This window comes from Centroberyx affinis, unplaced genomic scaffold (genome assembly GCF_046629955.1).
Source record: "Centroberyx affinis isolate AG114_WGS23_722 - 3 ecotype Tasmania unplaced genomic scaffold, CSIRO-AGI_Caff_v1 ptg003431l_1, whole genome shotgun sequence".
Taxonomy (NCBI): domain Eukaryota; kingdom Metazoa; phylum Chordata; class Actinopteri; order Beryciformes; family Berycidae; genus Centroberyx; species Centroberyx affinis.
Genome location: NW_027281404.1, coordinates 109,328 through 171,312, shown reverse-complemented (window position 1 = coordinate 171,312; position 61,985 = coordinate 109,328). Strand labels below are relative to the sequence as shown.

Here is a 61,985-nt window from a genome sequence, read left to right as displayed (position 1 = left end):
TAGACTTCCTTTAATACACAATAAGTTGAAGTTGGTTTAATTCCACATCTCTATTCATCAATTTTTAGAAAAAAACAAAGGTTGATTGAAAATATTCACACAATAGTTCGAAAATATTGCTGATTCCATCTGCAAAAAGTTTTTAAAGGAGGGTGACACTGAGAGGGTTAACAGACATAAACAGCCTGGATTGTGCGTATACAACATGGGGCGAAATCGAGAGACACAAAGTAGGCACCTTCCTGAAATTTTTAAGATACTGTTTATGCTTTTCCTTGCTTGGTTCCAGGTTGTGCGACCAGATCACAACCCAATGGTAACTCAATAACTTTACATACTTACCTAATGCCGAGCACAAACTGTGCTACAGTCGATCAGTTAGTTACGCATTGTTACTCTAGTTCTGTGATCACAGACTTAGCCCTCTAGTGGGGATCTATTGGCTTGACCACTCATCTAGTCGCCTCTGTAGGAAAGCCCTTGTTAAGAGAGTTTAGTTTCTCTGGCTCCTTGTGTTAGTTGTTTGTGCCTTGTTTCACTACTGCAACTTACCCTGGAGCCTATGTTTATGTCAATCCGTTTCTGTTGTTGTTTCTCTCCGCTAGTCAGATTCTGTCAGCTATGTTTGCTAGTTAGCCTAGCTGAGTGCTAGCTAGGCTAGATATGTAAACCTATCGTTCTGTTTACTATTAGAGCATTGAACTGAACTCTTACATTGGTATACTGTTTATGCCCTTGTGTCTGTATTGCCTAGCTTAGTCCCCCCGCATAGCCAGTCAGTCTATATAGCTAGGATAGCTATGTTTAACATTGTCTCTAGCTCCTAACTACGGGGACTATTGTAACTCTAGACAACAGCGTTATGTTTAATGTGTGTGCATGTAGATCATGTGATTGCTCATGTGTGTTATTACTGTTAATTAATATTGTATCGTGTTTCCCTGTACAACCACATTCTTCCCTTGAATAAAGACCCCAACCGAAGCTCCTCTTCGATGATTCTCTGATCGGAGTCACACCCCATAGTGTTCACCAGCTCTATTCCACACATCTGTAGAGGCCCCCAAAGACCTCTATTTCATTGGTCCTTCAAGCCGGATAGAGCTCCTCCAAGAAGCTATGGATTAGTGATGCGCGGATTGCAGTTATATCCGCGGGCACCGCAGTTAATCCACGGATCGGGTGGGTCGGGTCATAAAAATTAACACTCTGATTAATAGCGGATGGGTTACGGGTGGGTGAAATAATACAACATTAATGAGGAAAATATTAATTACATTCTCTAAAATTGTGGAAATACCTGTTGCCATTTTCATTTTACCAAAAAAGAAGAACTTAAATAAATGTTTATTTATTTAAAACCAGCCTACTTCAGTGTAATATGTTACCATATCATCATGCTTACATCCCACTTAGAAATAATGGTAAAGTGTGATCGGGTGCGCATAAAAAAAATATTTTTTGAGTTAATTAAATACCTGAAGCGATCCCACCGCAGCAGAAAAGATAAGTGCGTCTCCCCATTAAGAGAGACGCTGTGTAGACACTAATAATTATTTCTATTACACAAGAGAGAGACGGGACCGCAGCATAAACCTGAAACTGTATTGCAAAGGCACAGTTCACCAGGAAACGTTTAATTACTGAAAGCAGCCTCTCTAATCTTTAAAGTAAATCATTAAGAAAACACTAATACATCAATACAACAAACACACAATAAAGAAATCACATAGAAAGCTCACACTGCTCAACATAATTTAGAAGGCAATATAGAGGTGGAGTGAAATGCGGGTCTACAAATCGTAGAAAATAATTTGTTCGGGTGGGTGGCGGGTGGATGATTTATGCGTACATGCAGATTCAGATGGCGTCAGAGCCGATCCGTGTATCACTACTATGGATCGAACAGACCAGGACGTCACAGAAACATCCGTTTGGTCCCGCAGAGAGCGACATCTTGCACGCCACCTAAGCGACTTTGAGGTATGAACCTCAAGCACAAGATGAACCTTCAAAGGCTCAATCCCACGCACCAGGACGACAGGCTAGCGAGACGAGGGCCACATCTGTGAGGAGCGAGCACCCACATCAGTCACCCTCATCTGGATGCCAGGTTAGCGAGGTAAGGGCTCCATCTGAGGGAAGTGGGTCCTCATACCAGTCGATTCCCAGGTCCGCCTCCAGGTCCGGTGTTGGCTCCTTTCGTTCATCTGTGGGTGTACACCCCCGACATGCTCTGTCACTGGTCAAGGAAGCTATCCTTAAGGAGAGCATCCACCGCCTGGAGCTTGAGGAGTTATAGTGCCATGTCCTAGAAGACTGCAACGCTGATATGGATTGTGAGCGCCTCGACACCCAGGCCCGGGAAGCACAACGCCTGCAGCAGGAGGCACAAGAAGCACGGAAAGCTATCACCAAATGTCTTGACAGGCAGAGGCGACTGGAGAACTTCAGGTAGCCAAGCTGGTCACCTCACTCCTTCAAGAGCCGGAGAGGGAGGGACCACGTAGCAGTGCATTGTCTCCAAGAAGCTTGCACCTGTCAGCACAGGCAATGTCTCTCTTCGCTGCAGCCCCTGCATCGTGGCTACACCTGGTATCCAGACCCAGCAGTATCACGCCGCAGGACCCACTGCGGTACAGACTCCTACCTACAGAGTCACCATCTCTACCACAGCTCAAACATACCACCACATGAGTTCCGCTGCACACTACATGGCTGCTATCCCGTTGACGATTACACTAGGGCATCCTCAGCATCCAGGCTCAGAGACGCTGATTGCCTCGTCTTACGGCATCCCCCAGCCGATGCTGCCAGTCTTCAAGTGTGACCGTGAAAGGGACTTTGCTCTCTTCAAGATGGCCTTGGATAACCTGATGGACGGGCACCTGAGCGAACAGTACCAAGTGCTCCTCGGCCACTTGAAGCTTCCCAGTGCTCTCCACCTGGCTAAAGCCTACATGTATGACCTTCGGCCGTACACCGCTGCATTACAAGCCCTGCAGGACAAGTAGGGTCAACCCTGGCAGCTTGTCCAGTCAGAGCTAGGTGCCATCCTCAACTCGCCTGCCATCAAGTTTGGTGACTCTGACGCCTTTGACTCCTTCGCCCTGTCCAGCCAGTCTCTGGTGGGAATGCTTGGGATGCTTGAAGGATCAAATGGGTACGAGTTGAGATGTGGATCCCACGTCGACCGGCTCCTAAGCAAGATGCCTCCGTCATTCAGGGATGGATTCATCAAATACTGTCTGAGCCGCAGCATTCTCCGGACAGGGTCAGACATGACCTACACCCTGCCTGACCTGGCAGCCTGGCTTCAGATGAAGTCACAAGCTAAGTGCTTCTCAAGCCGAGCTGCAGTACTCTATCAGTGTGATGCACCCAAGCCAGCCAAGAAGGACCAACGTGTCACTCATTATAAGGAGAAGACCATGAACATCCTTCTCAACGCTGCGGATGTCGCTACCACTTCAGAGCTTGCTCGCTCCAAGACCGCCCTCAAGTCCAAGCCGTATTGTCCCCATTGTGACAACAAAGAGCACTTCCTGAATACCTGTGAGGACTTCAAGAAGTTGTCCACCAGCCAAGCTGTGAAGTGGATCCGAGATGGGAAGTGTGGCTGCAACCACGCCGCTGAAGCCTGTACTCTGAAGGGCCCCTGCAAGACATGCAAAGAGAAGCACCTCACCATCCTGCACAACTCCGTCCATCAGACCCAAACCAGTGTCAACATGGTGACCACACTACCCATCAGGGTCTACCTCGACCGGCCCAATCGACCGCAACAGGTGATGTTAAAGGTCATCAAGGTAATCTTGAGAAACGGGGACCAAGCCTTGGAGACCTATGCCATGCTAGACAACGGCTCCGAACGAAGTATCGTTCTCCCTCAAGCTGTGCAGCGCCTGAACCTCCTCAGACAGCCAGAGTCTCTCCATCTACAGTCCAGCAAAACGTCGAAGAGCTCCAGGGCAGCTCCATCTCCTTTGACGTTTCTCCACTTTGTAGCCCCTCCCAGAAGTACTGGATCCACCAGGCCTTCACCGCCGAAGGCCTGAGTCTTGCTGAACACTCCTACCCAGTGGCTACACTACAGAAATGCTACGAGCACCTCCGCGGCCTGCCCTTACTGCCAGTCGACCACGCCCAGCCGCTGCTTCTGATTGGTTCAGATATGCCACACCTCCTGATCCCTGTACAGTCAGTACGTGCAGGCCCGTCAGGTGGTCCTATCGGCGTCTGCACCCGACTAGGTTGGTCACTCCAGGGTCCTACCAGCCTTGCTGGATTACGTCTTCTTCACAGTGCCTCCGCATCTCCACTGTCTTGTTCTTCAGGAACGTTGAGCGCCTCTGGCAAGTCGACACTCTTCCCTACGCAAGCAAGCAAGCCACCCGCTCCAAGCAAGCCATGGCTGTGCTCCAAGCATCCACCACCAGGGTCGAGTTCGATGGAGTCCAGCGCTATGCTACCCCCCTGCTTTGGTGAGCAAACGCTACCCCACTTCACGCCCTGAAGGAAGCCGTGCTGCTGTGCCTCCGCAGCACAGAGAAAAGACATGCCAAGGATCCTGAGCTACGTGGCAAAGATACCTCCTGAAGAAGCTGACCAGTCTGCAGAATCCTGATACATTCCACATCATATGGTGAGCCACAACGGTAAGGACAGTATTGTATTTAACTGTTAGTTTCAGCACCAAGGCCTATCCTTAAACGACCTTCTGCTCCCTTTATACAGTCGAGCAGTCCTTCTATGTCGACAACTGTCTGTACAGCACATACTCCGCTGAAGAGGCCAAGCGTCTTGTCGACGGCCTCCGTCGGCACCTACAGACGGGAGGTTTCAAGGTCTGCCAGTGGGCAAGCAACGTGCCCACTGTCATCAAGCACCTCCCGCCTGAGGCCTGCTCTGAAAGCAGTGAACTGTGGCTCTCCCAGAGCAGTAGCGACCTTCAGGAGCCTACCCTGGGCCTCAGCGACTCCTTGGGGTACAAGCATCACCCTGTGGAGACCTCAGCACCTACCATGAGGAACCTCTACCGAGTACTTGCCTGTCTGTATGACCCCCTTGGCTACATCAAACCATTCACCCCGAGGGCTAAGGTTCTCATCCAAGCCCTGTGGAAGGAGAAGGCTGGCTGGCACGATCCGAGCTGACCTCAAAGTCTTCTCGACAAATCGCGCACCTGGGAACAAGAGATTCCTCACCTCATCCACCTGGAGCTCCCCCGAGCCTATGCTCCGCCACACCCGGACACCTCTACGGCAACCAGGGACCTCCACATCTTTTGCGATGCATCTGAGTGAGCATATGGCTCTGTTGCCTACATGCGGACCATGGATGACCAGCAGCAAGTCCACGTTTCCTTTGTGCTCGCTAGGCCTCGGGTGGCTCCCAAGCAGCAGCTGTCAATGCCACGCCTTGAGTTGAGTGCTGCCTTTACAGGTGCTCAGCTCGCCGACGTACTCCAAGCTGAGCTCACTGTGCCCATCCAGCGGGTTGCCTTATGGTCCGACTCCACCATGGTTCTCCACTGGATCAAGTCAGAGTCCTGTAGATACAAGGTGTTCGTCGGCACACAAGTCGCGGAGGTCCAGAACCTGACTGAGCCCGATAGCTGGAGATACGTGAACTCTGCCAAAAACTCTGCAGATGACATCACTCGGGGTATGACCCTGGAGGAGTTGGCACAACCACATCGATGGCACCAAGGTCCAGAGTTCCTTTACTTATCTGAAGATCAGTGTCCTACTATGCCCTCTGCTGATCCTGAGTCCGACGACAGTGAGCTGAGGAAGTCTGCCATCATCGGTAACGTGACTATCTCTCCTGGTACCCAGCACCCTGCCGTCGAAGACTTCTTTTCATGGAAAGAGCTTGTCCAGGCAACAACCAGGTCCCTTCACGGGGAGGCTGACCCCCAGACCACAGATCAGCCTTGTGAAGCAGCTGACTACCTCAATGCTGAGGAAGCCCTCCTCGTACGAGCTCAGCTGGACTCATTCCCAGACGAGATCAAGGCTCTCAAGTCCGACCGGCCTCTTCCATCTGACAGTCGCCTGGGCTCTCTATCTCCGGAGTATGACAATGCTACAGGTCTCCTCAGAGTTGGCGGTAGGCTACGCAGAGCCGAGAACTTGGAGATGGATGCCATCCACCCAAATGTCTTGGATCCGCACCATCCCGTGACAAAGCTGCTCATCCAAGACAATGACCAGACTCTTCTACACCCCGGGCCAGAGAGAGTATTTGTCGATCTCCGACGTAGATTCTGGGTTCTGTGTGGAAGAGAAGCAATCCGCAAGCAGCAGCACTCCTGCTGAAAATGTCAGCTGAAAAAGCCTGATGTGCCCAAGATGGCCAACCTTCCGCCCTCTCGCCTGCATCTTTACAAGCCCCCGTTCTATTCCACAGGAGTGGACTGCTTCGGGCCATTCCACATCAAGATAGGGCGCCAGAATGAGAAGAGGTGGGGGATCATGTACAAGTGCATGACTACGTGCTGTATACACCTTGACCTCCTAGAAAGCTTGGACTCCGATGCCTTCCTGATGTCCCTGAGATGCTTCGTCTCACGCCGTGGCACACCTTTCGAACTCATGGATGTTCGGATGTTCGGAGTGATGGGATCTGGATCCACAGTGTCCGAGGAGAGGTAGCCCAATGGCTTCACGTTCATGATACCCTCCACTTCGATGGGGACTGCGTGGAGTCAGACAGTCTCAGGTCTGATCTTTCAGGATGACCTTGAGGGCAGTCTTCACCGACTTCACCTCCCTCTCCCAGGTTCCACCGAAGTGAGGTGCGCTTGGCAGATTGAAGCGGAACGTAATCTTCTGCTTGGCCAACTGTTCCTTCAGTCTGGGTGCCATCTCGGCAAAGTCTTCCTGCAGTCTCCTCCAACAAAGGTTGTCTGTCATACTGGTATCCCCGCACCGCGTGGCGGCGCTGTAGTAAGCAGAGCTGACACAGCTACTGGCGGCTCCGCCCAGGACAGTTACCCAGTTTTGGGGTGCTCTGTTGCAGGCAAAGGGAGCGATTGGCGTGAGGGTTTGGTTCCTGAGAGGGACGGATTTATGCATGCTGGCTTGTCTGCACAGGCACTGCAGACCATCCAGGGCGTGCAAGGGCAATCCACCATCGCTAACTACAAAGCAAAACGGCTGGGTTTTCAAAAGTGGTGTGTGTGGGAAGAGAGACCTTGATCCACTGAACTGTTCAACTGGATCTATTCTCTCTTTTCTCCAGCACCTGGAGAGGGGACAGGTGCTTTCTACTATCAAAGTGCATGTATCAGCAATCTCCTCTTGTCATGAGGGGTTGTTTGTGTGCTATGTGGATGGAGTGGCTGGCAAGCCCCTGTCGAAACCGAGACTCGCCCACTGGCTCTGTGATGGCATGTCACAAGCTTGGCGGGCAGAGATCCTCCCACTGCCATTCGTGCACTCTACATGCAGTGTAGCAGCGTCCACAGCCCTTTTTAGTGGCATAGTGGGTTGGAGGAGATCTGTACAGTGGTTGACGGCCTGTCCATTCATCAGATTTTATCTGTTGGATGTGTCTGGGTCTTTCTTGGCTTGATGCTTAGCACTGGAACACGAGACCTTGGGTGAGAGACCTGTTGTGCTGGAGTCTCAACGTGTCTCAAAGCCTGTATGAAATAGAACGCATTGTTCTATGATCATAGGTGAAGTCCTTCATAGAGTTGAACAGGCTCATCCTTATTGGCTGCGTGCGTGCATGCAAAGTTCAGTGCACTGAGGTGACTAGATGAGTGGTGAAGCCAATAGAGCCCCACTAGAGGGCTCAGCCTGTGATCACAGAACTAGAGTTACAATGCGTAACTATAATCGACTGCCGCGCAGTTTGTGCTCGGCATTAGGTAAGTATGTAAAGTTATTGAGTTACGATTGGGTTGTGATCTGGCACAACCAGGCACCAAGCCAGGAATAGCAAGCAAGAAATCCTCCTGGACCTCTCTGCAGCCTTCGACACAGTCTCCCACACTATCCTCCTCAACCGCTTATCCTACTACCTAGGCCTCACCGGTGCTGCTCTCTCCTGGTTCCAGTCATATCTCTCCAACAGAAAACAGTTACCATCAGTGACTCCAGTTCCACCCCGGCCCCAGTCAACCAAAGCATACCTCTAGGCTCTGTGCTTGGACCCCTCCTCTTTACCGTCTACATGCTCCCCCTTGGTCAGATCATCCTCCACCATGGTCTAAGCTTCCACTGCTACGCTGATGACACACAGCTGTATCTCAGCACTAAACCATCCACTCAGCTCCCTCCACAGTCTCTTGTCAACTGCCTGCATGAAATAAAAATATGGATGTCATCTAACCTACTCAAGCTTAACAGCAAAAAAACAGAGCTCATGGTTGTGGCTCCCAAGGCGCTGCTCCGGAAGGTTGGAGATCTTCTTCTCGACGTGGACGGCTGCTCCATCTGCCCATCCCCAGAAGTCCGCAACCTGGGTGTCATTCTGGACTCCACCCTCTCGTTTCAGTTACACATCAAATCCATCACCAAATCAGCTTTCTACCACCTCAAAAACATTTCCAGACTTCGGCCATCACTCTCTGACTCCATGGCAGAGACCCTCATCCATGCCTTCATTACCTCCCGTCTGGATTACTACAATGGAGTCCTGTTCGGGGTACCCAGCAAAGCCCTGGACAGGCTCCAGTATGTGCAGAACTCAGCTGCCAGGGTTCTCACCCGCACCAAGCCCCACCCTCATCCACCTTCACTGGCTCCCGGTCAAGTCCCACATCTCCTACAAAATCCTCCTCCTCACCTACAAATCCCTCCATGCCCTCGCCCTCCAGTACCTATCTGACCTCCTCCACCCCTATACCCCGTCCCGGAATCTGCGGTCCTCAGACATGGGTCTGCTCTCCACCCCCCACACCAGCCTGCGATCTTTTGGGGACAGAGTCTTCAGTGTGGCAGCCCCCAGCCTCTGGAACTCTCTCCTGGCAGAAATCCGCAACGCCCCGTCTTTGGACACTTCTAAAACAATCATGAAAACCCACCTGTTAACCAAGGCCTATGGCCTCTAGTTAACTCTCTCATCCCTGGCAATTATTGCTATTATTATTTTCTGTTCTTGTTTTATTTGTTTTGTCTGCCTCACTGTGTAAAGCGTCCTTGGGTCTCTTGAAAGGTGCTATATAAATCTAAGTTATTATTATTATTATTGGGCATGAACAGTATCTTAAAAATTTCAGGATGCTGCCCATTGTGTCACTTGGTTTCACCCCATGTTGTATACGCACAATCCAGGCTGTTTATGTCTGTTAACCCTTTCAGTGTCACCCTCCTTTAAAACCTTTTTGCAGATGGAGTCACCAATATTTTTGAACTATTGTGTGAATATTTTCAATCAACTTTTGTTTTTTCTAAAAATTGCTGCATAGAGATTTGGAATTAAACCAACTTCAACTTACTGTGTGTTAAAGGAAGTCTATGCACAACAATGGCATATGACATCTACCCTATTCACTTTAAAGTGGGTTGGTTTCTTGACACCAGACAAAAAAGACACTGTATGTTTCATTTGCTCCAACCTGGAGAGCCTGTTGACAGTTTCCATGGATTTGATGACTTGATGATGGATCACACATTGTCTGAGGTAAAGACAATTATTTCCCCAGACAAGAAAATCGTGTTTATAAAAACTGTGACAGATGTTGAGGTCTTACTTCTTGCTGAAGTTTGGCTGGTAAATATTAGATGACTGCAGAAACAACTAGAGAAAGAAAGCAGGTATTCTAACCATTTCATAACATTTTTTTATATTTCTAAATTAAGTGTTAACATAAAGTAACAGTACAACCCAACGCAAAACGAAACAAAGAGATTAATTCTACAGTCAATCATCCTATTACAGTTTTTCTCAGTCGCTTTGGTACATTTCTCAGATCAGAATTGAAATTCTCAAAACTACTTGTTCAACCTGCACATCATCTAGTCACTTGTGCAAATGCTTTGGCACATTCATGCAAATGATTATGTACAATTGTCTGCTGTTTCCTACATTATTATCCTACAATTGCTTATGTCATGTTGATCAAAATGTATTATACTGGTTCTCTGTTGAATAGTCTTACACCCCAAAACATCTAGGCATTAGTTCATTGCAGAAGTCATTACATGCAAAATGGTTGAACCAGTTGTCATAATCTGTCAAGCATATTTTCTATACATTTCTATTAGACTTTTTTGTAAATGTGTAATGAATTGATGAATCGGGTGAATCAGGTGAATCTTGATTTTCACTAATGAAAGGGAATGTGTGAAGTGTTAGATCAACCAATGATCAACCAGTTCTCAACCAGACAGGCTGGAACGTCAGGAGGTGTAGAAAGACTGCACTGTAATTCCCCATACAGCGCTGCATGTACAGTTCTGCCTAAGGGTGTTTCCTATGTTTACATTTCTAATGTTGTATTTTTTTCCTTTCTGCTATGCAGTGCTGTAAAAAGTGCTGTCTTGTCTTTTTCTTTTCTGTATCGCAATGACATGGTCTGTCAACAAATTACAGTACAAACAGTAAAAGCATAAATGTGAATCCTGTCCAATCTCTTGCAATCAATCTCCCACATACAGTAATGTGTAACTTTGTACTGTTGAAATTGATATATGCCATTCAGAAAAAGTGCAGCCTTGTGCATTTTCAATCATTGTCATCAAAACCTTAGCCATAGTTTACATCAGAAAATACTTACAGAGTACACTGTTATATTGCCAACATAAGCATTTTGACTATCTTGTTTGTAAACAATGACACAAGGACTTGTCATTCTGATGGCACTGACATGTTCATTGATATAAATATTTACTTTTGAGTGATAGACTAAGGATTTTGAGCAAGTTACAGGCTTTTGCAAGTAATCTATTGTGTGGTGCTGTTTGTACGAATTGTTTACGAGAAATGCAGTTATTGTTTTGCAAATGTTAAGGATGATTCGAGAAATGTACCAAAGCGACTGAGAAAAGCACACCCAAATCAGAGCTTTGATTTTCTTAGTAACACCAGACCTGAAACAATCAGCTTTATCAGTTTTTATTGATCTTTGCAAATTGTTTCCAAACTTCATATGTGACATAACAATATCCCCTCTTGTGTGTCCCCTGCGTCTTATTTCAGGTTGATGGAAAACTACACCTACAACAGCTTCACACTCCAGTTGGAGGGCATAAAGGTCACAGAGGTTTCCATGTACCCTGTCTTTCTATTTTTCTTTTTTTCCTATCTATTTATTATGTTTGCCAATGTAGGCATTGTAGTCCTGGTGTCCATTGACAAGAGCCTTCAGCAGCCTATGTATCTCCTTTTTTGCAATCTGCCACTCAATGACATTCTTGGAAACTCTATCATGGTGCCCCGGCTGCTTGTAGACATGTTGGTGCCTCCCTCTGAACGCCTCATCAGCTATTATGAGTGTGTGGTTCAAGCCTTCACCACACACATGTTCGGTACCACCTCTCACACAGTACTCATGATCATGGCCTTTGACAGATATGTGGCCATCTGCAATCCCCTGCGCTACACTACAATCATGAGTAACAAAATGGTGATAAAATTAACTGTTTCTGCCTGGGGGGTGGCCTTTGTTTTGGTGGCTATTCTGCTCGGCCTGACCATACGGCTGAAGAGATGCAGGACTCTGATTGCAAACCCTTTCTGTGACAATGCCTCATTGTTTAAACTCTCCTGTGAGAGTGTCTTTATCAATAACGTCTATGGGCTCACTTTCACTGTGGTCCTGTTCACTGCCTCTATAGGCAGTATGGTTCTCACTTATGCTAAAATCACAATTGTCTGCCTGACAAGTAAGAACAAGTCTTTGAACAGTAAAGCTCTAAAGACATGTAGCACCCATCTGTTTGTATACCTGATTATGTCTTCATGTGGATTGCTCATCATCATCCTGCATCGCTTCCCCCTGTACTCAGACTATAGGAAACTATCTTCCATTCTGTTTCATATCATCCCTGGCAGCCTGAACCCCATTATTTACGGGGTGCAGTCAAAAGAGATCCGCAAATTCATGTCAAATGTATTCCAGTCCAGAAAGGTTTTTCCATCATTTTAATTTGAATACAAGTGGGGTTTACTAAATCATAACAGAGATACATTTTCACTTAAACAACCTTATAATAGTTTTATGATTTCAGATATTTTTCTTAGTTTTTAGAAAAGGTGTGCAAAGGTTTGCAACTCCTTATAATTCATGTGGTGGAACTCTATTACATTAATCTGTATTGTATTTGCATGTTCATACAATCATGTGTCCATAGAGATTAAAATAAATTTGTATTCAGAGATGAAGGTACAAATGTACATAGTAGAACTGTATTCTTTTGAGATATAACAAAGTTTTATAAACTTGTTTTTAACTGATGACTTGTTATTGCTCTCATTTGGCTATAGCAGTAGACCAGTTGATACGTTTTATTAATTTTCATGACTTGGCTTTAGTCAGCTGTCTTGTTGGTTTCAAGTAGATGATGTTCCTAGTGGTTGCAGGAGTGGACTTTCAAGCCGACTCAGTTTGTTTTATTTCTTGTCTTTTTGTTTGAAGTGCCTCACAAATATAGTGAGGATGATTATTAGTGGTTCAAGCACATAGTGCTGAACCACTATTGTCTACCTACTGATTTATTATTAGTGGTTCAAGGACGTGGTGCTATTGTTTTCCTACTGATTTATTATTATCATTTATTATCATTATTAGGCGTGGCCTATGATGTAATAACAACGTACTAGCTTATAAATAAAAGTACTCTGGGGTTGGTTTTCACCCATTGGAGAGTATTGAAGGAGAGGATGGAGATGAAGAGCGACGTGGACTGGGAAGTTGGAAGTTTTCTGTTGGAAAGGTAGGTGCCGGTTAGCTTAGCGATCAGCTTTTCTACTACAACGAAACAACGCTAACGATAGCTAGCTGCCAGCTCATGATACACACTAGCTCTGACCAGTTGCTCTGTTTTAGAGTTTTGGACCGCTACCACAGCCAGCGTGGCTTTTAGATATAAAACGTATCAGCAATTGTTTTGGTTGCAGGATACACCTGCTGCCAAAAGGTCAACACACACACTGTCACAGACTACCAATGGGCCATAAGTAATGATTGAGTAGGATATAGTTTATGCTATTTCAAGGGGGGAAATCCTGCTCAGTATACCTTTAAGTCCGATTTACACCAAACTTGGCTTTATTATTCTGCCTCGGGGCCACCGAAATCCAGTATGACAAAGTTTTTTTCTGTAAGGCTTTTTCACTTTTTGACCTATCAATACCAAACGTGGTATACAGCAAAAGGGCAGTGAGATACACTTTGTAACATCGGAAAATCGGATAAACAATTTGCCAGCAGCAAATGAACTTCACAAGGGCGTGATCGAACACAAAACCAGACGTAACTCACTTAGTGTTTTTTAGATCAATACCAAACTAATTACACATGTTCAGCAGAGCATATCAAGCATATCTGCAACAAAATTCCAAATCATCTCATAGGGGGCGCCAAAAATGGCTGAATTTGTATCTCCTTTTTTTTTTATTATTATTTTTTTTATTTAACAAAACCATGACATCAATCACCAGAAGACAAACAAACAATATAAACAAATCAAACTTAACACACTGGGCCCTATTTAAATGATCCATGGCACATGGTCTAAAGCGCATGGCGCAAGTGCATTCAGGGCGTCCAAATCCAAATTGCTAGTTAAACGACGCACAATGTGGGCTCAAAGTAAGCGCAAGGCGCAAAGGGGTTGTACTAAGTCCCTTAAATAATCGTAGGTGTGTTTTGGGCGTAACATGAACTCAACCAATCAGAGTCTCATCTCCCATTCCCTTTAAGAGCCAGGTGCGCTTGCACCTTAGTGCATTGCTATTTAAATGGCGGATTCAGCAAGTTGGAGAAACAAACGGTTTTCTGCAGAGGAAACGGATCTGCTCATGCGCGATGGTGATGTGTGTGTGTGTCGGGTGAAGGTAAGATGCCTTTGCAGTTTATTTTCATGACTTTTTGTTGGGCTGTGCTTTTTACATATTTACTGTGTTGTTTTTCTTGGTTGTAGGTTGCGTATTTAGCAGTTGGCAATGTGTGATGATGGTTAATGGGACATGTACGTTGCACATTTGGCACTGCATAATGGTGAGAGGGACACATAGTTTTTGGCATTTGGCATTGCGTAATGGTGAAAGCATATGGCAATTTGGCAACAAAACGCATGTCAGGAATGAAGTTAAGTGCACATTTTCATAGTACATGATCCTATTTTTCTATTGTCGTAGAGAGAGAGAGAGAGAGACGCATCTTACTATCTGAATAATGCACCCTTTAAATAGCAGAAAAATATTGCGCCAGACTTTAGACCAGGTTTTTGTTGGTCAATGGCGCAATCGCTTTCCGCTGCCTCAAGATAGCAATGCACCAACGATGCACCTGACCACACCTCATTTTAAGACCAACACACCCATGGTCGCAAAGATTGGCGCAACTACATTTGCTATTTAAACAACGTGGGTGCTGGGCGTGAAAATGACAACTGCGTCAGTCGGAAACTAGCAATGACACTTGCGCTGCGCTTTGTGCCGCTTTGCGCCGGGTGTAAGATAGGGCCCACTAAAGTCACACTAAAACAAACCAAAATAATAAACACAAATTTCTTGTACATTTCTTGTAGCGGGCTGGCATACTAACAACTTAGTCATCCCACTATTAATCTTTTGTATCCAATCTTTTCCTATAGCAGAGATCAATTGATTATATGAATGAGGGGAACAGATCGTACAATACGTTTCAGTGAACTGGTTATACCTCATAAGTTTCCCATCTTCACACACAATATCATTTATAAACCAAACACCATGATACATTTCCAATCAAATTATTCACACAGTGTATATGAGCTGGCTGAATCTTTAGGAAGGGGTATAATCTTTTTTGAAACAATAGATGGGTACTCTCCAGTAATTTACATGAATACCAGTCTTCATTCAAGTATAATTTTCTAACACAGGAGGCGTTCAAAGAGAAACATAGGGCCTCCAAATGTAATAGTTTTAACCCACGAACTGTTATAAAGAACTTTAAAGAAAGTTACTCCAGAGAAATTAAAAAATCTTTTGTTCATAAAACTTAAAGAAGGACTGTGATGGAATTGGGAGAGACATAAAAAGATAAATAAATTGCGGTACAACCAAGAAATTAACTAGGGTAATTTTCCCAAAGAGTGTTAATGTTTTTCCCTTTCATGGTTGTAGAATCTTATCCATCTTTCTCAACTTATTATTGTAATTCATTGTACAAAGGTCTTCTAAATTCTCTGGAATCACAATACCTAAAACATTAACTGGCCCATCAGTCTAGCTAATCGGTAATTTACATGGCATTTTATAATTTGTACCTTTCAGTCCCCCAATCCTAAGAATTTTACATTTTTCGTAGTTTAGTTTCAAACCAGAAAATTGTGAAAAAAGTTCAAGAAGAGTTTGCAGACAAGAAGGTTTTGGACTTAGTAGGAAACTAGTGTCATCTGCATACATTGAAATTTTTGTTTGCATATTCCCAACTTCAAGCCCTTCTATGTCCATGTTAGACCTCACTTTAATGGCTAGTATTTCCATAGCAATTACAAATAAATATGGTGACAAAGGGCATCCTTGTTTTACTCCTCTTGATAAGGGCACTGACTTAATATAACCATTATTAATAATCCTACAACTGGTGTCATTTTATAATACTCTAACCCAATTAATTAAGGATTTACCAAAATGAAAAAAGCCTAAGCTGTTAAAAATAAAATCTAAGTGAACCTTATCAAAGGCTTTCTCCAAATCAGCAATAAAAAATTAACCAACTCGTAATTTTCAATAATCCTCAACAACTGTCTGATATTATTACCAATATAACGACCCTGCAGAAATCCAGATTGATCTTGATGAATAATGCTTGTCAGCACACTCTTCAGTCTATGAGCTATACATTTAGCGAGTATCTTAGCATCATAGCATTGACGTGCTATTGGTCTCCAATTATTGAGATTCACAGGGTCCTTGAATTGGCCACTGGGTTGCTGCTTGAGTAACAAGGAGATAAAGCCTTCTTTCTGAGAGTCAGACAAATACCCAGCACTATACGAGAAATTAAAACAAGTAAGAAAAGGTTATTTAACCAAATCAAAGAATTTTTGATAGACCTCAATGGGTATTCCATCTATTCCATGTGTTTTCCCTGGTTTAAAGGCCATTACAACAGAAAAAAGTTCCTCCTCTGTAATCAAACCGTCACATGACTGTTTCTGCATAGAAGTGAACTTTCTTTAATAATTTTGTGGAAAAAGTTTTGAGAGCTAAGCAGAGGTGACTGAGATGAAAATATCTTAGCAAAATAATTTTCTATCTCATTTAAAAATTTGATAAGGGGAGGGCAATCCACAAAGTGAGTGCAATAACTTGAAATGCATGGTCACCTTGGTTTTTTAAACGGGTTCGAGGGACGTCCAGTGATTTTTGTTCGGAACACCTAAGAGGCCGACTGGCCGTGTAAGGGAGAAGAAGCTACTGAATGGGCCACGAGGAGCTTTGAGTCGGTTCGAGTTTTGACAACAAGCTTTAGAAAAGAGGTGAAAACAGCAACACAGCTGGCCCGCGTGTGTGGCTATTTGTTTAGATCATTACGTATAAAGGAAATCTCCACATAGCACATGTTAGTTTTGGGATTGGTTATAGGGTCTGAAATCGCTTATTGCAGTTTTAACTGGTAAATGGATGCATGCTCTAGATGCAAGCGTTAGTCAAAATGTCAAGTTTGACTGTGGTCGTTGCATGTGGATGTACAAAATATACAAAATATAGCTGAAATTGGTGTAAAATGCCATGAGTGCTTGAGCCAGGCAATTGGTGCCTGCGGCTGTTCAAGCACGTAGTGCTGAACCACTATTGTTTTGCTGCTGATTTATTTTTATTATTATTTTCCTTCTTCCGTGTTGCAATTTACCATGAGATGCTATATGGTACAAACTTTAAATTTGGTACAGTGATTGGAATTGGTGTTCAAGTGCTGCTCTAACAAAAAAATTCAACTTCACCCTGAAGGGGCGCAATAATTCAAGGTCTAAAATTTAAGCATTTGAAAGGCACAATGTGAGTCTGATTGATGTGAAACTTAGCACACATATTATCCTGAGAGTGCTCTAAAAATTTGCCAATTGGACCACCAAAGTCCACCTATGTACTTTAGATTTTTTGTTAATTTGCAGAATTTGAAAAACCTTGGCCTTGGCCTTGAGATACACTTTGTAACCATTTTCCAGAAAAATCTGACAACCAAAAGACGGCCATGAGTGAATGAACTTCACAATGGCCATGGCCTAACACAAAACTGGCCATAACTCAAAGACCATTGATGCAATCAACACAAAACTTGGTGAACTTGTTCACAAGAAACAACAAACATATCTAAAATGGAATTTTGAAATCAATCAATAGGGAGTGCCACAAAGGCTGTATCTGCTAATGCCATTGTTGAAATTGAATGAAATTTGCTATAGGACCATGTACTAGTCAAAACCTGAAGGTTGGTCGTGATTGGTGAAGGTGGGCGTGTCTTTTGTAATAACCATGTAATAGCTTGTAAATGTAAGTGCATTTGTGCAATCAGTACCAAACTAGGCAGTTTTGGCCTCCTTGACAAAACCATCACATCAACCTCCTGGAGTTGACGGCGGTGTTGCAGGTTCTGCAATGCTTTGCACCCCTTTACAGGGCAAAAATATGCTGGTGAGGACCGACAATCGGACCACGGTGGCTTATATCAAAAGACAGGGCGGCATTCAATCTGTGCGTCTGTTTAGAGCTGCAGAGAGCTTGTAGTTGTGGGCCACACAACGGATAATGCAGGGGCCAACATCATGTCGAGGTGCGGGCCCCTGGCGAAGGAATGGAGGTTACACTCCGACGTAGTGGACCAGATTTTGTCCCTCTTCGGGAGGGCGGAAGTGGATCTTTTTGCCTCAAGGAAAAACTCCCACTGTCCACTATGGTTCTCTCTGCTTCACAGAGACAATCCACCCCTGGGCGTGGATGCATTTGCAGACCCACCATCGCCAAGAAGGCTGCTTTATGCCTTCCCTCTTCTCTGTCTCATTCCTCCCTTACTGGTGACGCTACGACAGAGAGGCTGTCTGTCATAGATCCTCCCACTGCCATTCGTGCACTCTACATGCAGTGTAGCAGCGTCCACAGCCCTTTTTAGTGGCATAGTGGGTTGGAGGAGATCTGTACAGCGGTTGACGGCCTGTCCATTCATCAGATTTTATCTGTTGGATGTGTCTGGGTCTTTCTTGGCTTGATGCTTAGCACTGGAAGACGAGGCCTTGGGTGAGAGACCTGTTGTGCTGGAGTCTCAACGTGTCTCAAACCCTGTGTGAAATAGAACGCATTGTTCTATGATCATAGGTGAAGCCCTCTAACCAGTCACCCTGCCGCTCCACAAGTCACTGAAGATTTTGTGGATGATGAGCCATTTATAGAAAAAGACTTCATAGAGTTGAACAGGCTCATCCTTATTGGCTGTGTGTGTGCATGCAAAGTTCAGTGCACTGAGGTGACTAGATGAGTGGTGAAGCCAATAGAGCCCCACTAGAGGGCTCAGCCTGTGATCACAGAACTAGAGTTACAATGCGTAACTATAATCGACTGCCGCGCAGTTTGTGCTCGGCATTAGGTAAGTATGTAAAGTTATTGAGTGTCACGGGAAGGTGTGGTGAGGACCCAAACGCAGGACAGCGAGGCAGGTTGTGATCAAACCCCAAGACTGGGTGTTTAATTGAACAGATAGTGACACAGGAAATCCAAAAACAAGAGCTCTACACAAACTGACACAAACAGAACACAAGTAACAGAACACAAGTAACAGAACACAAGTAACAGAACACAAGTAACAGAACAATGAACCGACCAAGACTGACTGGGGAAACAAGACTAATATACACATGGGGTGATTACAAATGTGAGACAGCTGGGAAGACAGAAAACAAGGTACACGTAGAACTAATAGAACTAGACAGGGAAACAGACAAAGAAATACAAAACATAGACCCAAAAAGTCACAACCATGACATTGAGTTACGATTGGGTTGTGATCTGGTCGCACAACCAGGCACCAAGCCAGGAATAGCAAGCAAGGAATCCTCCTGGACCTCTCTGCAGCCTTCGACACAGTCTCCCACACTATCCTCCTCAACCGCTTATCCTACTACCTAGGCCTCACCGGTGCTGCTCTCTCCTGGTTCCAGTCATATCTCTCCAACAGAAAACAGTTACCATCAGTGACTCCAGTTCCACCCCGGCCCCAGTCAACCAAAGCATACCTCAAGGCTCTGTGCTTGGACCCCTCCTCTTTACCATCTACATGCTCCCCCTTGGTCAGATCATCCTCCACCACGGTCTAAGCTTCCACTGCTACGCTGATGACACACAGCTGTATCTCAGCACTAAACCATCCACTCAGCTCCCCCCACAGTCTCTTGTCAACTGCCTGCATGAAATAAAAATATGGATGTCATCTAACCTACTCAAGCTTAACAGCAAAAAAACAGAGCTCATGGTTGTGGCTCCCAAGGCGCTGCTCCGGAAGGTTGGAGATCTTCTTCTCGACGTGGACGGCTGCTCCATCTGCCCATCCCCAGAAGTCCGCAACCTGGGTGTCATTCTGGACTCCACCCTCTCGTTTCAGTTACACATCAAATCCATCACCAAATCCGCTTTCTACCACCTCAAAAACATTTCCAGACTTCGGCCATCACTCTCTGACTCCATGGCAGAGACCCTCATCCATGCCTTCATTACCTCCCTTCTGGATTACTACAATGGAGTCCAGTTCGGGGTACCCAGCAAAGCCCTGGACAGGCTCCAGTATGTGCAGAACTCAGCTGCCAGGGTTCTCACCCGCACCAAGCCCCACCCTCATCCACCTTCACTGGCTCCCGGTCAAGTCCCACATCTCCTACAAAATCCTCCTCCTCACCTACAAATCCCTCCATGCCCTCGCCCTCCAGTACCTATCTGACCTCCTCCACCCCTATACCCCGTCCCGGAATCTGCGGTCCTCAGACATGGGTCTGCTCTCCACCCCCCACACCAGCCTGCGATCTTTTGGGGACAGAGTCTTCAGTGTGGCAGCCCCCAGCCTCTGGAACTCTCTCCTGGCAGAAATCCGCAACGCCCCGTCTTTGGACACTTCTAAAACAATCATGAAAACCCACCTGTTAACCAAGGCCTATGGCCTCTAGTTAACTCTCTCATCCCTGGCAATTATTGCTATTATTATTTTCTGTTCTTGTTTTATTTGTTTTGTCTGCCTCACTGTGTAAAGCGTCCTTGGGTCTCTTGAAAGGTGCTATATAAATCTAAGTTATTATTATTATTATTAGGCATGAACAGTATCTTAAAAATTTCAGGAAGCTAGCCATTGTGTCTCTTGGTTTCACCCCATGTTGTATACGCACAATCCAGGCTGTTTATGTCTGTTAACCCTCTCAGTGTCACCCTCCTTTAAAAACTTTTTGCAGATGGAGTCAGCAATATTTTTGAACTATTGTGTGAATATTTTCAATCAACTTTTGTTTTTTCTAAAAATTGCTGTATAGAGATTTGGAATTAAACCAACTTCAACTTACTGTGTATTAAAGGAAGTCTATGCACAACAATGGCATATGACATCTACCCTATTCACTTTAAAGTGGGTTGGTTTCTTGACACCAGACAAAAAAGACACTGTATGTTTCATTTGCTCCAACCTGGAGAGCCTATTGACAGTTTCCATGGTTTTGATGACTTGATGATGCATCACACATTGTCTGAGGTAAAGACAATTATTTCCCCAGACAAGAAAATCGTGTTTATAAAAACTGTGACAGACGTTGAGGTCTTACTTCTTGCTGAAGTTTGGCTGGTAAATATTAGATGACTGCAGGAACAACTAGAGAAAGAAAGCAGGTATTCTAACCATTTCATAACATTTTTTTTTATATTTCTAGAGATTCATTCTACAGTCAATCATCCTATTACAGTTTTTCTCAGTCGCTTTGGTACATTTCTCAGATCAGAATTGAAATTCTCAAAACTACTTGTTCAACCTGCACATCATCTAGTCACTTGTGCACATCATAAAAGCAGTTTCTCATTCTTTTGAACAAATTGCAAATGCTTTGGCACATTCATGCAAATGATTATGTACAATTGTCTGCTGTTTCCTACATTATTATCCTACAATTGCTTATGTCATGTTGATCAAAATGTATTATACTGGTTCTCTGTTGAATAGTCTTACACCCCAAAACATCTAGGCATTAGTTCATTGCAGAAGTCATTACATGCAAAATGGTTGAACCAGTTGTCATAATCTGCCAAGCATATTTTCTATACATTTCTATTAGACTTTTTTTGTAAATGTGTCCTGAATTGATGAATCAGGTGAATCAGGTGAATCTTGACTTTCACTAATGAAGGGGAATGTGTGAAGCTTTAGATCAACCAATGATCAACCAGTTCTCTAAAATAGCAGACAGGCAGGAACGTCAGGAGGTGTAGAAAGACTGCACTGTAATTCCCCATACAGCGCTGCATGTACAGTTCTGCCTAAGGGGTGTTTCCTATGTTTACATTTCTAATTTTGTATTTTTTTCCTTTCTGCTATGCAGTGCTGTAAAACAGTCTTGTCTTGTTCTTTTCTGTATCGCAATGACTTGGTCTGTCAACAAATTACAGTACAAACAGTAAAAACGTAAATGTGAATCCTGTCCAATCTCTTGCAATCAATCTCCCACAGTAATGTGTAACTTTGTACTGTTGAAATTGATATATGCCATACAGAAAAAGTGCAGCCTTGTGCATTTTCAATCATTGTCATCAAAACCTTAGCCATAGTTTACATCAGAAAATACTTACAGAGTACACTGTTATATTGCCAACATGGCTAAGCATTTTGACTATCTTGTTTGTAAACAATGACACAAGGACTTGTCATTCTGATGGCACTGACATGTTCATTGATATAAATATTTACTTTTGGGTGACAGACTAAGGATTTTGAGCAAGTTACAGGCTTTTGCAAGTAATTTATTGTGTGGTGCTGTTTGTACGAATTGTTACGAGAAATGCACTTACTGTTTTGCAAATGTTAAGGATGATTCGAGAAATGTACCAAAGCGACTGAGAAAAGCTGTAACACTACTGTTGGAACGATAACTAAGTAAATTTTAAGAAATTTCACTTGTTTCGTTATTTCGAAAAAAAATGCAACACCCAAATCAGAGCTTTGATTTTCTTAGTAACACCAGACCTGAAACAATCAGCTTGATCAGTTTTTATTGATCTTTGCAAATTGTTTCCAAACTTCATATGTGACAGAACAATATCCCCTCGTGTGTCCCCTGCGTCTTATTTCAGGTTGATGGAAAACTACACCTACAACAGCTTCACACTCCAGTTGGAGGGCATAAAGGTCACAGAGGATTCCATGTACCCTGCCTTTCTATTTTTCTTTTTTTCCTATCTATTTATTATGTTTTCCAATGTAGGCATTGTAGTCCTGGTGTCCATTGACAAGAGCCTTCACCAGCCTATGTATCTCCTTTTTTGCAATCTGCCACTCAATGACATTCTTGGAAACTCTATCACGGTGCCCCGGCTGCTTGTAGACATGTTGGTGCCTCCCTCTGAACGCCTCATCAGCTATTATGAGTGTGTGGTTCAAGCCTTCACCACACACATGTTCGCTACCACCTCTCACACAGTACTCATGATCATGGCCTTTGACAGATATGTGGCCATCTGCAATCCCCTGCGCTACACTACAATCATGAGTAACAAAATGGTGATAAAATTAACTGTTTCTGCCTGGGGGGTGGCCTTTGTTTTGGTGGCTATTCTGCTCGGCCTGACCATACGGCTGAGCCGATGCAGGACTCTGATCGCAAACCCTTACTGTGACAATGCATCGTTGTTTAAACTCTCCTGTGAGAGTGTCTTTATCAATAACGTCTATGGCCTCACTTTCACTGTGGTCCTGTTCACAGCTTCTATAGGCAGTATGGTTCTCACTTATGCTAAAATCACAGTTGTCTGCCTGAGAAGTAAGAACAAGTCTTTGAACAGTAAAGCTCTAAAGACATGTAGCACCCATCTGTTTGTATACCTGATTATGTCTTCATGTGGATTTCTCACCATCATCCTGCATCGCTTCCCCCTGTACTCAGACTATAGGAAACTATCTTCCATTCTGTTTCATATCATCCCTGGCAGCCTGAACCCCATTATTTACGGGGTGCAGTCAAAAGAGATCCGCAAATTCATGTCAAATGTATTCCAGTCCAGAAAGGTTTTTCCATCATTTTAATCTGAAGACAAGTGGGGTTTACTAAATCATAACAGAGATAAATTTTCACTTAAACAACTTTATAATAGTTTCATGATTTCAAATATTTTTCTTAGTTTTTAGAAAAGGTGTGCAAAGGTTTGCCTCCTCCTTATAATTCATGTGGTGGAACTCTATTACATTAATCTCTATTGTATTTGCATGTTCATACAATCATGTGTCCATAGAGATTAAAAATAAATTTGTATTCAGAGATGAAGGTACAAATGTACATAGTAAAACAGTATTCTTTTGAGATATAACAACGTTTTATAAACTTGTTTTTAGCTGGTGACTGGTTATTGCTCTCATTTGGCTATAGCAGTAGACCTGTTGATACATTTTCTTAATTTTCATGAGTTGGCTTTAGTCAGCTGTCTTTTTGGTTTCAAGTAGATGATGTTCCTAGTGGTTGCAGGAGTGGACTTTCAAGCCGACTCAAAGTTTGTTTTATTTCTTGTCTTTTTGTTTGAAGTGCCTCACAAATAAAGTGAGGATGATTGTCTACCTACTGATTTATTATTAGTGGTTCAAGCACGTAGTGCTATTGTTTTCCTACTGATTTGTTATTATCAGTTATTATCATTATTAGGCATGGCCTATGATGTAATAACCATGTAATAGCTTATAAATAAAAGTGCTCTGGGGTTGGCTTTCACCCGTTGGAGAGTATTGAAGGAGAGGATGGAGATGAAGAGCGACGTGGACTGGGAAGTTGGAAGTTTTCTGTTGGAAAGTGGTATTGTTTTCCTACTGATTTATTATTATATTTTATTATCATTATTAGGCGTGGCCTATGATGTAATAACCATGTAATAGCTTATAAATAAAAGTGCATTTGAGCAATTAGTTCCAAACCTGGGCATATTGTCTGGAAAGGCATTTCAAACATGACCTACCAAATTCGATGCAAATCGGCCAAAAGGGGGCGATGTAGTGATATTTTCTCTCAGAATTTAAAGGCATACTGAGTAGGATTTTGCTGCTTGTGACTTGTAAACACAGCTTTCAAAGTTGACCCCTCTTCCCTGCGGGGAGGAGGGGTCAACTGTGGTCCTCTGGGGTTGGCTTTCACCAGTTGGAGAGTATTGAAGGAGAGGATGGTGATGAAGAGCGACGAATTTTCCAGTTTTTTTCCATAAGGCTTTTTCACTTTTTGACCTATCACTACCAAACGTGGACTACAGCCAAGGGGCAGTGAGATACACTTTGTAACATCGGAAAATCGGATAAACAATTTGTCAGCAGCAAATGAACTTCACAAGGGCGTGACCGAACACAAAACCAGCCATAACTCACTTAGTGTTTTTTGGATCAATACAAAACTTGTTACAAATGTTCAGCAGAGATAATCAAGCATATCTGCAACAAAATTCCAAATCATCTCATAGGGGGCGCCAAAAATGGCTGAATTTGTATCTCCTTTTTTAAATTTTTTTATTTTTTTTTATTTAACCAAACCATGACATAAATCACCAGAAGACAAACAAACAATAAACACAAATCAAACTTAACATACTAAGTGACACTAAAAGAAACCAAAATAATAAACACAAACACATATCAGTAGGCCTAACAACCTAAATAAGTAACAAAACATTAGAGGAGGAAAAAAAAAAAAAATTTCAAATTCTACACTTAATGTTTTTTTTTAGTTAAATACAAACTTCTTACCAGCCTTCCGCTTCAATAAACCTTTCCCACCTTTCTAAATGTTTTTTAACATCATCATTTGTGTTTGCAATATATCCTTCCAGAATAAAATGATGTTTAATGAATAAATCTTTTCCCTAACAAAATAATCAGATTAACAGTATAACTGCTTGTCTCTGTAACATCACCCAATATTACATAGAAAATATCTGGTTGAAAGCACAGCTTCATTGCATTATACATCTTTTTGAACCTCCCTCCAAAAGGCAGACATAACATGACAATACCAGAAAAGATGTACCGCTGACTCAGATTCCGTAAAACAAAAACGACACTCATCTGACTCAGCAATACCCCAAATCTTTAACATTTCCTAGTAGACAAAAATTATATATTATTTTTAATTGAAAGGATCTTAAAAATGTGTCTACTGTTGTTTTATACATTAATTTGAACACTTGTTTCCACGATATAGACAATCAAAAGTGTCCTCCCATTTTTTATAGGTACCATATGGAATAACTCTTACAGATCTAGAGGTTAAATACAATTTATTTTTATTTTATTTTTTTATTTATTAACTTTTTCCTTATTTCCTTTTAACCATCTTATATTTCTTGTAGCGGGCTGGCATACTAACAACTTAGTCATCCCACTATTAATCTTTTGTATCCAATCTTCCAATTGATTATATGAATGAGGGGAACAGATCGTACCATACGTTTCAGTGAACTGGTTATACCTCATAAGTTTCCCATCTTCACACACAATATCATTTATAAACCAAACACCATGATCAAATACATTCTTCCAAAATATTGTTTTCCCTTCAATTAATATGTTAGAGTTTAACCATATTGTTTGCTGTAGGATTTCATCCCGACTTTCTGGAGGATGAAACTGAAAACACAGCCAGCACTGAATTGCTTCCTTTAAAAACATGGATACATTTCCAATCAAATTATTCACACAGTGTATATGAGCTGGCTGAATCTTTAGGAAGGGGTATAATCTTTTTTGAAACAATAGATGGGTACTCTCCAGTAATTTACATGAATACCAGTCTTCATTCAAGTATAATTTTTTTTAACACAGGAGGCTTTCAAAGAGAAACATAGGGCCTCCAAATTTAATAGTTTTAACCCACCATGTTCATAACTATTATAAAGAACTCCTCTTTTGATTTTCTCTTGTTTGTTACTCCAGAGAAATTCAAAAATCTTTTGTTCATAAAACTTAAAGAAGGACTGTGATGGAATTGGGAGAGACATAAAAAGATAAATAAATTGCGGTACAACCAAGAAATTAACTAGGGAAATTTTCCCACAGAGTGTTAATGTTTTTCCCTTTCATGGTTGTAGAATCTTATCCATCTTTCTCAACTTATTATTGTAATTCATTGTACAAAGGTCTTCTAAATTCTCTGGAATCACAATACCTAAAACATTAACTGGCCCATCAGTCTAGCTAATCGGTAATTTACATGGCATTTTATAATTTGTACCTTTCAGTCCCCCAGTCCTAAGAATGTTACATTTTTCATAATTTAGTTTCAAACCAGAAAATTGTGAAACAAGTTCCAAAAGTTCAAGAAGAGTTTGCAGACAAGAAGGTTTTGGATTTAGTAGGAAACTAGTGTCATCTGCATACACTGAAATTTTTGTTTGCATATTCCCAACTTCAAGCCCTTCTATGTCCATGTTAGACCTCACTTTAATGGCTAGTATTTCCATAGCAATTATAAATAAATATGGTGACAAAGGGCATCCTTGTTTGACTCCTCTTGATAAGGGCACTGACTTAGAAATATAACCATTATTAATAATCCTACAACTGGTGTCATTATATAATACTCTAACCCAATTAATTAAGGATTTACCAAAATGAAAAAAGCCTAAGCTGTTAAAAATAAAATCTAAGTGAACCTTATCAAAGGCTTTCTCCAAATCAGCAATAAAAATTAACCCAGTTTTGTAATTTTCAATAATCCCAAACAACTGTGTGATATTATTACCAATATAACGACCCTGCAGAAATCCTGATTGATCTTGATGAATAATACTTGTCAGCACACTCTTCAGTCTATGAGCTATACATTTAGCGAGTATCTTAGCATCATAACATTGAAGTGTTATTGGTCTCCAATTCTTAAGATTCACAGGGTCCTTGAATTGGCCACTGGGTTCCTGCTTGAGTAACAAGGAGATAAAGCCTTCTTTCTGAGAGTCAGACAAATACCCAGCACTATATGAGAAATTAAAACAAGAAAGAAAAGGTTCTTTAACCAAATCAAAGCATTTTTGATAGACCTCAATGGGTATTCCATCTATTCCAGGTGTTTTCCCTGGTTTAAAGGCCATTACAACAGAAAAAAGTTCCTCCTCTGTAATCAAACCCTCGCATGACTGTTTCTGCATAGAAGTTAACTTTCTTTCATAATTTTGTGGAAAAAAGTTTTGAGAGCTGAGCAGAGGTGATGACTGAGATGAAAATATCTTAGCAAAATTATTTTCTATCTCATTTAAAAATTTGATCAGGGGAGGGCATTCCACAAATTGGGTGCAACAACTTGAAATGCACGGTCACCTTGGTTTTTGAACGGGTTCGAGGGACGTCCAGTAATTTTTGTTCAGAAGACCTAAGAGCCCGACTGGTCGTGTAAGGGAGTAGAAGCTACTGAATGGACCGGGAGGAGCTTTGAGTCGGTTCGAGTTTTGACAGCAAGCTTTAGAAAAGAGGTGACAAAGGCAACACAGCTGGCCCGCGTGTGTGGCTATTTGTTTAGATCATTACATCTCAAGGAAATCTGGACATAGCACATGTTAGTTTCGGGATTGGTTATAGGGTCTGAAATCGCGTATTGCAGTTTTAACTGGTAAATGGATGCATGCTCTAGATGCAAGCGTTAGTCAAAATGTCAAGTTTGGCTGCGGTCGTTGTATGTGGATGTACAAAATATACAAAATATAGCTGAAATTGGTGTAAAATGCCATGAGTGCTTGAACCAGGCAATAGATGCCTGGTTCAAGCACGTACTACTGTTCAAGCACGTAGTGCTGAACCACTATTGTTTTGCTACTGATTTATTTTTATTATTATTATTATTATTAGTGGTTCAAGCACATAGTGCTGAACCACTATTGGTTTGCTACTGATTTATTTTTATTATTATTTTCCTTCTTCCGTGTTGCAATTTACCGTGAGATGCTATATGGTACAAACTTTAAATTTGCTACAGTGATTGGAACTGGTGTTCAAGTGTTGCTCTAACAAAAAAAATCAACATCCTTCAATCATCCTGAAGGGGCGCAATAATTCAAGGTCTAAAATTTAAGCATGTGAAAGGCACAATGTGAGTCTGATTGATGTGAAACTTAGCACACATATTATCCTGAGAGTGCTCTAAAAATTTGCCAATTGGACCACCAAAGTCCACCTATGTACTGTAGATTTTTTGTTAATTTGCAGAATTTGGAAAGCCTTGGCCTTGAGATACACTTTGTAACCATTTTCCAGAAAAATCTGACAACCAATATGGGGGCCATGAGTGAATGAACTTCGCAATGGCCGTGGCCTAACACAAAACTGGCCATAACTCAAAGACAATTGATGCAATCAACACAAAACTTGGTAAACTTGTTCACAAGAAACAACAAACATATCTTCAATGGCAATTTGAAATCAATCAATGGGGAGCGCCACAAAGGCTGTATCTGCTAATGCCATTGTTGAAATTGAATGAAATTTGCTCTAGGATCATGTACTAGTCAAAACCTGAAGGTTGGTCGTGATTGGTGAAGCTGGGCATGGCCTTTGTAATAACCATGTAATAGCTTGTAAATGTACGTGCATTTGTGCAATCATTACCAAACTAGGCAGTTTTGGCCTCCAGGACAAAACCATCACATCAACCTAAACGGAAACGGACTGCATTTATATAGCGCTTTTATCCAAAGCGCTTTACAATGCCTACATTCACCCATTCATACACCGATGGCGGCAAGCTACCACGCAGGGTGCTGGCGCAACCATCGGGAGCAATTTGGGGTTCAGTATCTTGCCCAAGGACACTTCGACATGCGGACTGGAGGAGCCGGGGATCGAACCACCGACCTTATGATTAGTGGACGACCCGCTCTACCTCCTGAGCCACAGCCGCCCGCCCTCCTGGAGCTGATGGCGGTGTTGCAGGTTCTGCAATGCTTTGCACCCCTTTACAGGGCAAAAATGTGCTGGTGAGGACCAACAATCGGACCACGGTGGCTAATATCAACAGACAGGGCGGCATTCAATCTGTGCGTCTGTTTAGAGCTGCAGAGAGCTTGTAGTTGTGGGCCACAAAGAACGGATAATGCAGGGGCCAACATCATGTCGAGGGGTGGGCCCCTGGCGAAGGAATGGAGGTTACACCCCGACGTAGTGGACCAGATTTCCCTCTTCGGAAGGGTGGAAGTGGATCTTTTTGTCTCAAGGCAAAACTCCCACTGTCCACTATGGTTCTCTCTGCTTCACAGAGACAATCCACCCGTGGGCGTGGATGCATTTGCACACCCACCATCGCCAAGAAGGCTGCTTTATGCCTTCCCTCTTCTCTGTCTCATTCCTCCCTTACTGGTGACGATACAACAGAGAGGCTGTCTGTCATACTGGTATCCCCGCACCGCGTGGCGGCGCTGTAGTAAGCAGAGCTGACACAGCTACTGGCGGCTCCGCCCAGGACAGTTACCCAGTTTTGGGGTGCTCTGTTGCAGGCAAAGGGAGCGATTGGCGTGAGGGTTTGGTTCCTGAGAGGGACGGATTTATGCATGCTGGCTTGTCTGCACAGGCACTGCAGACCATCCAGGGCGTGCAAGGGCAATCCACCATCGCTAACTACAAAGCAAAACGGCTGGGTTTTCAAAAGTGGTGTGTGTGGGAAGAGAGACCTTGATCCACTGAACTGTTCAACTGGATCTATTCTCTCTTTTCTCCAGCACCTGGAGAGGGGACAGGTGCTTTCTACTATCAAAGTGCATGTATCAGCAATCTCCTCTTGTCATGAGGGGTTGTTTGTGTGCTATGTGGATGGAGTGGCTGGCAAGCCCCTGTCGAAACCGAGACTCGCCCACTGGCTCTGTGATGGCATGTCACAAGCTTGGCGGGCAGAGATCCTCCCACTGCCATTCGTGCACTCTACATGCAGTGTAGCAGCGTCCACAGCCCTTTTTAGTGGCATAGTGGGTTGGAGGAGATCTGTACAGTGGTTGACGGCCTGTCCATTCATCAGATTTTATCTGTTGGATGTGTCTGGGTCTTTCTTGGCTTGATGCTTAGCACTGGAACACGAGACCTTGGGTGAGAGACCTGTTGTGCTGGAGTCTCAACGTGTCTCAAAGCCTGTATGAAATAGAACGCATTGTTCTATGATCATAGGTGAAGTCCTTCATAGAGTTGAACAGGCTCATCCTTATTGGCTGCGTGCGTGCATGCAAAGTTCAGTGCACTGAGGTGACTAGATGAGTGGTGAAGCCAATAGAGCCCCACTAGAGGGCTCAGCCTGTGATCACAGAACTAGAGTTACAATGCGTAACTATAATCGACTGCCGCGCAGTTTGTGCTCGGCATTAGGTAAGTATGTAAAGTTATTGAGTTACGATTGGGTTGTGATCTGGTTGCACAACCAGGCGCCAAGCCAGGAATAGCAAGCAAGGAATCCTCCTGGACCTCTCTGCAGCCTTCGACACAGTCTCCCACACTATCCTCCTCAACCGCTTATCCTACTACCTAGGCCTCACCGGTGCTGCTCTCTCCTGGTTCCAGTCATATCTCTCCAACAGAAAACAGTTACCATCAGTGACTCCAGTTCCACCCCGGCCCCAGTCAACCAAAGCATACCTCAAGGCTCTGTGCTTGGACCCCTCCTCTTTACCGTCTACATGCTCCCCCTTGGTCAGATCATCCTCCACCACGGTCTAAGCTTCCACTGCTACGCTGATGACACACAGCTGTATCTCAGCACTAAACCATCCACTCAGCTCCCCCCACAGTCTCTTGTCAACTGCCTGCATGAAATAAAAATATGGATGTCATCTAACCTACTCAAGCTTAACAGCAAAAAAACAGAGCTCATGGTTGTGGCTCCCAAGGCGCTGCTCCGGAAGGTTGGAGATCTTCTTCTCGACGTGGACGGCTGCTCCATCTGCCCATCCCCAGAAGTCCGCAACCTGGGTGTCATTCTGGACTCCACCCTCTCGTTTCAGTTACACATCAAATCCATCACCAAATCCGCTTTCTACCACCTCAAAAACATTTCCAGACTTCGGCCATCACTCTCTGACTCCATGGCAGAGACCCTCATCCATGCCTTCATTACCTCCCGTCTGGATTACTACAATGGAGTCCTGTTCGGGGTACCCAGCAAAGCCCTGGACAGGCTCCAGTATGTGCAGAACTCAGCTGCCAGGGTTCTCACCCGCACCAAGCCCCACCCTCATCCACCTTCACTGGCTCCCGGTCAAGTCCCACATCTCCTACAAAATCCTCCTCCTCACCTACAAATCCCTCCATGCCCTCGCCCTCCAGTACCTATCTGACCTCCTCCACCCCTATACCCCGTCCCGGAATCTGCGGTCCTCAGACATGGGTCTGCTCTCCACCCCCCACACCAGCCTGCGATCTTTTGGGGACAGAGTCTTCAGTGTGGCAGCCCCCAGCCTCTGGAACTCTCTCCTGGCAGAAATCCGCAACGCCCCGTCTTTGGACACTTCTAAAACAATCATGAAAACCCACCTGTTAACCAAGGCCTATGGCCTCTAGTTAACTCTCTCATCCCTGGCAATTATTGCTATTATTATTTTCTGTTCTTGTTTTATTTGTTTTGTCTGCCTCACTGTGTAAAGCGTCCTTGGGTCTCTTGAAAGGTGCTATATAAATCTAAGTTATTATTATTATTATTGGGCATGAACAGTATCTTAAAAATTTCAGGATGCTGCCCATTGTGTCACTTGGTTTCACCCCATGTTGTATACGCACAATCCAGGCTGTTTATGTCTGTTAACCCTTTCAGTGTCACCCTCCTTTAAAACCTTTTTGCAGATGGAGTCACCAATATTTTTGAACTATTGTGTGAATATTTTCAATCAACTTTTGTTTTTTCTAAAAATTGCTGCATAGAGATTTGGAATTAAACCAACTTCAACTTACTGTGTGTTAAAGGAAGTCTATGCACAACAATGGCATATGACATCTACCCTATTCACTTTAAAGTGGGTTGGTTTCTTGACACCAGACAAAAAAGACACTGTATGTTTCATTTGCTCCAACCTGGAGAGCCTGTTGACAGTTTCCATGGATTTGATGACTTGATGATGGATCACACATTGTCTGAGGTAAAGACAATTATTTCCCCAGACAAGAAAATCGTGTTTATAAAAACTGTGACAGATGTTGAGGTCTTACTTCTTGCTGAAGTTTGGCTGGTAAATATTAGATGACTGCAGAAACAACTAGAGAAAGAAAGCAGGTATTCTAACCATTTCATAACATTTTTTTATATTTCTAAATTAAGTGTTAACATAAAGTAACAGTACAATCCAACGCAAAACGAAACAAAGAGATTAATTCTACAGTCAATCATCCTATTACAGTTTTTCTCAGTCGCTTTGGTACATTTCTCAGATCAGAATTGAAATTCTCAAAACTACTTGTTCAACCTGCACATCATCTAGTCACTTGTGCAAATGCTTTGGCACATTCATGCAAATGATTATGTACAATTGTCTGCTGTTTCCTACATTATTATCCTACAATTGCTTATGTCATGTTGATCAAAATGTATTATACTGGTTCTCTGTTGAATAGTCTTACACCCCAAAACATCTAGGCATTAGTTCATTGCAGAAGTCATTACATGCAAAATGGTTGAACCAGTTGTCATAATCTGTCAAGCATATTTTCTATACATTTCTATTAGACTTTTTTGTAAATGTGTAATGAATTGATGAATCGGGTGAATCAGGTGAATCTTGATTTTCACTAATGAAAGGGAATGTGTGAAGTGTTAGATCAACCAATGATCAACCAGTTCTCAACCAGACAGGCTGGAACGTCAGGAGGTGTAGAAAGACTGCACTGTAATTCCCCATACAGCGCTGCATGTACAGTTCTGCCTAAGGGTGTTTCCTATGTTTACATTTCTAATGTTGTATTTTTTTCCTTTCTGCTATGCAGTGCTGTAAAAAGTGCTGTCTTGTCTTTTTCTTTTCTGTATCGCAATGACATGGTCTGTCAACAAATTACAGTACAAACAGTAAAAGCATAAATGTGAATCCTGTCCAATCTCTTGCAATCAATCTCCCACATACAGTAATGTGTAACTTTGTACTGTTGAAATTGATATATGCCATTCAGAAAAAGTGCAGCCTTGTGCATTTTCAATCATTGTCATCAAAACCTTAGCCATAGTTTACATCAGAAAATACTTACAGAGTACACTGTTATATTGCCAACATAAGCATTTTGACTATCTTGTTTGTAAACAATGACACAAGGACTTGTCATTCTGATGGCACTGACATGTTCATTGATATAAATATTTACTTTTGAGTGATAGACTAAGGATTTTGAGCAAGTTACAGGCTTTTGCAAGTAATCTATTGTGTGGTGCTGTTTGTACGAATTGTTTACGAGAAATGCAGTTATTGTTTTGCAAATGTTAAGGATGATTCGAGAAATGTACCAAAGCGACTGAGAAAAGCACACCCAAATCAGAGCTTTGATTTTCTTAGTAACACCAGACCTGAAACAATCAGCTTTATCAGTTTTTATTGATCTTTGCAAATTGTTTCCAAACTTCATATGTGACATAACAATATCCCCTCTTGTGTGTCCCCTGCGTCTTATTTCAGGTTGATGGAAAACTACACCTACAACAGCTTCACACTCCAGTTGGAGGGCATAAAGGTCACAGAGGTTTCCATGTACCCTGTCTTTCTATTTTTCTTTTTTTCCTATCTATTTATTATGTTTGCCAATGTAGGCATTGTAGTCCTGGTGTCCATTGACAAGAGCCTTCAGCAGCCTATGTATCTCCTTTTTTGCAATCTGCCACTCAATGACATTCTTGGAAACTCTATCATGGTGCCCCGGCTGCTTGTAGACATGTTGGTGCCTCCCTCTGAACGCCTCATCAGCTATTATGAGTGTGTGGTTCAAGCCTTCACCACACACATGTTCGGTACCACCTCTCACACAGTACTCATGATCATGGCCTTTGACAGATATGTGGCCATCTGCAATCCCCTGCGCTACACTACAATCATGAGTAACAAAATGGTGATAAAATTAACTGTTTCTGCCTGGGGGGTGGCCTTTGTTTTGGTGGCTATTCTGCTCGGCCTGACCATACGGCTGAAGAGATGCAGGACTCTGATTGCAAACCCTTTCTGTGACAATGCCTCATTGTTTAAACTCTCCTGTGAGAGTGTCTTTATCAATAACGTCTATGGGCTCACTTTCACTGTGGTCCTGTTCACTGCCTCTATAGGCAGTATGGTTCTCACTTATGCTAAAATCACAATTGTCTGCCTGACAAGTAAGAACAAGTCTTTGAACAGTAAAGCTCTAAAGACATGTAGCACCCATCTGTTTGTATACCTGATTATGTCTTCATGTGGATTGCTCATCATCATCCTGCATCGCTTCCCCCTGTACTCAGACTATAGGAAACTATCTTCCATTCTGTTTCATATCATCCCTGGCAGCCTGAACCCCATTATTTACGGGGTGCAGTCAAAAGAGATCCGCAAATTCATGTCAAATGTATTCCAGTCCAGAAAGGTTTTTCCATCATTTTAATTTGAATACAAGTGGGGTTTACTAAATCATAACAGAGATACATTTTCACTTAAACAACCTTATAATAGTTTTATGATTTCAGATATTTTTCTTAGTTTTTAGAAAAGGTGTGCAAAGGTTTGCAACTCCTTATAATTCATGTGGTGGAACTCTATTACATTAATCTGTATTGTATTTGCATGTTCATACAATCATGTGTCCATAGAGATTAAAATAAATTTGTATTCAGAGATGAAGGTACAAATGTACATAGTAGAACTGTATTCTTTTGAGATATAACAAAGTTTTATAAACTTGTTTTTAACTGATGACTTGTTATTGCTCTCATTTGGCTATAGCAGTAGACCAGTTGATACGTTTTATTAATTTTCATGACTTGGCTTTAGTCAGCTGTCTTGTTGGTTTCAAGTAGATGATGTTCCTAGTGGTTGCAGGAGTGGACTTTCAAGCCGACTCAGTTTGTTTTATTTCTTGTCTTTTTGTTTGAAGTGCCTCACAAATATAGTGAGGATGATTATTAGTGGTTCAAGCACATAGTGCTGAACCACTATTGTCTACCTACTGATTTATTATTAGTGGTTCAAGGACGTGGTGCTATTGTTTTCCTACTGATTTATTATTATCATTTATTATCATTATTAGGCGTGGCCTATGATGTAATAACAACGTACTAGCTTATAAATAAAAGTACTCTGGGGTTGGTTTTCACCCATTGGAGAGTATTGAAGGAGAGGATGGAGATGAAGAGCGACGTGGACTGGGAAGTTGGAAGTTTTCTGTTGGAAAGGTAGGTGCCGGTTAGCTTAGCGATCAGCTTTTCTACTACAACGAAACAACGCTAACGATAGCTAGCTGCCAGCTCATGATACACACTAGCTCTGACCAGTTGCTCTGTTTTAGAGTTTTGGACCGCTACCACAGCCAGCGTGGCTTTTAGATATAAAACGTATCAGCAATTGTTTTGGTTGCAGGATACACCTGCTGCCAAAAGGTCAACACACACACTGTCACAGACTACCAATGGGCCATAAGTAATGATTGAGTAGGATATAGTTTATGCTATTTCAAGGGGGGAAATCCTGCTCAGTATACCTTTAAGTCCGATTTACACCAAACTTGGCTTTATTATTCTGCCTCGGGGCCACCGAAATCCAGTATGACAAAGTTTTTTTCTGTAAGGCTTTTTCACTTTTTGACCTATCAATACCAAACGTGGTATACAGCAAAAGGGCAGTGAGATACACTTTGTAACATCGGAAAATCGGATAAACAATTTGCCAGCAGCAAATGAACTTCACAAGGGCGTGATCGAACACAAAACCAGACGTAACTCACTTAGTGTTTTTTAGATCAATACCAAACTAATTACACATGTTCAGCAGAGCATATCAAGCATATCTGCAACAAAATTCCAAATCATCTCATAGGGGGCGCCAAAAATGGCTGAATTTGTATCTCCTTTTTTTTTTATTATTATTTTTTTTATTTAACAAAACCATGACATCAATCACCAGAAGACAAACAAACAATATAAACAAATCAAACTTAACACACTGGGCCCTATTTAAATGATCCATGGCACATGGTCTAAAGCGCATGGCGCAAGTGCATTCAGGGCGTCCAAATCCAAATTGCTAGTTAAACGACGCACAATGTGGGCTCAAAGTAAGCGCAAGGCGCAAAGGGGTTGTACTAAGTCCCTTAAATAATCGTAGGTGTGTTTTGGGCGTAACATGAACTCAACCAATCAGAGTCTCATCTCCCATTCCCTTTAAGAGCCAGGTGCGCTTGCACCTTAGTGCATTGCTATTTAAATGGCGGATTCAGCAAGTTGGAGAAACAAACGGTTTTCTGCAGAGGAAACGGATCTGCTCATGCGCGATGGTGATGTGTGTGTGTGTCGGGTGAAGGTAAGATGCCTTTGCAGTTTATTTTCATGACTTTTTGTTGGGCTGTGCTTTTTACATATTTACTGTGTTGTTTTTCTTGGTTGTAGGTTGCGTATTTAGCAGTTGGCAATGTGTGATGATGGTTAATGGGACATGTACGTTGCACATTTGGCACTGCATAATGGTGAGAGGGACACATAGTTTTTGGCATTTGGCATTGCGTAATGGTGAAAGCATATGGCAATTTGGCAACAAAACGCATGTCAGGAATGAAGTTAAGTGCACATTTTCATAGTACATGATCCTATTTTTCTATTGTCGTAGAGAGAGAGAGAGAGAGACGCATCTTACTATCTGAATAATGCACCCTTTAAATAGCAGAAAAATATTGCGCCAGACTTTAGACCAGGTTTTTGTTGGTCAATGGCGCAATCGCTTTCCGCTGCCTCAAGATAGCAATGCACCAACGATGCACCTGACCACACCTCATTTTAAGACCAACACACCCATGGTCGCAAAGATTGGCGCAACTACATTTGCTATTTAAACAACGTGGGTGCTGGGCGTGAAAATGACAACTGCGTCAGTCGGAAACTAGCAATGACACTTGCGCTGCGCTTTGTGCCGCTTTGCGCCGGGTGTAAGATAGGGCCCACTAAAGTCACACTAAAACAAACCAAAATAATAAACACAAATTTCTTGTACATTTCTTGTAGCGGGCTGGCATACTAACAACTTAGTCATCCCACTATTAATCTTTTGTATCCAATCTTTTCCTATAGCAGAGATCAATTGATTATATGAATGAGGGGAACAGATCGTACCATACGTTTCAGTGAACTGGTTATACCTCATAAGTTTCCCATCTTCACACACAATATCATTTATAAACCAAACACCATGATCAAATACATTCTTCCAAAATATTGGTTTCCCTTCAATTAATATGTTAGAGTTTAACCATATTATTTGCTGTAGGATTGAAAGGATGAAACTGAAAACACAGCCAGCACTGAATTGCTTCCTTTAAAAACATGGATACATTTCCAATCAAATTATTCACACAGTGTATATGAGCTGGCTGAATCTTTAGGAAGGGGTATAATCTTTTTTGAAACAATAGATGGGTACTCTCCAGTAATTTACATGAATACCAGTCTTCATTCAAGTATAATTTTCTAACACAGGAGGCTTTCAAAGAGAAACATAGGGCCTCCAAATTTAATAGTTTTAACCCACCAACTATTATAAAGAACTTTAAAGAAAGTTACTCCAGAGAAATTCAAAAATCTTTTGTTCATAAAACTTAAAGAAGGACTGTGATGGAATTGGGAGAGACATAAAAAGATAAATAAATTGCGGTACAACCAAGAAATTAACTAGGGTAATTTTCCCAAAGAGTGTTAATGTTTTTCCCTTTCATGGTTGTAGAATCTTATCCATCTTTCTCAACTTATTATTGTAATTCATTGTACAAAGGTCTTCTAAATTCTCTGGAATCACAATACCTAAAACATTAACTGGCCCATCAGTCTAGCTAATCGGTAATTTACATGGCATTTTATAGTTTGTACCTTTCAGTCCCCCAATCCTAAGAATTTTACCAGAAAATTGTGAAAAAAAGTTCAAGAAGAGTTTGCAGACAAGAAGGTTTTGGACTTAGTAGGAAACTAGTGTCATCTGCATACATTGAAATTTTTGTTTGCATATTCCCATCTTCAAGCCCTTCTATGTCCATGTTAGACCTCACTTTAATGGCTAGTATTTCCATAGCAATTACAAATAAATATGGTGACAAAGGGCATCCTTGTTTTACTCCTCTTGATAAGGCCACTGACTTAATATAACCATTATTAATAATCCTACAACTGGTGTCATTTTATAATACTCTAACCCAATTAATTAAGGATTTACCAAAATGAAAAAAGCCTAAGCTGTTAAAAATAAAATCTAAGTGAACCTTATCAAATGCTTTCTCCAAATCAGCAATAAAAAATTAACCAACTCGTAATTTTCAATAATCCCCAACAACTGTCTGATATTATTACCATAATAACGACCCTGCAGAAATCCAGATTGATCTTGATGAATAATACTTGTCAGCACACTCTTCAGTCTATGAGCTATACATTTAGCGAGTATCTTAGCATCATAGCATTGAAGTGCTATTGGTCTCCAATTATTGAGATTCACAGGGTCCTTGAATTGGCCACTGGGTTCCTGCTTGAGTAACAAGGAGATAAAGCCTTCTTTCTGAGAGTCAGACAAATACCCAGCACTATATGAGAAATTAAAACAAGTAAGAAAAGGTTCTTTAACCAAATCAAAGAATTTTTGATAGAGTCCAATTGACGTGAAACTTGGCACACATATTATCCTGAGAGCGCTCTAAAAATTTGCCAATTGGACCACCAAAGTCCACCTATGTACTGTAGATTTTTTGTTAATTTGCAGAATTTGAAAAACCTTGGCTTTGGCCTTGAGATACACTTTGTAACCATTTTTCAGAAAAATCTTACAACCAATAAGGCGGCCATGAGTGAATGAACTTCACAATGGCCATGGCCTAACACAAAACTGGCCATAAATCAAAGACCATTGATGCAATCAACACAAAACTTGGTAAACTTGTTCAAGTCAAGTCAAGTCAAGTCAAGTCAAATTTATTTATACAGCACATTTCATACACAGGGCAACACAATGTGCTTTACATAAAAAGACAATACAGTATGCATATGCAATATGCATCAACAAGTGTTAGTGCAGTTACACAAGAATCAGTGCAGAATATGCCAATGGCAAAATATACAAAACACACACACACAGACTCACACACACACACACACACACACACACACACACACACACATACACATTAAGAACTTAGCCATAGATTGTTGTGAAAAGAAAGGTTTTTAACCTGGTTTTAAAGGTGTTCAGTGTGGGGGCCTCTCTCAGGTCCTCAGGCAGGGCGTTCCATCTACTTGGGGCATAAATACAAAAGGCAGCATCCCCTGCTTTGGAGTTAGTACGAGGGACGGTTAAAAGACCGCTGCCTGTGGACCTGAGAGTTCTTGCTGGTTTGTATCTAATTAGCATGTCTGTTATATACTGAGGTGCAAGGCCATTTAGAGCTTTGTAAACAAGTAGTAGAATTTTAAAATCGATTCTAGTTTTGACAGGGAGCCAATGCAGGGATCTAAGAACCGGCGTAATGTGTTCAGACTTTTTAGTTCCGGTGAGAACGCGTGCAGCTGCATTTTGAATTAACTGTAGTCGCCGCACGGCTGATTTTGGGAGGCCGGTGAAAAGACCATTACAGTAGTCTAGTCTACTTGTTATAAATGCATGAATTAATTTCTCAGAGTCTGATTTTGATAGAAAGCCCCTCAGTTTTGAAATGTTTTTTAGATGGTAGAAGGCTGATCTTGTGAGTTGATTGATATGGCTCTTAAAATTTAGATCGCCGTCTATGATTACACCCAGATTTCTAGCTTCACTTTTGCTCTCCAGAGACAGAGAACTGAGATGAGCTGCAATTTTCTGTCTCTGAGCCTTTGCACCAAAGATGAGTATTTTTGTTTTGTCTTTGTTCAGTTGTAAAAAGTTCTGTGACATCCATAGATTAATATCATCAATACACTGAGTTAGGGAATGTATGGGATCTAGGTCCTCGTGGGACAGGGATATGTACAGTTGTGAATCATCTGCATAATTATGGTAGTTTATTTTGTGTTTCTGTATGACATGTGCGAGTGGGAGCATATAGAGATTAAACAGTAGTGGTCCAAGAATCGAACCTTGGGGTACTCCACACATAATACTCACTCTTTCCGAGGCAAAGTCACCAATGGACACAAAGAACTGCCTATCCTGTAGGTAGGATCTGAACCAGTTTAGAACCGGGCCGGATAGGCCGACCCATTTTTCTAACCTCTGTAGTAAAATGTCATGGTCAACAGTGTCGAAAGCGGCACTGAGATCCAGAAGCACAAGAACAGATAGTTTATTGGAGTCTGTGTTTATATGCAGATCATTCACAACTTTGATAAGTGCTGTTTCTGTGCTATGGTGGGATCGAAAACCAGATTGATAAGTGTCTAGAAGGCTGTTTGATGTTAGATAGTTATTAAGCTGAGAATAAACTGTTTTTTCAAGTATTTTGCTGAGGAAAGGTAAGTTGGAGATGGGCCTGTAGTTAGCAATAACTGTTGCATCAAGTAGTGTTGTAGTCAAGACCACCTAAACCGAGACCGAGTCAAGACCAAGACCAGAGCGTATCAAGTCCGAGTCAAGACCAAGACTTTTAGGGGGCGAGACCGAGTCAAGACCAAGACCGAAGGGGGGCGAGACCGAGTCAAGACCGAGACCAGACCAATGCGAGTCCATTTTCAAGACCATGTAATCAGAGTGATGGCTCAACATTTACACCATTTCTCTGCTAAAATTCAAAAAGAAAGAAAGCATTATTTAGGAATTTAAGTAAAATACAAATGGATGTACAGTATGTACTCAGTGACAGAAGGCAATCCTTTGAAACATTGCAATTCGATTTCACTGACCTTTGGAAAGGCTCAAGACAGTGGGCAGAATGAAACAGAAGTGTTAAAACACCCTGAGCAGATAGCTTAACTAAAACATTCAAAATTATTATCAGGTTATAGCTGACCCTTGCTTTTATGTCACAATGTATAATTATTTTGATTTCTGAAATGAGAAGAAACATAAACTTACTGTCATGTATAGGCTACAAATTGTTTTTATGTTATAGTGTTTTGACTTTGACCAATGTGACAACTTGCCCCGCTCTCCCCTACTCAGCCTGCCAGAGCCCCACTGTGCAGACGAAAGTGAAACTTAAAATTCCACAATTTACTCGCCTGTGTTAGTAACGGTATAAACAGTAACCTGATAACACGTCTGCTGCACTACAGACTTTAACGGTAACGTTATTACCATGTGGAATTTAAGCCTAACATTAGTGAAATTATAATTTAACCGATAACTGTGTCGCAATGCTTTAATGCACCGCGTTGAATTGAACGTGCCATGTGCCTGTATGGAATCGGTGCTTGTTCTTAGAACTGTTTTGCAAAACTCTCTGTGATTTCTGTAGGCAAATTGTATCTCATTCTCTCCTCCTCAGCCACACATGGTGCTCTCTCCTCCCGTATCCTGCGTTCTCTTTCTTGGCACAGCTCAGAGGGGGGTGAGTGAGGGTGGCAGCGTTTAATGGTTAATAAACTTTCAAACTTAAAATAAGCCAAGTTATCGGTTGCAATTTGAAGGGGAAAGTTTTATATCCAATCACGGTAAAACATAAATAAATCAGACAATGCACCGGCAGGTAATGATGGTACTGCACTTGTGGTCTCGACTGGTCTTGAAATAAAATTCCGAGTCCTCTTTGTCCGAGACCGAGTCAAGACCGAGTAAAAATGCAGTCGAGTCCGAGACGAGACCGAGACCAGCAAAATGTGGTCTTAAGACCGGTCTCGAGACCAAGACCGATCTCGAGTACTACAACACTAGCATCAAGGTTACTCTTCTTCAGAAGTGGTTTAATGACAGCTGTTTTAAGCGCTGCAGGAAATATACCTGACTGAAGAGAGCAGTTAATCATTTCCAATACCTCAGGTGCTAAGCAGTCAAAAACAGTTTTAAAAAATGTGGTAGGGAGAGGATCCAAGCAGCAGGTGGAGGACCTGAGCTGCCCAACAAAATTGTCTAGTTGTTGTAGGTCTAGAGGGTCAAAATGAGACATGGCACAAGTAATATTCCTGGAGAACTGGAGGGTAGGTTCATTTATAGAACTTGAGGCACTAATGTTCTGTCTGATGGCAATAATTTTGTTATTGAAGAATGTGGCGAATTGCTCACATTTTTTAGTGGACAGCATCTCTGATGGGGTTGGACAAGGTGGATTAATAAGTCGATCAACAGTAGAGAAGAGCACTTTACTATTGTTGATATTTTCATTAATGATTTTAGAGAAGAAGGATTCTCTGGCCTGTTTAATTTCTTTGTTGTAGTAACTCAGTCTATCCTTGTAGATTTCATAGTGAACCTGAAGTTTTGTCTTTCTCCACTGTCGTTCTGCCTGGCGACACTTTCTCTTAAACTGCCTAACAACCACTCCATTTCTCCAGGGGGCTTTTTGTTTTTTTATGTTTTTAGTTTTAACAGGTGCAATTCTGTCAATGATATTTCGTACTTTTGAGTTGAAGTTGTTCACAGGATCCTCAGTTGGTGATGCCATGAACAACGGTAACTCATTTACAGTTTTCTTAAAGGTTTCAATTGTGTTATTATCAATGGTACGTTTTTTGATTGTTCGAGTACTCTTCTGTTGTACAGGAAAAGCAGACACATCAAAAAATATGCAACAGTGATCTGAGATAGCAACATCCATGACACAGGGTACGGAAATATTAAGTCCTTTTGATATGACCAAGTCCAGAGTATGCCCCTTATTGATATAGATATGTTTGTTGTTTCACAAGAAACACAAGAAACAACAAACATATCTAAAATGGAATTTTGAAATCAATCAATAGGGAGCACCACAAAGGCTGTATCTGCTAATGCCATTGTTGAAATTGAATGAAATTTGCTCTAGGACCATGTACTAGTCAAAACCTGAAGGTTGGTCGTGATTGGTGAAGGTGGGCGTGGCTTTTGTAATAACCATGTAATAGCTTGTAAATGTAAGTGCATTTGTGCAATCAGTACCAAACTAGGCAGTTTTGGCCTCCTTGACAAAACTGTCACATCAACCTCCTGGAGCTGACGGCGGTGTTGCAGGTTCTACAATGCTTTGCACCCCTTTACAAGGCAAAAATGTGCTGGTGAGGACCGACAATCGGACCACGGTGGCTTATATCAACAGACAGGGCGGCATTCAATCTGTGCGTCTGTTTAGAGCTGCAGAGAGCTTGTAGTTGTGGGCCACACAACGGATAATGCAGGGGCCAACATCATGTCGAGGTGCGGGCCCCTGGCGAAGGAATGGAGGTTACACCCCAACGTAGTGGACCAGATTTTGTCCCTCTTCGGGAGGGCGGAAGTGGATCTTTTTCCCTCAAGGCAAAACTCCCACTGTCCACTATGGTTCTCTCTGCTTCACAGAGACAATCCACCCCTGGGCGTGGATGCATTTGCACACCCACCATCGCCAAGAAGGCTGCTTTATGCCTTCCCTCTTCTCTGTCTCATTCCTCCCTTACTGGTGACAATACGACAGAGAGGCTATCTGTCATAGATCCTCCCACTGCCATTCGTGCACTCTACACGCAGTGTAGTAGCGTCCACAGCCCTTTTTAGTGGCATAGTGGGTTGGAGGAGATCTGTACAGCGGTTGACGGCCTGTCCATTCATCAGATTTTATCTGTTGGATGTGTCTGGGTCTTTCTTGGCTTGATGCTTAGCACTGGAAGACGAGGCCTTGGGTGAGAGACCTGTTGTGCTGGAGTCTCAACGTGTCTCAAACCCTGTGTGAAATAGAACGCATTGTTCTATGATCATAGGTGAAGCCCTCTAACCAGTCACCCTGCCGCTCCACAAGTCACTGAAGATTTTGTGGATGATGAGCCATTTATTGAAAAAGACTTCATAGAGTTGAACAGGCTCATCCTTATTGGCTGCGTGTGTGCATGCAAAGTTCAGTGCACTGAGGCGACTAGATGAGTGGTGAAGCCAATAGAGCCCCACTAGAGGGCTCAGCCTGTGATCACAGAACTAGAGTTACAATGCGTAACTATAATCGACTGCCGCGCAGTTTGTGCTCGGCATTAGGTAAGTATGTAAAGTTATTGAGTTACGATTGGGTTGTGATCTGGTCGCACAACCAGGCACCAAGCCAGGAATAGCAAGCAAGGAATCCTCCTGGACCTCTCTGCAGCCTTCGACACAGTCTCCCACACTATCCTCCTCAACCGCTTATCCGACTACCTAGGCCTCACCGGTGCTGTTCTCTCCTGGTTCCAGTCATATCTCTCCAAGAGAAAACAGTTTGTTACCATCAGTGACTCCAGTTCCACCCCGGCCCCAGTCAACCAAGGCATACCTCAAGGCTCTGTGCTTGGACCCCTCCTCTTTACCGTCTACATGCTCCCCCTTGGTCAGATCATCCTCCACCACGGTCTAAGCTTCTACTGCTACGCTGATGACACACAGCTGTATTTCCAGACTTCGGCCATCACTCTCTGACTCCATGGCAGAGACCCTCATCCATGCCTTCATTACCTCCCATCTGGATTACTACAATGGAGTCCTGTTCGGGGTACCCAGCAAAGCCCTGGACAGGCTCCAGTATGTGCAGAACTCAGCTGCCAGGGTTCTCACCCGCACCAAGCCCTGGCAGCACATCACCCCCACCCTCATCCACCTTCACTGGCTCCCGGTCAAGTCCCACATCTCCTACAAAATCCTCCTCCTCACCTACAAATCCCTCCATGCCCTCGCCCCCCAGTACCTATCTGACCTCCTCCACCCCTATACCCCGTCCCGGAATCTGCGGTCCTCAGACACGGGTCTGCTCTCCACCCCCCACACCAGCCTGCGATCTTTTGGGGACAGAGTCTTCAGTGTGGCAGCCCCCAGCCTCTGGAACTCTCTCCCGGCAGAGATCTGCAACGCCCCGTCTTTGGACACTTCAAAGCACCTGGAAGCAATGGAAGGTTTGACACTCAATGTCAAAAAAACAGTGTCCATATGTTTATCTTCCAGAAGACAGCCCACCTCAACTGAACTAGATGTCAAGCTCAAGAGTCAGTCAGTCGATCAAGTTTCTGAGGTCAAATATCTAGGTCTAACGTTGGACCCTCACCTGAAATTTGACAAACATGTCAAAAAAATTAGTAGAACTGTAAAAGTCAATCTGCACACATTTAGACTAATCAGAGACTGTCTAACATTTGATGCAGCCAAAATAATATATGCACTCAATGATCTTCTCACACCTCAGTTACTGTGTTACCTCATGGTCACAGGCAAGTTCATCAGTGACTAAACCCCTAGAGAGGTTATACAATCGTACAATAAAAATATTAGGCAAAAGGCCAATAAGATCACACCATTGTCACATCCTGAGAGACCTGAACATGTTAGGTTTTGACAACTACATTGCATTTGCAAACGCCAATCTTATCCGCAAGTGTTTACATGGCCAGGCTCCTCAGGCTCTCTGCGACATGGTGCGACCATTACAGGCCTTTGGCTTGTCCACCAGGAATACCACTGCAGGGAACTGTAAAGTATCATACCGGAATACCTCCTTTGGCCAGATGTCCTTTTCAATAAAGGGAGCTAACACATGGAATGCGCTGCCTACTGAACTCAAAACAGACCAAAATTGTCAAAATTTAAAATTAAACTGAAGGAATTTTTAAAAGACAATAAATCATGTAGTCATGTGTAGGGGTGGGGGGGAGGGCAGGTATGTAGGGTATGTGTATATATATATGTATGTATACATATGTGTATATATATGTGTAAGTGTCTGTATGTTTTATGTGAACATGTTTTATGTCTGTTATTTTAAAGGCCCTTCTAGGGACGGGCATTGGAAATTAGCAGTAGCTATAAATGCTGTGATGCATTGCATGGGATAATTGTTGTGCAATTCTCTATGCTTAATGCATCTGTCCCTATCAAATAAACATTAAATAAATAAAAAATCATGAAAACCCACCTGTTAACCAAGGCCTATGGCCTCTCGTTAACTCTCTCATCCCTGACAATTTTTACTATTATTATTTTCTGTTCTTGTTTTATTTGTTTTGTCTGCCTCACTGTGTAAAGCGTCCTTGGGTCTCTTGAAAGGTGCTATATAAATCTAAGTTATTATTATTATCATTAGGCATGAACAGTATCTTAAAAATTTCAGGATGCTGCCCATTGTGTCTCTTGGTTTCACCCCATGTTGTATACGCATAATCCAGGCTGTTTATGTCTGTTAACCCTCTCAGTGTCACCCTCCTTTAAAACCTTTTTGCAGATAGAGTCAGCAATATTTTTGAACTATTGTGTGAATATTTTCAATCAACTTTTGTTTTTTCTAAAAATTGCTGTATAGAATTTGGAATTAAACCAACTTCAACTTATTGTGTATTAAAGGAAGTCTATGCACAACAATGGCATATGACATCTACCCTATTCACTTTAAAGTATGTTGGTTTCTTGACACCAGACAAAAAAGACACTGTATGTTTCATTTGCTCCAACCTGGAGAGCCTGTTGACAGTTTCCATGGATTTGATGACGTGATGTTGCATCACACATTGTCTGAGGTAAAGACAATTATTTCCCCAGACAAGAAAATCATGTTTATAAAAACTGTGACAGACGTTGAGGTCTTACTTCTTGCTGAAGTTCGGCTGGTGAATATTAGATGACTGCAGGAACAACTAGAGAAAGAAAGCAGGTATTATAACCATTTCATATTTATGTAAAAAAAATATATATATTTCTAAATTAAGTGTTAACATAAAGTAACAGTACAATCCAACGCAAAAGGAAACAAAGAGATTCATTCTACAGTCAATCATCCTATTACAGTTTTTCTCAGTCGCTTTTGTACATTTCTCAGATCAGAATTGAAATTCTCAAAACTACGTGTTCAACCTGCACATCATAAAAGCAGTTTCTCATTCTTTTGAACAAATTGCAAATGCTTTGGCACATTCATGCAAATGATTATGTACAATTGTCTGCTGTTTCCTACATTATTATCCTACAATTGCTTATATCATGTTGATCAAAATGTATTATACTGGTTCTCTGTTGAACAGTCTTACAACCCAAAACATCTAGGCATTAGTTCATTGCATCAGTCATTACATGCAAAATGGTTGAACCAGTTGTCATAATCTGTCAAGCATATTTTCTATACATTTCCATTAGACTTTTTTTGTAAATGTGTCCTGAATTGATGAATCAGGTGAATCTTGACTTTCACTAATGAAGGGGAATGTGTGAAGCGTTAGATCAACCAATGATCAACCAGTTCTCTAAAATAGCAGACAGGCAAGAACGTCAGGAGGTGTAGAAAGACTGCACTGTAATTCCCCATACAGCGCTGCATGTACAGTTCTGCCTAAGGGGTGTTTCCTATGTTTACATTTCTAATTTTTTAATTTTTTCCTTTCTGCTATGCAATGCTGTAAAACAGTCTTGTCTTTTTCTTTTCTGTATCGCAATGACATGGTCTGTCAACAAATTACAGTACAAACAGTAAAAACGTAAATGTGAATCCTGTCCAATCTCTTGCAATCAATCTCCCACAGTAATGTGTAACTTTGTACTGTTGAAATTGATATATGCCATACAGAAAAAGTGCAGCCTTGTGCATTTTCAGAAAATACTTACAGAGTACACTGTTATATTGCCAACATAAGCATTTTGACTATCTTGTTTGTAAACAATGACACAAGGACTTGTCATTCTGATGGCACTGACATGTTCATTGATATAAATATTTACTTTTGAGAGATAGACTAAGGATTTTGAGTAAGTTACAGGCTTTTGCAAGTAATCTATTGTGTGGTGCTGTTTATAAGAATTGTTTTGAGAAATGCACTTACTGTTTTGCAAATGTTAAGGATGATTCGAGAAATGTACCAAAGTGACTGAGAAAAGCTGTAACACTACTGTTGGAACGATAACTAAGTAAATTTTAAGAAATTTCACTTGTTTCGTTATTTTGACAGTAGACGGGAAAAATCAACACCCAAATCAGAGCTTTGATTTTCTTAGTAACACCAGACCTGAAACAATCAATCAACAATTATCAATTTTTATTGATTTTGCAAATTGTTTCCTGAACTACCTTGTCCACTAAATGTTGATACAGGATATATATGGTTACAGGAGCTACATTGTCATACAGGATATCAGTATATCTGATATCTATATTGCCTAAACTTCATATGTGACATAACAATATCCCCTCTTGTGTGTCCCCTGCGTCTTATTTCAGGTTGATGGAAAACTACACCTACAACAGCTTCACACTCCAGTTGGAGGGCATAAAGGTCACAGAGGTTTCCATGTACCCTGTCTTTCTATTTTTCTTTTTTTCCTATCTATTTATTATGTTTGCCAATGTAGGCATTGTAGTCCTGGTGTCCATTGACAAGAGCCTTCAGCAGCCTATGTATCTCCTTTTTTGCAATCTGCCACTCAATGACATTCTTGGAAACTCTATCATGGTGCCCCGGCTGCTTGTAGACATGTTGGTGCCTCCCTCTGAACGCCTCATCAGCTATTATGAGTGTGTGGTTCAAGCCTTCACCACACACATGTTCGGTACCACCTCTCACACAGTACTCATGATCATGGCCTTTGACAGATATGTGGCCATCTGCAATCCCCTGCGCTACACTACAATCATGAGTAACAAAACGGTGATAAAATTAACTGTTTCTGCCTGGGGGGTGGCCTTTGTTTTGGTGGCTATTCTGCTCGGCCTGACCATACGGCTGAAGAGATGCAGGACTCTGATCGCAAACCCTTACTGTGACAATGCCTCGTTGTTTAAACTCTCCTGTGAGAGTGTCTTTATCAATAACGTCTATGGCCTCACTTTCACTGTGGTCCTGTTCACAGCTTCTATAGGCAGTATGGTTCTCACTTATGCTAAAATCACAATTGTCTGCCTGACAAGTAAGAACAAGTCTTTGAACAGTAAAGCTCTAAAGACATGTAGCACCCATCTGTTTGTATACCTGATTATGTCTTCATGTGGATTGCTCATCATCATCCTGCATCGCTTCCCCCTGTACTCAGACTATAGGAAAATCGCTACCATTCTGTTTCATATCATCCCTGGCAGCCTGAACCCCATTATTTATGGGGTGCAGTCAAAAGAGATCCGCAAATTTATGTCAAATGTATTCCAGTCCAGAAAGGTTTTTCCATCATTTTAAGTGGGGTTTACTAAATCATAACAGAGATACATTTTCACTTAAACAACCGTATAATAGTTTTATGATTTCAAATATTTTTCTTAGTTTTTAGAAAAGGTGTGCAAAGGTTTGCAACTCCTTATAATTCATGTGGTGGAACTCTATTACATTAATCTGTATTGTATTTGCATGTTCATACAATCATGTGTCTATAGAGATTAAAATAAATTTGTATTCAGAGATGAAGGTACAAATGTACATAGTAAAACTGTATTCTTTTGAGATATAACAAAGTTTTATAAACTTGTTTTTAACTGGTGATTTGTTATTGCTCTCATTTGGCTATAGCAGTAGACCTGTTGATAAATTTTCTTAATTTTCATGAGTTGGCTTTAGTCAGCTGTCTGTTTGGTTTCAAGTAGATGATGTTCCTAGTGGTTGCAGGAGGAGTTTCCTACTGATTTATTATTATCATTTATTATCATTATTAGGCATGGCCTATGACGTAATAACCCCATGTAATAGCTTATAAATCAAAGTGCATTTGTGCAATTAGTTCAAAACTTGGGCATCTTGTCCGGAAAGGCATTTCATGCCTACCAAGTTCGATGCAAATCGGCCAAAAGGGGGCGCTGTAGTGATATTTTCTCTCAGAATTTAAAGGCATACTGAGTAGGATTTTGCTGGTTGTGACTTTTAAACACAGCTTTCAAAGTTGACCCCTCTTCCCTGCGGTTGCCAGAATGGTAAAAACCAGTAAAAAAGTACAGCGAGGCAAAACGCCAAGCAGACAAGGCTCATTCCAGTGAACCCCAGTGAATCTGGGGTTTGCTTTCACCCGTTGGAGAGTATTGAAGGAGAGGATGGAGATGAAGAGCAACGTGGACTGGGAAGTTGGAAGTTTTCTGTTGGAAAGGTAGGTGTCGGTTAGCTTAGCTATCAGCTTTTCTACTACAACGAAACAACGCTAACGATAGCTAGCTGCCAGCTCATGATACACACTAGCTCTGACCAGTTGCTCTGTTTTTGAGTTTTGGGCCGCTACCACAGCCAGCGTGGCTTTTAGATATAAAACGATTCAGCAGTTGTTTTGGTTGCAGGATACACCTGCTGCCAAAAAGGTCAACACACACACTGTCACAGACTACCAATGGGCCATAAGTAATTGAGTAGGATAATTTTTGGTTGAGTTTATGCTATTTCAAGGGGGGAAATCCTGCTCAGTATACCTTTAAGTCCAATTTACACCAAACTTGGTAAAATGACCCACTTGTTCTAGCTTTATTAATCTGCCTCGGGACCACCGAAATCCAGCATGACAATTTTCCACCATTTTGAATATTGCGAAACAAAGTTTTTTTCCGTAAGGCTTTTTCACTTTTTGACCTATCACTAGCAAACGTGGTATACAGCCAAAGGGCAGTGAGATACACTTTGTAACATCGGAAAATCAGATAAACAATTTGCCAGCAGCAAATGAACTTCACAAGGGCGTGACCGAACACAAAACCAGCCGTAACTTACTGAGCGTTTTTTGGATCAATACAAAACTTGTTACACATGTTCAGCAGAGGTAATCAAGCATATCTGCAACAAAATTCCAAATCATCTCATAGGGGGCGCCAAAAATGGCTCAATTTGTATCTCCATAAAGCTGCACTAAGCAATTTTCCGACCACTAGAGGGTGACAGAAACCGCAACACATTTGTAAATAAACCACAGCAAAGCTGGTGGACTACAGATGCCCCCAAGGACAAACCGTGCATAAAGGCTAATAGCTAAGCTAAAGGTGCCTGCTGAGAAGTGTCGCCAGTTACCAGTCTCACGTTGCCATATTTTTCTCCACCTGAAGGTTATGTATGTCCAACAATGACAAGTGAAGAGGTAGGTAGCAAGTTTACTAGTTTAACAAGTTTACTCGCTTGCTTTATCAATTCCGTCATTGTGAGAACTTTTTTCAGGGATGGGAGGGGGTGAGAGACGCTTTTAAACAGTGAGGGAGGAGACGAGCTAGTTTTAAAAAAATGAAAAGCTACTGAATGGACCGGGAGGAGCTTTGAGTCGGTCCGAGTTTTGACAACAAGCTTTAGAAAAGAGGTGAAAACAGCAACACAGCTGACCTGCGTGTGTGGCTATTTGTTTAGATCATTAGGTCTCAAGGAAATCTCTACATAGCACACGTTAGTTTTGGGATTGGTTATAGGGTCTGAAATCGCTTATTGCTCTAGATGCAAGCTTTAGTCAAAATGTCAAGTTTGGCTGTGGTCGTTGCATGTGGATGTACAAAATATACAAAATATAGCTGAAATTGGTGTAAAATGCCATGAGTGCTTGAACCAGGCAATTGACGCCTGCGGCTATATTTATTATTAGTGCTACTACCTTTGTGTTTCTGCACTGCACTAACTTCCGGTCTGAAGAGAGGCATGCTCTGTTCGTCCGCCTGAAGCTCTGTCACAAATTGACATTTGTATCCAGTTTTAAGCCACATTTTTATCTACTCTTTTAGATCCTGGTTGTTTTTACCCATATGTTTTAACACTGAAGAAGGGCAACCTTGATGCAACAATTATTGCTAACTATAGGCCCATCTCCAACTTACCATTCCTCAGCAAAATACTTGAAAAAACTGTTTATTCTCAGCTTAATAACTATCTTACATCAAACAGCCTCCTAGACATTTATCAATCGGGTTTTTGATCTCAACATAGCACAGAAACAGCACTTATCAAAGCTGTGAACGATCTGCATATAAACACAGACTAATAATCTATCTGTTCTTGTGCTCCTGGATCTCAGTGCCGCTTTCGACACTGTTGACCATGATATTTTACTAGAGAGGTTAGAAAAATGGGTCGATCTATCCGGCCCGGTTGTAAACTGGTTCAGAACCTACCTACAGGACAGATAGTTCTTTGTGTCCATTGGAGACTTTGCCTCAGACAGAGTGGGTATTATGCGTGGAGTACCCCAAGGTTCGATTCTTGGACCACTACTATTTAATCTCTATATGCTCCCACTCGCACGTTATACAGAAACAAAAAATAAATTACCATAATTATGCAGATGATTCAGAACTGTACATATCCCTATCTCGTGATGACCTAGATCCCATACATTCCCTAACACAGTGTATTGATGATATGAATCTATGGATGTCAGAGAACTGTTTACAACTGAACAAAGACAAAACAGAAATACTCATCTTTGGTGCAAAGGCTCAGAGACAGAAAATTGCAGCTCATCTCAGTTCTCAGGTCTCTGGAGAGCAAAAGTGAAGCTAGAAATCTGGGTGTAATCATAGACGGCGATCTAAACTTTAAGAGCCATATCAATCAACTCACAAGATCAGCCTTCTACCATCTAAAAATCATTTAAAAACTAATATATATATAACTGCAGTAACACCTGTTGCTGCATATCTATCTTCTGCACTTGCACTTCTATGATTGTGTTGCGATTGTATTGTCTTTTTATGTAAAGCACATTGTGTTGCCCTGTGTATGAAATGTGCTGTATAAATACAATTTGAATTGACTTGACTTGATTTATTTTTGTTATTATTATTTTCCTTCTTCCGTGTTGCAGTTTACCGTGAGATGCTATATGGTACAAACTTGAAATTTGGTACAGTGATTGGAAATGGTGTTCAAGTGCTGCTCTAACAAAAAATGTCAACATCACCCTGAAGGGGCGCAATAATTCAAGGTCTAAAATTTAAGCATGTGAAAGGTAAACCATGAGTCCGATTGACGTGAAACTTGGCACACATATTATCCTGAGAGCGCTCTAAAAATTTGCCAATTGGACCACCAAAGTCCACCTATATAGATTTTTTGTTAATTTGCAGAATTTGGAAAAAAAAAAATTTCCATAAGGCTTTTTCAGTTTTTCACCTATCAACACCAAACTTTGTACATATTTACAGGGCCTTGAGATACACTTTGTAACCATTTTCCAGAAAAATCTGACAACCAATATGGGGGCCATGAGTGAATGAACTTTGCAATGGCCATGGCCTAACACAAAACTGGCCATAACTCAAAGACCATTGATGCAATCAACACAAAACTTGGTAAACTTGTTCACAAGAAACACTACAACGGCATTTTGAAATCAATCAATAGGGAGCACCACAAAGGCTGTATCTGCTAATGCCATTGTTGAAATTTAACGGAATTTGCTCTAGGACCATGTACTAGTCAAAATCTGAAGGTTGGTCGTGATTGGTGAAGGTGGGCGTAGCCTATGTAATAACCATGTAATGGCTTGTAAATGTGCATTTGTGTAATCAGTACCAAACTAGGCAGTTTTGGCCTACAGAGCAAAACCGTCACATCAACCTACTGGAGCTGACGGCGGTGTTGCAGGTTCTGCAATGCTTTGCACCCCTTTACAGGGCAAAAATGTGCTGTTGAGACAATCGGACCACGGTGGCTTATATCAACAGACAGGGCGGCATTCAATCTGCGCGTCTGTTTAGAGCTGCAGAGAGCTTGTAGTTGTGGGCCACAAAGAACGGATAATGCAGGGGCCAACATCATGTCGAGGGGCGGGGGGCCCTGGCGAAGGAATGGAGGTTACACCCTGACGTAGCGGACCAGATTTTGTCGCTCTTCGGAAGGGCGGAAGTGGATCTTTTTGCCTCAAGGCAAAACTTCCACTGTCCGCTATGGTTCTCTCTGCTTCACAGAGACAATCCACCCTTGGGGGTGGATGCATTTGCACGCCCACCATGGCCAAGAAGGCTGCTTTATGCCTTCCCTCTTCTCTGTCTCATTCTCAGTTCCCCAATTTTGGGGTGCTCTGTCGCAGGCAAAGGGAGCGATTGGCATGAGAGTTTGGTTCCTGACAGGGACAGATTTATGCATGCTGGCTTGTCTGCACAGACCATCCAGGGCGCGCGAGCGCAAGCCACCATCACTAACTACAAAGCAAAACAGCTGGGTTTTCAAAAGTGGTGTGTGTGGGAAGAGAGACCTTGATCCACTGAACTGTTCAATTGGATCTATTCTCTCTTTTCTCCAGCACCTGGAGAGGGGACAGATGCTTTCTACTATCAAAGTGTATGTATCAGCAATCTCCTCTTGTCATGAGGGGTTGTTTGTGTGCTGTGTGGATGGAGTGGCTGGCAAGCCCCTGTCGAAACCGAGATTCGCCCACTTGCTCTGTGATGGCATGTCACAAGCTTCTGTGTTGGCGGGCGGAGATCCTCCCATTGCCATTTGTGCACTCTACACGCAGTGTAGCAGCGTCCACAGCCCTTTTTATTTGCATAGTGGGTTGGAGGAGATCTGTACAGCGGTTGACGGCCTGTCCATTCATCAGATTTTATCTGTTGGATGTGTCTGGGTCTTTCTCGGGCTTGATGCTCAGCACTTGAACACGAGACCTTGGGTGAGAGACCTGTTATGTTGGAGTCTCAACGTGTCTCAAAGCCTGTGTGAAATAGAACGCATTGTTCTATGATCACAGGTGAACCCCTCTAATGAGTCACCCTGCCGCTCCACAAGTCGCTGAAGATTTAGTGGATGATGAGCCATTTATAGAATAAGGCTTCATATAGGTGAACAGACTCATCGTTATTGGCTGCATGCAAGCATGCAAATTTCAGTGCACTAAGGCTGAAATAGAGGTCTTTGGGGGGCTCTACAGATGCGCGGAATAAAGCTGGTGAACACTATGGGGTGTGACTCCGATCAGAGAATCACAGAGGAGGAGCTTCAGTTTAGGGGTCTTTATTCAAGGGAAGAATGTGGTTGTACAGGGCACGTAGTCATGCACTTGTACATGATCCCCCACCTCTTCTCATTCTGGCGCCCTATCTTGATGTGGAATGGCCCGAAGCAGTCCACTCCTGTGGAATAGAACGGGGGCTTGTAAAGATGCAGGCGAGAGGGCGGAAGGTTGGCCATCTTGGGCACATCAGGCTTTTTCAGCTGACATTTTCAGCAGGAGTGCTGCTGCTTGCGGATTGCTTCTCTTCCACACAGAACCCAGAATCTACGTCGGAGATCGACAAATACTCTCTCTGGCCCGGGGTGGAGAAGAGTCTGGTCATTGTCTTGGATGAGCAGCTTTGTCACGGGATGGTGCGGATCCAAGACATTTGGGTGGATGGCATCCATCTCCAAGTTCTCGGCTCTGCGTAGCCTACCGCCAACTCTGAGGAGACCTGTAGCATTGTCATACTCCGGAGATAGAGAGCCCAGGCGACTGTCAGATGGAAGAGGCCGGTCGGACTTGAGAGCCTTGATCTCGTCTGGGAATGAGTCCAGCTGAGCTCGTACGAGGAGGGCTTCCTCAGCATTGAGGTAGTCAGCTGCTTCACAAGGCTGATCTGTGGTCTGGGGGTCAGCCTCCCCGTGAAGGGACCTGGTTGTTGCCTGGACAAGCTCTTTCCATGAAAAGAAGTCTTCGACGGCAGGGTGCTGGGTACCAGGAGAGATAGTCACGTTACCGATGATGGCAGACTTCCTCAGCTCACTGTCGTCGGACTCAGCATCAGCAGAGGGCATAGTAGGACACTGATCTTCAGATAAGTAAAGGAACTCTGGACCTTGGTGCCATCGATGTGGTTGTGCCAACTCCTCCAGGGTCATACCCCGAGTGATGTCATCTGCAGAGTTTTTGGCAGAGTTCACGTATCTCCAGCTATCGGGCTCAGTCAGGTTCTGGACCTCCGCGACTTGTGTGCCGACGAACACCTTGTATCTACAGGACTCTGACTTGATCCAGTGGAGAACCATGGTGGAGTCGGACCATAAGGCAACCCGCTGGATGGGCACAGTGAGCTCAGCTTGGAGTACGTCGGCGAGCTGAGCACCTGTAAAGGCAGCACTCAACTCAAGGCGTGGCATTGACAGCTGCTGCTTGGGAGCCACCCGAGGCCTAGCGAGCACAAAGGAAACGTGGACTTGCTGCTGGTCATCCATGGTCCGCATGTAGGCAACAGAGCCATATGCTCACTCAGATGCATCGCAAAAGATGTGGAGGTCCCTGGTTGCCGTAGAGGTGTCGGCGTGTGGCGGAGCATAGGCTCGGGGGAGCTCCAGGTGGATGAGGTGAGGAATCTCTTGTTCCCAGGTGCGCGATTTGTCGAGAAGACTTTGAGGTCAGCTCGGATCGTGCCAGCCAGCCTTCTCCTTCCACAGGTCTTGGATGAGAACCTTAGCCCTCGGGGTGAATGGGTTGATGTAGCCAAGGGGGTCATACAGACAGGCAAGTACTCGGTAGAGGTTCCTCATGGTAGGTGCTGAGGTCTCCACAGGGTGATGCTTGTACCCCAAGGAGTCGCTGAGGCCCAGGGTAGGCTCCTGAAGGTCGCTACTGCTCTGGGAGAGCCACAGTTCACTGCTTTCAGAGCAGGCCTCAGGCGGGAGGTGCTTGATGACAGTGGGCACGTTGCTTGCCCACTGGCAGACCTTGAAACCTCCCGTCTGTAGGTGCCGACGGAGGCCGTCGACAAGACGCTTGGCCTCTTCAGCGGAGTATGTGCTGTACAGACAGTTGTCGACATAGAAGGACTGCTCGACTGTATAAAGGGAGCAGAAGGTCGTTTAAGGATAGGCCTTGGTGCTGAAACTAACAGTTAAATAAAATACTGTCCTTACCGTTGTGGCTCACCATATGATGTGGAATGTACCAGGATTCTGCAGACTGGTCAGCTTCTTCAGGAGGTATCTTTGCCACGTAGCTCAGGATCCTTGGCATGTCTTTTCTCTGTGCTGCGGAGGCACAGCAGCACGGCTTCCTTCAGGGCGTGAAGTGGGGTAGCGTTCGCTCACCGAAGCAGGGGGGTAGCATAGCGCTGGACTCCATCGACCTCGACCCTGGTGGTGGACGCTTGGAGCACAGCCATGGCTTGCTTGGAGCGGGTGGCTTGCTTGCTTGCGTAGGGAAGAGTGTCGACTTGCCAGAGGCGCTCAACGTTCCTGAAGAACAAGACAGTGGAGATGCGGAGGCACTGTGAAGAAGACGTAATCCAGCAAGGCTGGTAGGACCCTGGAGTGACCAACCTAGTCGGGTGCAGACGCCGATAGGACCACCTGACGGGCCTGCACGTACTGGCTGTACAGGGATCAGGAGGTGTGGCATATCTGAACCAATCAGAAGCAGCGGCTGGGCGTGGTCGACTGGCAGTAAGGGCAGGCCGCGGAGGTGCTCGTAGCATTTCTGTAGTGTAGCCACTGGGTAGGAGTGTTCAGCAAGACTCAGGCCTTCGGCGGTGAAGGCCTGGTGGATCCAGTACTTCTGGGAGGGGCTACAAAGTGGAGAAACGTCAAAGGAGATGGAGCTGCCCTGGAGCTCTTCGACGTTTTGCTGGACTGTAGATGGAGAGACTCTGGCTGTCTGAGGAGGTTCAGGCGCTGCACAGCTTGAGGGAGAACGATACTTCGTTCGGAGCCGTTGTCTAGCATGGCGTAGGTCTCCAAGGCTTGGTCCCCGTTTCTCAAGATTACCTTGATGACCTTTAACATCACCTGTTGCGGTCGATTGGGCCGGTCGAGGTAGACCCTGATGGGTAGTGTAGTCACCATGTTGACACTGGTTTGGGTCTGATGGACGGAGTTGTGCAGGATGGTGAGGTGCTTCTCTTTGCATGTCTTGCAGGGGCCCTTCAGAGTACAGGCTTCAGCGGCGTGGTTGCAGCCACACTTCCCATCTCGGATCCACTTCACAGCTTGGCTGGTGGACAACTTCTTGAAGTCCTCACAGGTATTCAGGAAGTGCTCTTTGTTGTCACAATGGGGACAATACGGCTTGGACTTGAGGGCGGTCTTGGAGCGAGCAAGCTCTGAAGTGGTAGCGACATCCTCAGCGTTGAGAAGGATGTTCATGGTCTTCTCCTTATAATGAGTGACACGTTGGTCCTTCTTGGCTGGCTTGGGTGCATCACACTGATAGAGTACTGCAGCTCGGCTTGAGAAGCACTTAGCTTGTGACTTCATCTGAAGCCAGGCTGCCAGGTCAGGCAGGGTGTAGGTCATGTCTGACCCTGTCCGGAGAATGCTGCGGCTCAGACAGTATTTGATGAATCCATCCCTCTGAATGACGGAGGCATCTTGCCTCAACTCGTACCCATTTGATCCTTCAAGCATCCCAAGCATTCCCACCAGAGAATGGCTGGACAGGGCGAAGGAGTCAAAGGCGTCAGATTTGAGGATGGCACCTAGCTCTGACTGGACAAGCTGCCAGGGTTGACCCTACTTGTCCTGCAGGGCTTGTAATGCAACGGTGTACGGCCGAAGGTCATACATGTAGGCTTTAGCCAGGTGGAGAGCACTGGGAAGCTTCAAGTGGCCGAGGAGCACTTGGTACTGTTCGCTCAGGTGCCCGTCCATCAGGTTATCCAAGGCCATCTTGAAGAGAGCAAAGTCCCTTTCACGGTCACACTTGAAGACTGGCAGCATCGGCTGGGGGATGCCGTAAGACGAGGCAATCAGCGTCTCTGAGCCTGGATGCTGAGGATGCCCTAGTGTAATCGTCAACGGGATAGCAGCCATGTAGTGTGCAGCGGAACTCATGTGGTGGTATGTTTGAGCTGTGGTAGAGATGGTGACTCTGTAGGTAGGAGTCTGTACCGCAGTGGGTCCTGCGGCGTGATACTGCTGGGTCTGGATACCAGGTGTAGCCACGATGCAGGGGCTGCAGCGAAGAGAGACATTGCCTGTGCTGACAGGTGCAAGCTTCTTGGAGACAATGCACTGCTACGTGGTCCCTCCCTCTCCGGCTCTTGAAGGAGTGAGGTGACCAGCTTGGCTACCTGAAGTTCTTCAGTCGCCTCTGCCTGTCAAGACATTTGGCGATAGCTTTCCGTGCTTCTTGTGCCTCCTGCTGTAGGCGTTGTGCTTCCCGGGCCTGGGTGTCGAGGCGCTCACAATCCATATCAGCGTTGCAGTCTTCTAGGACATGGCACTATAACTCCTCGAGCTCCAGGCGGTGGATGCTCTCCTTAAGGATAGCTTCCTTGACCGGTGACAGAGCATGTCGGGGGTGTACACCCACAGATGAACGAAAGGAGCCAACACCGGACCTGGAGGCGGACCTGGGAATCGACTGGTATGAGGACCCACTTCCCTCAGATGGAGCCCTTACCTCGCTAACCTGGCATCCAGATGAGGGTGACTGATGTGGGTGCTCGCTCCTCACAGATGTGGCCCTCGTCTCGCTAGCCTGTCGTCCTGGTGCGTGGGATTGAGCCTTTGAAGGTTCATCTTGTGCTTGAGGTTCATACCTCGAAGTCGCTTAGGTGGCGTGCAAGATGTCGCTCTCTGCGGGACCAAACGGATGTTTCTGTGACGTCCTGGTCTGTTCGATCCATAGTAGTGATACACAGATCGGCTCTGACGCCATCCGAATCTGTATGTACGCATAAATCATCCACCCGCCACCCACCCGAACAAATTATTTTCTACGATTTGTAGACCCGCATTTCACTCCACCTCTATATTGCCTTCTAAATTATGTTGAGCAGTGTGAGCTTTCTATGTGATTTCTTTATTGTGTGTTGGTTGTATTGATGTATTAGTGTTTTCTTAATGATTTACTTTAAAGATTAGAGAGGCTGCTTTCAGTAATTAAACGTTTCCTGGTGAACTGTGCCTTTGCAATACAGTTTCAGGTTTATGCTGCGGTCCCGTCTCTCTCTTGTGTAATAGAAATAATTATTAGTGTCTACACAGCGTCTCTCTTAATGGGGAGACGCACTTATCTTTTCTGCTGCGGTGGGATCGCTTCAGGTATTTAATTAACTCAAAAAATATTTTTTTTATGCGCACCCGATCACACTTTACCATTATTTCTAAGTGGGATGTAAGCATGATGATATGGTAACATATTACACTGAAGTAGGCTGGTTTTAAATAAATAAACATTTATTTAAGTTCTTCTTTTTTGGTAAAATGAAAATGGCAACAGGTATTTCCACAATTTTAGAGAATGTAATTAATATTTTCCTCATTAATGTTGTATTATTTCACCCACCCGTAACCCATCCGCTATTAATCAGAATGTTAATTTTTATGACCCGACCCACCCGATCCGTGGATTAACTGCGGTGCCCGCGGATATAACTGCAATCCGCGCATCACTAATCCATAGCTTCTTGGAGGAGCTCTATCCGGCTTGAAGGACCAATGAAATAGAGGTCTTTGGGGGCCTCTACAGATGTGTGGAATAGAGCTGGTGAACACTATGGGGTGTGACTCCGATCAGAGAATCATCGAAGAGGAGCTTCGGTTGGGGTCTTTATTCAAGGGAAGAATGTGGTTCTACAGGGAAACACGATACAATATTAATTAACAGTAATAACACACATGAGCAATCACATGATCTACATGCACACACATTAAACATAACGCTGTTGTCTAGAGTTACAATAGTCCCCGTAGTTAGGAGCTAGAGACAATGTTAAACATAGCTATCCTAGCTATATAGACTGACTGGCTATGCGGGGGGACTAAGCTAGGCAATACAGACACAAGGGCATAAACAGTATACCAATGTAAGAGTTCAGTTCAATGCTCTAATAGTAAACAGAACGATAGGTTTACATATCTAGCCTAGCTAGCACTCAGCTAGGCTAACTAGCAAACATAGCTGACAGAATCTGACTAGCGGAGAGAAACAACAACAGAAACGGATTGACATAAACATAGGCTCCAGGGTAAGTTGCAGTAGTGAAACAAGGCACAAACAACTAACACAAGGAGCCAGAGAAACTAAACTCTCTTAACAAGGGCTTTCCTACAGAGGCGACTAGATGAGTGGTCAAGCCAATAGATCCCCACTAGAGGGCTAAGTCTGTGATCACAGAACTAGAGTAAGAATACGTAACTAACTGATCGACTGTAGCACAGTTTGTGCTCGGCATTAGGTAAGTATGTAAAGTTATTGAGTTACCATTGGGTTGTGATCTGGTCGCACAACCTGGAACCAAGCAAGGAAAAGCATAAACAGTATCTTAAAAATTTCAGGAAGGTGCCTACTTTGTGTCTCTCGATTTCGCCCCATGTTGTATACGCACAATCCAGGCTGTTTATGTCTGTTAACCCTCTCAGTGTCACCCTCCTTTAAAAACTTTTTGCAGATGGAATCAGCAATATTTTCGAACTATTGTGTGAATATTTTCAATCAACCTTTGTTTTTTTCTAAAAATTGATGAATAGAGATGTGGAATTAAACCAACTTCAACTTATTGTGTATTAAAGGAAGTCTATGCACAACCATGGCATATGACATCTACCCTATTCACT

General features: G+C 43.1%; 4 protein-coding genes across 4 annotated transcripts; all 4 read left to right on the top strand.

Moving 5' to 3' along the window:
- Positions 1–11,140: 11,140 nt before the first annotated feature.
- On the top strand, positions 11,141–12,106 carry LOC139661010 (olfactory receptor 52K1-like). Its single transcript, XM_071539321.1, has one exon. It carries the CDS (start codon positions 11,162–11,164, stop codon positions 12,104–12,106), a length of 945 nt encoding a protein of 314 aa, XP_071395422.1. The 5' UTR covers positions 11,141–11,161.
- A 10,356-nt stretch (positions 12,107–22,462) lies between these two features.
- LOC139661009 (olfactory receptor 8G17-like) lies at positions 22,463–23,428 on the top strand. The gene has a single exon (XM_071539320.1). The coding sequence runs from the start codon at positions 22,484–22,486 to the stop codon at positions 23,426–23,428; it is 945 nt and encodes a 314-aa protein (XP_071395421.1). The 5' UTR covers positions 22,463–22,483.
- Positions 23,429–33,967: 10,539 nt separating this feature from the next.
- On the top strand, positions 33,968–34,933 carry LOC139661008 (olfactory receptor 52K1-like). Its single transcript, XM_071539319.1, has one exon. It carries the CDS (start codon positions 33,989–33,991, stop codon positions 34,931–34,933), a length of 945 nt encoding a protein of 314 aa, XP_071395420.1. The 5' UTR covers positions 33,968–33,988.
- Positions 34,934–48,782: 13,849 nt separating this feature from the next.
- LOC139661006 (olfactory receptor 52K1-like) lies at positions 48,783–49,748 on the top strand. Its single transcript, XM_071539316.1, has one exon. The coding sequence runs from the start codon at positions 48,804–48,806 to the stop codon at positions 49,746–49,748; it is 945 nt and encodes a 314-aa protein (XP_071395417.1). The 5' UTR covers positions 48,783–48,803.
- The last annotated feature ends 12,237 nt before the right edge of the window (positions 49,749–61,985 follow it).

What these genes read in the sequence shown, in the direction of transcription:
- LOC139661006 (XM_071539316.1), top strand. Translation starts at nt 48,804, where the DNA reads ATGGAAAACTACACCTACAACAGCTTCACACTCCAGTTGGAGGGCATA.
- LOC139661010 (XM_071539321.1), top strand. Translation starts at nt 11,162, where the DNA reads ATGGAAAACTACACCTACAACAGCTTCACACTCCAGTTGGAGGGCATA.
- LOC139661008 (XM_071539319.1), top strand. Translation starts at nt 33,989, where the DNA reads ATGGAAAACTACACCTACAACAGCTTCACACTCCAGTTGGAGGGCATA.
- LOC139661009 (XM_071539320.1), top strand. Translation starts at nt 22,484, where the DNA reads ATGGAAAACTACACCTACAACAGCTTCACACTCCAGTTGGAGGGCATA.